The 72,089-nt window shown below is 41.4% G+C and overlaps 1 protein-coding gene across 1 annotated transcript; it reads left to right on the plus strand.

Moving 5' to 3' along the window:
* Window positions 1-35,683: 35,683 nt before the first annotated feature.
* LOC123313963 lies at window positions 35,684-36,454 on the plus strand. Its single transcript, XM_044899098.1, has one exon. The coding sequence runs from the start codon at window positions 35,684-35,686 to the stop codon at window positions 36,452-36,454; it is 771 nt and encodes a 256-aa protein (XP_044755033.1).
* The last annotated feature ends 35,635 nt before the right edge of the window (window positions 36,455-72,089 follow it).

Here is a 72,089-nt window from a genome sequence, read left to right on the forward strand (position 1 = left end):
GTGTATCACCGTGTGGATGTATCGGTGCTGGTCTCGTTATTTTCTTTGTGCTCTTTTTGTAGGCATCTAGTATATTCTTTTCTAGTTTATCAACTGCTCTTTCTAGGTCTTCCGGTGTGTTGATTGTTGGTATTTCTGTTACCTCCGATTGTATCAGATGGCTATATTAAGTCCAATCGGTGTATTCTCTTGTTTGCATTAGTTCTCTTCTTGGCCCTTCTCTTATTGTTAATTCGATGGGGTTGTGGTTAGAGGTTCCGTCCCACAAGGTTTCTATCGAGAATTCTCTAGTGATATTTTTCATAATTGCGATATCAATTATATCTGGTAATCCATTTCCGAATGCTAGGTACGTTGGTTCTTCAGGTCCAATAACGAAAGCTTCATGTTTTTCAGCGAGATCTTTCAGTTTTCTGCCATTTCTGTTTTCCATCCTGCTGTTCCATTCTGGAGATTTGCAATTAAAATATCCGATGCAGATTTTCGGGTTTGTTGCATCTAGTAAGTTGTTGATTTCTTCTTCCAATAAGTTAATTGGGTGTCTTTTATATGCCGATGTGACTTCGACTCTTTGTCGATTTATTTCAGCAACAATCGTCACTGTTCCTATTTGTGACTCGTCAGATCTTCCTTTGAAATAGTGTTTCAGATCTCATCTAACCAGTAAGGCAACACCTCCCCCAGTGTTTGCGATTCTGTCACATCTATATATCTCATAATTCATGATGTTCAATCGCGTATTTGGTTGTATTCTTGTTTCCTGTAAGGCTATAATATCAGGTTTTCTCTCTGATATTATTTCTTCTATCTCGGGTTTTCGAGTTCTGGCCCCGTTCATGTTCCGAGAGACTATTTTAAGGGAATTTTTCCTAGTTGTTTGTTCCATTATTTCAGTTTACTGAACATTCCTTGGAGTTTTTTCTCCATCTCTCTTTCAATTTTCAACATGATTTTGTTAAAAAAATTTTCAGTAAATGTGTCTAAATCGTCGGCGGATTCAGAGACTTTTCTGTTTTCTTTCGTTTTGTTGATCGTAGGTTTAGTTTGGGGCATTTTCAGTTGCTCCTTCTTCTGTTCTGGTTTGGGTACTTCTTTTTTCTTGTCGTCTACTTTGGAGGGGGTAGGCTTCTTTTTTTCCTGGACTTTTTGAGGAATCGTGCTCTGCTGAGACAATTTCTGGCCTGTTTTCCTCTTCCTTGTAACTAATTTGAATTCGCTACATCCTTTGTAGCTTGCTGGATGGCCTTCTTCACCGCACAGAACGCATGTGGCATTTCTCTCCTCACCTTTTCTGGTAAGTTCGCAATCTTTTGTACAATGATTGCCCAAACATTTGACGCATCTGTATGGAAAAGAGCACTTGTTTTGGGCATGTCCGTACCTCTGGCATCTGAAGCATTGACTTGGATTTGCTGCCCTTCTTTTTGATTCCACTACAATGCAGTGATTGTAGAGGCGTCTTATTTCGAAAATCTCCTTTCTCTGAGTTTTTACCATGTATAAGGGTATAAACTTTTTGGTTTTATTGGATGTCATTCTGGACACCTCGGCGTTATGGATTCCTTGGACCTTTAGATCATTCTTTATTAAATCTAGGTCAGCATCTATTGGGAGATGTCTTATAACTGCGTAGATCTTTTTCTCTTCCTCCATCTGATACGTGAAGTACTCCTTACCAATCTGGTCAAAATATTTTGTTATGTTCCTGTAGTCGTCCACAGTCGAGGCTACGATCCTGATTCCGTCTTTTACGACGGTTGCTCTGTTGTAGCTGAATTTCTTCAAGTAGAGAGCTTTTGAGATCTCTACCCAATCGGCTGTACCCATCGTCGTGATGGGAGGAATTTTATCTTTTTTAGGTAACTCCGTTGCTTTTTTCGCGGTCTCTTCGTCTGAAGATGAACTTTCTTTACGCGCGCGTTTTGTGGGCGGCGCGTTCTGGGTTTTTGCAACTTGAGTTGCAAAAACTTCGGAAGTTTCGTAGACGGAATCACAAATTCCGTAGCTTCGCTAGTGTGCACTTACACTTCGACTTTCTCTTTCGCTTTCACTTTTACGGCACTGTGAACACGCTTTCTCTTTTATAGCACTAGGAGCACTTTAGCACGTCTTCTTTTGTCAAGCGAATGACTCGGAATGTCCGAGTGATAATCCGCCACTGCACAGATGTATCTGGCGACCGATATATGGAGGACAGTTTCAGGTTTTCTCCATTCTCTGTTCTCATATCAACATCTTATATATTAATGTCATCGATTTTAAGTATTTTGTATTCATAATTTATATTTCCTTTAATATATATTAACACACCGTGTTTGTTGAATTCTCCTTTATTATAGATAATATTATATCTTTGCATATTGAATAGCTCTGGGTTCTCAATATGAAAAGTTTCTGTTAGGATTATAGCCTCATAATGTTGTTTGGTGGTTTCCAATAGCATGTGCAACTCATCGAAATTTTTGCGTATGCTTCGTATATTCATTTGAAACAACCTGAATTTATGTCTGATAATGTTTGAATTTACTTTATGAACATTTTCGATAACTTCAGTATTGTAGTCTTCGTTCTGATATTCTTTGATGAATTTATCCATGTTTATTTTTTTTTCTTTTTCTTTTACCCTCAAGTTCAGCACTTTTTTTATTTTTTATATCCCCACATATCACACACATTTTGCAGCAAAATTTTAATAACTTCAATGATAGGCTACTCACAGTTCAGTTTTTTAGGCAATGCTCTACCTCGAAGTTTCATTACCTCAACTGCAACATCCTTTGTTGTTTTGTTCTTCGAATGGAAGCTTTTTTCACTATTTGTAGGATTTGGAGTATTTGCTATGGTTGTAGTCTGTGATTTCGTTGGGATCTTGCCGGATGAACTGGCTGCCTCTTCTTCTATATAATCAGTACTTTTCTCTTCACAGGTACTGTAGTCTTTGTTTCTGGAAGGTGTATGGGGAGCACTATTCGATTTGCCTTCTTTTCCACTACTTTGCAGATCTTCCACTGTATATATGTTCGTTCCAAATACTAATTTGTTGCCCCTGATATATGCGTCTCGCATATTCTTTTTCTATTATAAATTGTTCAACCTATTTCTCAGGCTTTGTATTTCCAAAATCAGTCTTGTTTCGGACGCTGTGATACTGTTTTTTAATTCGTTTCTGCTTTTTATTATTTCATCCAGTAATTGCTTTCTTGTAATTTCTTCCCCTGCCTTTTCAGACATCTCACCAGGAATAATCCGCAAATGTGTGGAACTCTTTACTGGAATCTGTAGCATCAACACCTGCGGTGCGTGATAAGGACTGATAAGGTCATTTATTTCTGAGTGAAATAAACGATATTTATTTTCGGCAATTTCAACTTATTGATGTTCCTTACAACTTATTGAACGATACAAAAACAACCCTGTTTGGCCTGTTTCACCACTGATCTATATGATCCCCTCGACACAGTTTTCATTTGATTAATTCGATTGAATGTTCATTTCGAGACGATTTTTATGGTAGCTCTTTACTCATGTACTTATCCCGTGACAGATGCACAAAATACCTTATCTTTCTTAGAAATGTGCCTTGATTTAGTTTCATCTTCGGGAACTGGCAAACATTGTCTAAACAAATCAAAAAATTTGTCTTTTTTAATTGAACAAAGGGCTTTGAATTCCTCATCAGTAAAATACTTCTCGTCATGATACCTCCATTTAAGGGCTTCTCCATGGCAATCGCGAATTTTTTTGTAGAAAAGTAGAGATTTGAATTCCGTTCATTCTAATGTTTTTCTTAGTATATCGTATAAACCAACAAGGAGAGGACGAGGTATAAAAAGATCCTCATTCATGTGGTATCTGCAAATTCTAGCATTCTCACAAATATATATGTCATGTGCTATGAAAATTTTCAGTCCATGTATTATAAGTCTATGGGATAAACACATCTTGCACGGCGTGACGTGATTTACCTGAATATTATTTGGTTGTTTCTTGAAATAACTAGAGAGACGGTAGATCTAACTCATCGGTAGATATTTTTTCGATGGTAGATGCAAATTTTTCGGAAAATGCACCTCATTGAATTAAAAAACCACATAAATTAGTATAGCCGACTCAAAAATTGAAAAACAACCGTACATTCATCTATCTGTTTCATGCATTCCCCATGTTTTGTTCTCGTGAAGAGAAAAATCCGTTAAAATATTAAGATCATCGAGAGATGCTAAAACGGCACGGTATGTCATAGAAATTCAAAGAAATAATTGTGGTTTAAGAATTTAATCATTGTCAATTGAACCGTGTATATGGCCATTATTAATTGGTGTTTGATGAAAATGTCCTTAGAAGAACTTCTTATTGAAAAAGTGAGAGGGTATGCCTGCTTGAAACTGCACATAGTTTTCAAATTGAGATGCACATGTTGAATTTCAATTCGATAGTTCAGATAGGAAATGAGATTTCAGTGGTCGATTCGATAAAGTATGATGTCAATTCCCAAGGAACTATATTCCCAAACCCTATCGGCCATTACAATAGAAGTAGCCACTACCTCAATTTCTTCTTCCCATTCCATATCACTACTCGAGGAGGTCATCTTTCAGAAAACCAAACAAAGCCCTTCTGTTTTCATGGCTACTCAGACGTCACCCCTTGTTGACAACCAGGGCTGCTATTCTCGAGCATTCGCAATATATGCGATAGTACGCATCGAAAAACGTTGTGATGTTTTTAACAGCAAATAGCAGACTTTTCCAGAGTTACACCAAAGCATTGTGTGCTTTCATATGGGCTAAACAAAATGCTTTGGTGAAACTCTGGAATCGTAATAACAGTTCGTTTCTAGGCATGATATCAAGTAAAATAATGCAGTACATGATGTTACATGAGCTCACGTGACGTGATAGCAGTCTTTTTCTAGGCATGAAATCACGTCAAATAATGCAGTACATGATATCACATTTTAACAAACAGGAAGATACATTGTACACAGGTACTGGACATGAGATGCTTATGTTCTGCAAATATAGGAAGTGATCACAATCTGGTCTTGGGAAAGATAAGAATGACAATACAGAAACCCCAAAACACACACCCAATAATTTCCGAAACAGAGATAAAAGTCGAAAGCCTACAAGATGAATCAACAAGAAATCTTTACAAGTCAAGACTGGAGAATGAAATAGACAAAAATCCTGTGACAGAGGAGGAAGACATCGAAGATACTTGGAGAAAGATAAAAAATAACATCATCAAGGCAGCAAGGGAAGCAGTTGGGGAGCGAAAAGTAAACGGAACATCAAGAAGAATGAAAAATACACACTGGTTTTGTGAAGAGGTGAAATTAAAATGCCAGGAGAATACAAAAGCTTATCTCAAATATAGATCAAGAAAAACCAGAGAAGCCCATGAGGAATATGAGACAATCCGAAACAAAACAAACGCTTTAGTAAGAAAGAAGAAAACAGAACATTGGCAAAAATTCTCTAAAGAAATGGAACATGACTTCTATGGATTGCAGAAAGAGATTTGGAGAATGATACGTGGACAGAGAAAGGAAATGAAAGAGCTAATAGAAGTGAGGCACATCGAAAAGGATACATGGATAAACCACTTAAAACAATTACACAATAGAACAGAAAACTTAACACCGGAAACACCAGAAATTGTAACAGATGAAACACTACAAATAGAGGAGCAGGAAGTGGAACAAGCACTCAAAAAATTAAAAAATTGGAAGTCAGCTGGTAAAGACGGAATACAAAATGAACTATTGAAATATGGAGGAACAAAACTAACTAGTGAATTAACAAAGTTTATGAATAAGATAATACAAGGATCACGGATACCGGAAGAATGGCGAACAAGCATAATGATACTACTCTTCAAGAAAGGTGAAAAGACCGATCCTAACAACTACAGAGGAATTAACCTTCTGTGCACAACGTTAAAACTGACTACAGGAATTATTAGCAACAAAATAACCTCACTAACACAAATTTCGGAAGAACAACAAGGATTTAGGACCGGGAGATCTTGTAACGACGCAATATTTGTAATTAGACAAATCAATGAGAAATCAATTGAATATAACAAACCAGCGTCCCTATGTTTAATAGATCTTGAGAAAGCGTTCGATAGAGTTCAATTACAGGACGTAGTGCACATACTCTACAATAGAAACATTCTATTGAAGATAATAAAACTTGTCGAAGACATCTACACTAGAAATAAAATAGAAGCAAGGGTGAATTCAGAGTTAGCGGAACCAATAGATGTAACAACTGGTATCCGATAGGGACACCCATTGAGTCCCTTGTTATTTAACATCATATTAGACGAAATAATTAAGCAAGTTAAAACAAAGAGGGGTTATAGAATGGGTAACAGAGAGATACAAATATTGTGCTTCGCCGATGATACTGTGTTAATAGCTGAGGATGAAGATGACCTGCAGAGACTACTGCACCAGTTTCTCTCACGAATGGTTGGCATCTTGACGTTGGTGTGAGAGCAAAAGTAAACTGTGATGATTCTTGGAGCGATGTCGACGGAACACTGTTCTGGTAGGGTCTCCCATGTCGATAAGGTCCAAGTTGAGCGGTGAAAACTAAGACTGACCCCCAAGCCGTGGTGTAAGAAATCGTGCCCAGGGCTGAATGGCACCGGGTGGAGTGTGTCGCGAACGATTCCCTGGGGAAAGCGGGTCGCATCCCCTTGGAAATAGACCTTCCCTCGGTATCGAAGCTGTGCCGAGGGTGACTTTTATTTCTTCGCTACTCGTGGGAACTATATGGATAGCTCAACGACCAAAAACAAAACCCCACAGGTTGCACTGCAACCTGACACCGAAGGCAACTCCTCTGGAGGGGCTCACGGTAATAAACCAATGAAGGCACCGTAAGAGGCCCCTTCAGTAAATGAAGGGGCCTCAAAACCGGGGCCTTCATCGACCGCCGTCCCTAAAAGACGGAACTGCAGTGGTGCGGAAAAAAGAAGAGCGAGAAGGGCTCGCGCAGACTTGGCTGGTCAAGCGACTGGAGGGTCTGCCGCCGGGAACTCTCCTCTTCTACGGGCAGGTGGCTCTAAAAGGGACGCCCCCGAATCAAATACTCCACCCTCATGCGAGCGGCCGGCGAAGAAGGCGAATAGCCTTCCGAACAGGCCCTCTTACAATGAGGTAGCGAGTTTGCCCCTGAAGGCAGCTCTCGTTCACGAGGGCTGGCCAGAGAGGGCACTCTCGAAGGAGGAATTCGACACTGTGGAGCTGGCGGTGGCTTCCGCGATGGACAAGATCCAGACCGGCTCCTGTGTGGACACGTTCAGCAGAAACTGGCTACAGGGTAGCCTGTCGAAGCTGAAACTTCCTAAGGGACTCTGCCTCAAGAAGATTGAGATGGGGGACCTGGAAAGATTAACGAGAGTAAGTCTGTGGGTGAGGGGTGCTCAGAGTTCCACGCCTACGGGACTTATTCTCAGACGAATAGAGATGTCGACTCCGGCCCTCAAAACCAGAGGCTGGAAGGTCTATAACAGGGTTGACAAGCCTGAAATGGCACAGGTCATCCTTGGTGTGGACAAGGCGTCTCTCGAGGTCCTGAAGGCCTGCAAATTCCAAGTTGGGGTTGGAATGCGGATGGGCACATTCAGGCTCTGTGACGAGGCAGATTTTGCCCCGCCACGAAAACGAAATTTCTTCACCTATACTTGTATAATACGACCTATTAACCGAAACATTTTCGAAGAAAACCATTGTATCATCATAGGGGGTCTTTACCGATTGATATTTTGACATTGTTTTCCACCAACCAGTCCTATATTTGTAGCGGAGACCGTATATGTCTTTTGTTTTCAGAATTCATATATTTTATAATTATTTCCGTTCAACCGTACATTTTCTGAGTCGAGAGCGGTCTTTCAACTTGTTCAGTTTATCCTTCTCTTCAGTTGTGTCTGTTTCTTTCCGAGCCGGCTGATTGACCGAGCAATTTGAGTGCAGCCAATGGGGAAATGAGTTACCGATAGTGGGGCAGTTTTCCCGAGGAGTGGTACTTCTTCGAGCCCTGCGCGGAAGGTCAAGAGCGAGGTCAGTGGAGATCGAGCTGCCGAGAAAAGTGCGTAAGGTGTTATTACCGTGATTTGGAAATTACGTCAAGAAGTTTGAAAGTTTAAGGCAAGTCACTTGTAACATTATTGTTCCTTACGTAGTGCATACCTGAGGGCTATTTTCTGCTTTCTTTAGTCCGTTGGACTGGCTGAAAATACTTACCTACCGTTTTGAACTTGATCTAGTGATCGTAGACTGAGTATAGTGCCGGCTTCCGCGTCCGTTATCCGACCGCCGTTGGGTCCCAGGAGGACTTGGTGTTCCTATCGTATTTTTGGTGCTTATTTTGTTAATATATTGCCGACTTCCGACCGATCAAGTTACAGGTTGACAGTTCCTTCCGACCTGCTGTCTGACTGGCAGCCATTTTGAGGACCACAGAGAGAGAGAGAGAGAGAGAGAGAGAGAGAGAGAGAGAGAGAGAGAGAGAGAGGGAGTGAGAGAGACAGCACTGCAATTGGACTGAGAGGTTTTCGTCAGAAGAGGTAGGTACTCTTTTTGAACGATTAAAAACCGTCAGAAAGCAGAGACAAAGAAGACGCTACCACCCTAGTTTTCACTGCTACCCTTCTCCACTGATCATTCAAGTCTACCCGGGCTCTCTAATTTTTAGAGATTCTGTGAGAGACGTGGGGTTCCACTGATTGCCCCACTGGCGCCCGAGCAAAGGTAAGGAGCGTCCAGGGTGAGAGAAAAAGCCCATCACATCTGGCGCCCGAGCAGGGACTTCTGCTGTTCTGTGAGTAGTTCCTGTTGCCGTTACCGTCCGTACCGTTTCTTTATTTTTTTTTCTTTTCGAACCAAAATACTCTACACTGGCAAATTGGTAACCGTTCTTTGTTTCTTGTATATATCCGTATAGTACATATTGTAAATATTTCTTCCGAGTTTTGGTGCCGTAAAAATGGATGTCAACCGACTTAAAAGCGACGAGCTTACGTGGGAGTTAGAGGCAAGAGGCTGCACCGTAGGACATACTGTTCAGGATAAGAGAGCTCAACTGAGAAGGGCTATCCATTCCGAAATTCCGTTAATACCAAGAGATGACATTGACCAGGCACAGGAAATTGGTGTTTGTGGTGCCAAGTTGTTTGACTTGATGGGAGAGATATGTGAGTTTGACTTTGCTAATAGAGACAATGAGTTACAGCGCATAAGGAGCCGGCTATTGCACGTTCAAGGCCGACTGAGAAGTCTATCTCCGGAAGCTGCCAGTCTGCTTCACAAGAAAACCGAGCTGGAACACTCCCTGAAGGTTGCTATGAGACTGCTGGAGAATACTCATTGGTTGGGTGGTCTCCCAGGTAATCTGACCGCCAGCACACCGTCCCTGATTGACCAGGAATTACCGGAGTTCGCATCTAGACTTGGTCCAGGTTTGATTCCGTGTTCGACAACCGTCGGAGAGGCAGACTTGTTGAACTTGGGAGAAGATGGTGACATATCCCGACCGACCACTCAGGAGAACAGGCTGCAGCAAGACCGACAAGAAGTTTGTAGGGTAATAAGCCAACAAATCGAACGTACTTTTTTGCAGAGTCGACCCTCATACAACCGACCGCTCGCCGATAACCTCCCATTTACCGTTAAACCATCTCTACCAACAGACCAAACCGATGATGACCACAAACCGTTGATAACATCCCCTGGGTCCAGGCGATTAGCGATGGAGTTTGCCGAATCAACAAGGAGAGTTTCCTTTGCGTCATCTCCTACCGTAACCGCTGGAGTGAGAGGAGTAGGTAGCGAAGTCTCAACGGCCAAGGAAATCGAACTGACGACCGAAGACCCGTCGACGAAACCACCAAAAACTACCACTTATTCCGTTCCTACTGTTCCTGTATGGAAATGGAGCCTGACATTTGATGGGTCGACCAGTGTGACCTCGTTCCTGGAAGAGGCTGAGTATCTTGCCGAGGCCAGAAAGGTGAGCCACGAACAGTTATTCGAGTCCATCTACGAGTTGTTACGTAAGGATGCAAGAGACTGGTACATTCCTCGAAGAGGCACATTCAGCAACTGGACAGATTTCAAGGACCAACTGCGAGAGGCCTTTCTTCCTCCTGATTACGAGGACATTCTACTAGAGGAGATCAAGAAACGCACTCAGGGAACCGATGAACGATTCTTGTTGTATGTAACTCGAATGCAAAATCTGTTTCAGACACTGACCGTAAAGCGACCGACCGAGGAAAAGCAGGTGAATATCATCAGACGACGTTTACTGCCAGAATTACAAACCGCTCTAGCCTTCCAACCGACTTCCACGATAGATGAACTGCTCCGGAAGGGAAGAGTTTTCGAATTGGTCAAATGGCAAACCGCTAACTATACTTCGCCACCGAAACAAAAAGGTCTCATCAACGAACCGCATCTTACTTTCCGAAATTCCTCACCGAACGTCCAACCGATCGGAATGCACCTCAGCACACTGTCCGAACCGTCCGATGAACCGAAACTTGTCCAAAACTCTACAGCACGTCAGAGACAAGATGAACCGAAGAATACCGTCCGACCGCCAACTGAAACCCAGTGCTGGAGATGTGGTGGTAAGGGCCATCTACGAGTACAGTGTACATCGAAACCGATACTTTTCTGCTTTCGATGTGGTAAGAAGGGTATAATGTCCAGAGATTGTCAGTGTTCGTTACCGAGGACCCCGGTTATTCCGAAGAAAACCCTTTCTGATAACCGTCCTATAATTAATGTTCTTATAGGAGACAAGGAGTTCCAGGCACTATTGGACACCGGATCAACCAGGTCCTTCATCAGCAGTGAAGTGGCTGCTCACTGCAAGGCCGCTGGAATAAATCCGAATTATGTTAGGGACGTTACCACCACCGTCGCTAATGGAAGTTCTATCCCGATTAAGGAATTGTACACAGCACAAGTTCGGGTTGGATCCGAAAATATTGAGGCTAGTTTCAGATTTACCGATCAGTGTAGTACTGGGAATGGATATACTGAGAGGACACGACTTCTCCATCAATCTCCAAACCGCCGAATGCTTTCTGAATGGCAGGTCTCTAAAGTACAAGCCCATGACGCAGGAAAAGCAGAATCCGTTACCGTTACCGACCGAAGGAACCATATGCCTGACCGAGGACAATGTAAGTTGCTCATGGTACAGGAGGAAAGTGGCAGATGTAAAATCGAATCCTGTAGCGTTTCCCGACTACAGGATTGTGTCAGGAAAATTATACCGCCATTTTTGCGATTCCGATGATTTCACAGAGCCAGAATTGGGAAATCCCTGGAAGTTATGTATTCCGAAAGATGACCGAAGAGAAGTCCTTCTCGAAAACCACGACCGACCGACCGCTGGACACTTGGGAATAGCAGAAACGAAATTTCGCATAGCCCGCAGCTACTATTGGCCAGGAATGTTCCGAGAAATTGCCCAATATGTCCGAAAATGTAGCAAGTGTCACCGATACAAGGTTTCACAGCAGAAACTGGCAAAGAATCATTCCCATGTGGTGGAAGAACCCTGTGAAAATGACAGATTCTCCAAATGGATGGAATTTAGGCCCATGAAAACAGCTGTCCAAAGAGGTGTGTACCAGGCTTCCAAGGAAGATGGAATGAATTCCCCAAAGCAGGAGTCAACCGGAGACCCCAGAGCATTCTTGAACTTTGATAGGGAAATGCGTTCACCGAACGCCAAATTTTCAACCGAGAGTGCTAACAAGGATGGAAAGGATCACACCAAACCGGATACCGAACCGCAAGTTGCTTACCATGTAAATAACCGTAACCGATTTACCGAAACTTTTAAATTTGTCCGAACTAGATTAACACGAGCCTTCGCCCAGCAAAGTCACTATAACCTACGTCGTGAGGACTGGCGTCATAGGATTGGAGACCAAGTGTACCGAAGAGAGCATCCCTTGTCTTCTGCAGTGAAGGGAGTTGCCACCAAGTTGGCTCCGAAATACTCCGGACCGTATACCGTTGTAGACATAGTCTCTCCTGTAGTGTATGACATCAAGGATGGCAGTGGTGAGGTTGTCAGACACATCCACATAAAGGACCTGAAATCCCCTGGGATGGAAAGGTATATACCGTTAAGAACCTGACCGAGTAATTTTCCAATTTGAAAATCCGAGAAGGCTAAGTCTTCATACCGAAATGGTGGATGCGCCAACCGACAGCTATAAATTACCGTTCAGGTCATGAAATAACGCCGAGGTCAACAACCCCGCAGCTTTCACCGGCTGAGACCGACATTCAGAAATACCGCAACGATACCCAAGGGGGGTTGAAAGAAAAATAAAACTTCGTTTTATTTTTTGCCGACGAAGGAGGGGGATGTGACATGGCAGATTTTGCCCCGCACGAAAACGAAATTTCTTCACCTATACTTGTATAATACGACCTATTAACCGAAATATTTTCGAAGAAAACCATTGTATCATCATAGGGGGTCTTTACCGATTGATATTTTGACATTGTTTTCCACCAACCAGTCCTATATTTGTAGCGGAGACCGTATATATCTTTTGTTTTCAGAATTCATATATTTTATAATTATTTCCGTTCAACCGTACATTTTCTGAGTCGAGAGCGGTCTTTCAACTTGTTCAGTTTTTCCTTCTCTTCAGTTGTGTCTGTTTCTTTCCGAGCCGGCTGATTGACCGAGCAATTTGAGTGCAGCCAATGGGGAAATGAGTTACCGATAGTGGGGCAGTTTTCCCGAGGAGTGGTACTTCTTCGAGCCCTGCGCGGAAGGTCAAGAGCGAGGTCAGTGGAGATCGAGCTGCCGAGAAAAGTGCGTAAGGTGTTATTACCGTGATTTGGAAATTACGTCAAGAAGTTTGAAAGTTTAAGGCAAGTCACTTGTAACATTATTGTTCCTTACGTAGTGCATACCTGAGGGCTATTTTCTGCTTTCTTTAGTCCGTTGGACTGGCTGAAAATACTTACCTACCGTTTTGAACTTGATCTAGTGATCGTAGACTGAGTATAGTGCCGGCTTCCGCGTCCGTTATCCGACCGCCGTTGGGTCCCAGGAGGACTTGGTGTTCCTATCGTATTTTTGGTGCTTATTTTGTTAATATATTGCCGACTTCCGACCGATCAAGTTACAGGTTGACAGTTCCTTCCGACCTGCTGCCTGACTGGCAGCCATTTTGAGGACCGCAGAGAGAGAGAAAGAGAGAGAGAGAGAGAGAGAGAGAGAGAGAGAGAGAGAAGGAGTGAGAGAGACAGCACTGCAATTGGACTGAGACCAGCCACGGTACCGATTTCCGCCGACAGAGGGTAACAGAGAGACAGAGAAAGACAAAGAGAGAGAGACAGGGTGCACTGCCATTCGACTGAGACCAGCCACTGTACCGATTTCCGATGACAGAAGGAGTGACTTGCCAGGATCTCAACAGACCGTAACTACCGTCTATTTCCACCGTACTCCTCTGGAGTGACCGTACCAAATTTAACTGTATTTACCGTCTATTTCAACCGTATTCTCCTGGAGAGACTGTGTTTCATCAGCCGCCCCCACACTGACCAGGACGCCGGTTGACATCAATATTTGTTGAGACTTGTACATTTCTGTATATAATTCAATCCAGTAGGAATAAAGGACTAAACATTTATTTTGTTGCCAGTTATTTTTGCCAGTGAGAGACAGTTCCCTAAATCAGTTAGAACTAGGTTTTCGTCAGAAGAGGTAGGTACTCTTTTTGAACGATTAAAAACCGTCAGAAAGCAGAGACAAAGAAGACGCTACCACCCTAGTTTTCACTGCTACTATTCTCCACTGATCATTCAAGTCTACCCGGGCTCTCTAATTTTTAGAGACTCTGTGAGAGACGTGGGGTTCCACTGATTGCCCCACTGGCGCCCGAGCAAAGGTAAGGAGCGTCCAGGGTGAGAGAAAAAGCCCATCACAGCTCATCCAAGGAGCAGGACGGGTGACAGATGCTCCACCCTCTTCGACTGCACAGGCAGCTCCAACAACGGGGCCCAGTGCTGAGAAGAAGGAGATCTGCACTCCAAAGGAGAAATCCTCTAACCCGACTGACCAGTCGGAGATGGAGGTGGACTCAGCGAGGGCTCCCACCGAGCCCATGTCTCCTGTTGCCCTACCGGTATCTAAGGAGACCGGCGGGCGCTAGAGGGGTGGCGGAGGAGGGGGAACTAAGCGGGGTTCCACACCACCCATATCACCAGTAGATCCTCAAGGATCTGCTGGAATGAAGTGACAGTCAGCTGACTGAGGACAAATATTGCTCCTCATAGCTGCTGACATATACGTCACGCAAATAAACTTGCAGCACTGCATAGCGGCAACCGATATTCTCGGTTGCGGCTGGCAAAGCTGCACACATTTTTAACTCTGATTCAGGAGCCCTGGATCAGGGGAGGCGAGGTGAGGGGCCTTTTCTTCAAAGGTGGTAGGCTCTTCTGCTCGCCCCAGGATACGAATCCGAAGGCGTGTTTACTTGCTTTCATTGATTTAAGGGCTCAATTATTAACAAATTTCTGTTTCAGAGATCTGGTAGCGATTCAGATTCTAGACTGTAGAGGACCGCTGAAGAATCTAGTGGTGTGTTCGGCATACCTTCCCTACGACTCCCCGGACCCACCGCCATCAAGGGAATTGGAGGAGCTGGTCGAATTCTGTCAACGGAAGGGATTGCCTTGCTCGTTGGGTGTGACGCTAATGCCCATCACATTTTGTGGGGTAGCACTGGGGTCAACCCGAGGGTTGAGGCGCTAATTGACTTTCTGTATTCAACAAGTCTGAACCTACTCAATAGAGGTGATGAGCCGACCTTCGTTACTTCGAGTAGAAGGGAAGTGCTCGACATAACTTTGTGTAGCAGTTCCATCGCTGACTTCATCGAGAATTGGCGTGTTGCAACGGAACTGATCATCAGACCACCGACACATCTGCTTCACTATCAAAGGAAACAGAATTTCAAAGGATCCAGAAATTTTCAGGAATCCGAGAAGAACAGACTGGTCCAACTACTTGACAGACCTCTTGTGATAGACTTTTCGTACTCTGGCAGCTCCTTACGGTTGCTCGGGCGCCAGTGGGGCAATCAGTCAAACCCCACGTCTCTCACAGAATCCCCAAAGAATTGGAGAGCCCAGGTAGACTTGAGTATCAGTGGAGAAGGGTATCGATGAAGACTAGGGCGGTAGCGTCTTCTAAGTGTCTGCTTTTCAACGGTCTTTAGGCGTCAGAAAGAGTACTTACCTCTTCTAACTAAACTCTTAGATGAAACTGATTTAAGAAATAGACTCTCACTGGCAAAATAATTGGCAACAAAAATAAATGTTCAACTATTTATTTCTATTAAAATAAACTGTACACAAAAGAAAATAGACAGGTACACTAAACCGTGGACGTCAACGGCTGTGTCTGGTCGGCGCTGGACGGCTGGCAAAATTTCACTTCAGGAAAATGGACGGTTTCGGAAATATACGGAAGTATATCAAGTCTCAACTAAACTAAGTGCAAAGAAACATGCACGGTTTCGGAAAAATTATTTCAACTAAGGCAAGACACAATTGAATGAAAAGTACGAACGGTTTTAAAAATAATAAACGGAATTCAGTCAGGTCAAAATTAAAAAAAAACACCAGTTCACCGGGGTACGCCCTCTATCTCTGTCTCGGTGGTTTGTCTATGATCCGGTGTCCTTCGGTCTCTCTCTCTCTCTCGGTGACCTCAAGCTGGCTGGCTGTCAAACAGCGGCCACTGAGTCCGGCGGTGAGGGTATTTGACAGTTATAAAATCCCAACTCTATGCTCGGCGAATCTAACCTATAACTATAATTCAAACGGTTGGAAATCGGGATGAAACGGTCAAATATTCAGGAATCGGAGAAATCAGGGGGGCCCAACGTCCTCCTGGGACCCAAATGCTACCCTACGGTAACGGAAAACACTATATACAGCAGGAAATGGTCAATCTACGGTTAATTCGGATTTTCAGCCAAGCAAAAGTCTAGAGAGAATATAATTCCATAAAGGTGCAATGAAGCGGTAATAATTTCAACAATCACTTGCCTTAGATTTTCCTTCGCTTCGTAAGTACGGTTTTACTAACTTTACACACACTCCACTCGTTCACCTCTCAACAACGATTCATACTGATACTGACCTTCAGCGACGGAACTCGAAGAAGTAGGTACCCCGGAAAATTGTCCCCACCATGGGTAACTCAGTCCACATTGGATAAACTCAAATTGTTCGGTGAATCAACGAGCTCGGAAAGAGACAGAAACAATGGAAGAGAAGGAAAAACGGAACAAGTTGAAAGACCTTTTTCGAGTCAGAAAAAGTACGGTTCAACGGAAAGAATTCTAAAATATATGAATTCTGAAAACAAGATATATTCGGTCTCCGCTACAAATATGGGACTGGTCGGTGGAAAACAATGACATGAAATCAATCGGTAAATCCCCCCTATGATCATTTAACGGTTTTCTTCCGAAATACTTCGATTGTCAGGTCCTATTAAAAAAGTATCGGTAGAGAAATTTCCTTTTCGTAGCGGGGTAAAATCTGCCTCGTCACACTCTCTAACAACCTAGGACAGGAGAACCTTGTACCAAAGACCACGAGAGAATTGGACACTGCTGCTGACAAGCTGCAGGAGTGCATTATCTCGGCCTACCACAGCAGTTGTAGACCTCAATTTCGTAGACCAAAGGGTCAGACGAAGTGGTGGACACCTGAGCTGACAGATGCCAGACTTACTAGCAAGCATCTCTTTAACAGGGCGATGAGATCTGGCACTGAAAACGACTGGGACGATTACAAATCGGCCCTGAAGAGATACAAAGGACTCATAAGGAAGTCCAAGCGCGAATCGTGGAGGCGCTTCTCTAGCTACATAGAGGGTACACCTGAAGCCAATCGGCTGAGGAAGATACTCTCTGCAGGAGGCACAGTCACGATAGACTACTTAAAGCTTCCTACCGGGCATAAAACAGGCTCAGAGGAAGAAAGCTTAAGACATCTCCTAGAGGCGCATTTTCCGGGCTTCACAGAGAACAACAACACGCAGGATGAGCGCCAACGACATGCCTCACGAGAGGACTGGAAGTTGGCTTCACAAGTGTTGACACAGTCTCGAATCCGATGGGCTATTAACGGATTCGAGCCCTACAAAGCAGCGGGCGAGGATGGCATAATTCCGGCACTCCTTATTAAGGGGCTGGATGTGTTTTCCTCCCCACTGCTCCATATACTCCGGGCGAGTCTAGCTCTAGGACATATTCCATTGCCCTGGAGAAAGGTGCGGGGTATTTTCATACCCAAACCTGGCAAACCCACGCATTCGAGAGCGAACGACTTTCGTCCAATAAGCCTTTCCTCGTTTCTAACCAAGAGGTTGGAGAGATTGGTAGAAAGATATATCAGGGATGGTGCGTTACAGACGTACCCATTACACCCCTGCCAGCATGCTTACCAAATAGGCAAATCAGTAGATTCTGCTCTTCACTCGGTGGTCAATTGCATTGAGGACGGACTACATCACAAAGAATGGACACTGGCTATATTCCTGGATATAGAGGGTGCATTCAACAACACTGCGTGTGGCGCGATGCAAGCTGCGTTGTCCAAACATGGCGTGGAACCGACACTTTGTCGTTGGGCGAGGTCTCTGCTGAGGGATCGCAGCATAACTGCTCGGCTAGGCGGCTCGACAATCTGGGGCTCACCGGGAAGGGGATGTCCGCAGGGAGGTGTTTTATCACCTCTACTGTGGAATCTTGTACTGAATGGGCTCCTGGTCGGGCTGACAAGGGCTGGGCTCGTTGTTGTGGCCTATGCGGATGACCATGTCCTACTGATCAGAGGTAAGGTAATCAGTGTCATCTTCGATCTGATGCAGAATGCCCTGCGTATGATTGAACGATGATGCTTAGAGAACGAACTGTCGGTCAACCCTGGTAAAACAGAGATGGTTCTTTTTACTAGGAGGAGGGTGCCCCACCACATCAAGCTTCCTAGCTTGTTTGGGAATGGGCTCACCCTATCCGAGCAAGTTCGATATCTCGGTGTGACACTGGACCACAAGTTATTGTGGAACAAACACATTGAGACTCAATCGAGCAAGGCTAATGTAATTTTTTGGTCTACTCGGAGAGTGCTTGGAAAAGGATGGGGCTTCAAATCACACATTATGCACTGGCTGTATACTGTAGTGGTGAGGCCTATCCTTACCTACGCATCACTGGTGTGGTGGACTTCCATGGGGAAGAATTCCAGCCGCACCATTATGACTAGATGTCAGAGGAACGCATGTCTAGCCATCACAGGCGCTCTGAGATCCACCCCTACGGCAGCTATGGAGTGTCTGCTGGGACTACCACCTTTGGACCTTGCAGTTACACAGGTGGCCATGAAGACAGCTCTTAGAGTTTGGGAACAGGGACAATGGCGCGATAGAGGACTATTCAGGGGGCATGCGAGGGCTCTCAAGATGGTGAGGGATGCCAACGCATCCCTTCTCTATAGAGGGGACCGCGCGGGCACCAGCTTCTATTTTGCCGAACCCTACAGGGTGATTGTCCCTGACAGAGACCTTTGGTCTACACCAAACGGGCTTCTTGAGCCCGAAGGTCCCACTTGGTTCACCGATGGCTATGTGATGCCCACAGGGACTGGAGTGGGAATTGTGGGACCTCGTTTCAATCTATCCATCCCCCTAGGGAAGGACTGTTCCATAGTGCAAGCAGAACTGCTTGCTTTTCTAGCCTGCACACTGGAGAATATCCGCAGAGGGTACTCCGGAAAACACATCTATATTTGTTGTGACAGTCAGGGAACCCTGAAATCCTATTCTTAGGAAAGGGTTAACTCACACCTAGTAAGGGAATGCAGAGAAGCTCTGCGGGGGCTAGGTTCTGATGACATTGTGAAAGTTATCTGGTGCCCGGCTCATGCAGGAATTCCGGGGAACGAGAAGGCAGACAAACTTGCAAAGCAGGGAGCCCGCTCAGCTTCTGTAGGTCCAGGACCGGCGCTGCCTATCTGTCGTACATCTGTCAAGAACTTCTTTAATAGTTGGCTGGACAGGAAATTTTCCTCTGGATGGAGCATTAGAAGTGGTCTCAGACAGTCGAGGCTTCTCATTGAGAGACCATCCTCTGTGCCTGAGGTCAAAAAACTCTTAGCTCTTGAGAGGAAACAACTGAGTCTAGTGACTGGAGCAATGACTGGCCATTTGTTTAACAAATGCAGGAGCACGGAGGAAACGGTTGAACACATTTTGTTCTTCTGTATCAACCTTGAGGACTTAAGGATGACACATCTAGGAAACAGAACACCCACAGCTCCTATGGTGAGAGGGACAACTCTCTGTCGACTTGTGGCATTTTTGTCAGCATGTCACAGAGTGTAAGTCTCTCCAACTACAAGCGGACGAACAATGGGTCACGAGGCCTCAGTTCAGCCCGGTGGGGCACCGCACGTAGAAGAAGAAGAAGAAGAAGACTGCACCAGTTTAATATAACCGCGAAAAAATTCAATATGAAAATATCAGCGGAAAAAACAAAATCAGTAGTAATCTCTGAAGAACCAATAAGATGCAAATAAGAAATCGATGGCCAGATGATAGAACAGGTGATGGCGGTTAAATATTTTGGAATTAAGTTAACATACATACATAAAAATTGCAGAAAAAACATTGTGGGATAAAGAAACAAATGAAAGTATAAGACGCATATGCGAGGTTGACAATGTTAACACTTGGGTAAAGAACAGAAAACGGGAATGGAACCAACACATAAACAGGATGACGGAACAGCGGATAGTAAAAATAGCCCGAGATAAGTCGCCGGGAGGTCGAAGAAGTGTAGGACGCCCGCGAAAACGATGGAACGACGACTTATGACGACATTGCATTAAAGAAAAACAGGCAGAAATGCCTCTATACAAAGAAGAAGAAGAAGAAGATGATATCACATGAGCTCACGTGACTTGATAGCAGTCTGTTTCCGCCTTAAACGTTTCATTTTGCTTCTCGCATTGTACAACAATAATCAAGATCATGAAGGGGAAAATTAGATTTGAAATATATTCATCGAAATGATGGATTATAATATTTGAATCGTGGGATTATTCTCTTCACGAATTATCATAAGAAAATGCTATTTTATTTTGGCGGTTTTTAGTACCCACTTCTTGGCAGACTGAAGAAAAATGTTGAAATGTCTCTAGATAAATGAAGATCATGTTCTGATACATTCATCTGTTTCAGAGGGAAGACAAAATTTTCATATTTTGCCTAGTAAATTTAATTATTCGATAAACCTTAAATGGTGAAAACTTTCCACGTGCGCCTTTTGACTAGGTGATGATATTTCCCTTTCTAATTTCACCTATTGAAATAAGGTAAAACGATTTACAACTTCATGATTTCAAAAACTGATGATATGTATAATGGTTTCCATATTATAAAAATATATCATTCTCTAATTTCAAGCAAAATAAGCATTCTATTTAAATTTTCACAAAGAGAAATTTCATGTACAGTGTTGGCAAAATTCGTTGTCCACTGAGGGGACCTCACGAACTATAAAAGCTATTATAGAAGAAAGAGGATGACACATTTCCGAGCTCTTCTTGAATGGAAGAAACAATGGTGAAAACCGTAGCCTCCTGGAATCATTCGTTTTTGAGTTATCAGCAAAAAATGAGATGATGTTGACGGTTTTGAAGTTCTCATGACTTTCTGTCTTTTAAGTTACAGATCCAAAACTTGGACCTTCTATAGGCACTTCTTCACGTCGAATTCACTGACGGGCTCAAAAAATTTTTTCATTCCGAATCATTAGGCGAACTTTCGTTTTTTTAAATGCAAACTATTGAATTTGTTATTTTTGAATTGGAGAAAATCTTTTGCCAGTAGATTCTACGTACTAGCCTAATAAGGTTCAAGTTTCTGATTTGTAACTTCAAAGATGAAAAAGTTATGAGAACTTTTCGAAATCGTCAAAAGCTTTTTTTTGCTAATAACTCAAAAACGACGAATCGTTAGAGGCTACGGTTTTCACCACTCTTTGTTTCTCTGAGAAAGAGCTCGGAAATGTGTCATTCGTTTTCTTCCAGCTCTTATAGTTCTCGAGATCCCCTCAGTCGACAATTAATTTTGCTCACCCTGTACAAACTCGATGAGAGCATTTCGAGAATTATGAGACTTAAAGAAAAAATCTCTTCGAATCACGATCTCGTTTTTCGGAATAATTCGATATCAGAAAGCAGATTATAAATATCTTGATTCGTTTGCCAGTTACAGGACGTTTCTGAAGAATGTTCCGTGACTATTACTGCCAATTTACAATGATGTTGCGACGTAATTCTGATGACTTTGTCACAGTCTATACAACGACAGCTTTTCGTCAGAGAGCATTCAACAGAGCAACAATTATTAAGGCTCACAGAATACATAAGAGAAGGATTCCAAAATAAACAAGCAACAGGTCTTGTTCTCCTAGATGTCGCCAGAGCATTCGACAGAGTATGACATGAAGGATTGATTTACAAAATGAGATATGCTGGATATTCAATCAAACTGTGCGAGTTGATTAGGAATTATTTGAGGAACAGAAGATTCTACGTTGTAACGTGGTTTCCTCGGAGAAACTTATCTCGAGAGCCAGCTATTCTTTTCACTAGGAAGAAGAGCAAACCTACCAGAGTAGCTGCTAGTCGGAGAAAGAGTTCGCTGTTATCTAGGGTGGTAGCGATAACGAAGTAGTCAAAATCAAATTATGTACCAGTTTATTCACACTTTCAGAAACTGATTATACAGGGTCTTTCACGAGGAACCTCACCCATAATTATACGGGAAACTCCTGAACGTATTTTCATGAAATTCAGCACTTATAAGTATTTCACGATGCTGATGAAATCTAAAATATTTTCAAGGCATGAGCACCTCCGGTTTTTCCACCTTTTTTTTATTGCAGAAATAGATTCCTTAGAAAATTTCAAGTTATGATATAACATTTTTCAGTTTTGGTTGGAAAATTCTCTCTGAGCGGGAAAATTCGAAAAAAAAATCGAAAATAGAGCTCCGCTGAAACAAGAATAACTTCGAGGTTTTTGGATGGAAAATTTTCATTTTTGGGATTTTTCAAGATGTAAGATTGATGTATCCACTTTAGGAATCGAAATCGCGATTCATGATACAGGGGGTGAAAAAATGGCTTTCAAAGTTAGGGATGACAAAATCGTGAAAAATCAATTTTTTCAAATTAGAACCCCATTTTTTTATGGCAGATAGTGAATCTACGTTGAAAAATAAAGTGAAAGTATGCATCACACCCTTGCCCTAAAGTGGATATTTTCTGAGTTATTCACAAAAAACTGTTTTTCGTCTTGATTTTTCAGCTATTTCTTTTTTCTTCACGCCACAAAGATGAAATTTTCAGGAACTGTTACTTAAACCATGTTTTAGATTCTACTACTCTAATATGCAAGAGAAAAAAGTTACAGGTTGTTCCTTAATAGATGGCGAATTTTGATTCGAATTTGTATCGGAAACCTCTTTATTTCAAAACTAATCGGCCATCGGTTTTCTCTTCAGTGATAAATAAATAATTCCTTATAAACCATATGCAAAAACTTACCATGTTTTACATTCTTTTTTTTTAATGATAGATATCATTAATTACATCTGCCAAATTCCTCTTTATTCAGTAGCATTTTGTGTTTACTATTAATTTGGTGATAATTCGTATTAAGTTATAAAATCGATCACTTTGCCTAATTTTACCAATGAAGATTATTTAAATCTCATTCTACTTCATGGAGAATGTAATAAAGTTGTAGATAGAACGATTCGACTGTTCATTGAGAGGTTTCCTGACCGACCCAGACCAACGGGAGATACCATTAACAGAACCATGACAAACTTGAGAAATGTCGGATCTTTCGTTAAGAAAACTATACACAGAGAAAAAAGTGTAGTAGAAGATTAGAACAACGAAATTACAGTTCTTGCATATTTTCGTGTGAATCCTCAAAATTCTCTCAAAGATGCCGAGATAGATCTGGGATTATCTCAATCGAGTGTTTGGAGAATATTAAAAAAACATAAAATGCACCCATATAAATTCAATAGGGTACAGCATTTGAAGGAAACTGATTTCTTCAGAAGAACAGAGTTTTGCGAAGCTATGATGATTCGATTTCAAGAGAATGAAAACTTTTTGGAATGTATAATTTGGACAGATGAATCTAAATTCACAAAGAATGGTTCTTTCAACAGGCATAACAGTCATTATTGAGATGAAGAGAACAACCACCACTTCAGACAATGGAACTTTCAAGAGACTTGGAGTTTCAATGTTTTTTGCGCCATCAAAAATAATACAATTCTCGATGTTCACATTTATGATGGGACTTTAACTGGTAAGATAGGACACTACACATGTTTGCATTATTTAAAGAATGTTCTCCCTTAGGAGATAGATATTCTGACATAAATAATTGAGCCGCTAGTACAGAACCATAATGACTTATGGTATCAACAAGATGGCGCTCCTCCACACAATTCACTCAATGTGTCAAATATCCTCTACAGGCTATTTGAAGATCGATGGTTGGCGAACAATGGTCCACATCTTTGGCCACCACGTTCTTCCGATTTAACTCCTTTAGACTATTATGTTTGGGGTAGGATGAAAAATATTATCTACTCAACTTCCCTGACTGATGAAGAGGACTGCGTAGAACGAGTCAGAAATGCGTTCAGGTTTGTTTAGATTTTTAGATTCATAGTTTTGTAACTCAATTTAGTTTTTAAACACTCTTGCAGATCTCTTCCTCCCGATGAAATAAGAAGAGCAACGCACGAGGCATTCCTGAGACGTATAAATAAATGTCTAGAAATTAACGGTCAAAACTTTGAGCATCTTCTCTAGTTATAACTGCGAGAGTTTGCCATGGTTCTCCTAATAGTAACTTGAAGTCGGTTTCAAGAAGGGGTGAAAAATCTACAGCAGGGTTCAAATAACAGTTCCTGAAAATTTCATCTTTTTGGCGTGAAGGGAAAAGAAATAGCTGAAAATTCAAGACGAAAAACAGTTTTTTGTGAATAACTCAAAAAATATCCATTTTAGGGCAAGGGTGTGATGCATACACTCACATTATTTTTTAACGTAGATTCAATATCTGCCATAAAAAAATGGGGTTCTAATTTGAAAAAATTGATTTTTCACGATTTTGTCATACCTAACTTTGAAATCGATTTTTTCACCCCCTGTATCATGAATCGCGATTTCGATTTTTAAAGTGGATACATCAATCTTACATCTTGAAAAATCCCAAAAATGAAAATTTTCCATTTAAAAACCTCGAAGTTATTCTTGTTTCAGCGGAGCTCTATTTTCGATTTATTTTTCGAATTTTCCCGCTCAGAGAGAATTTTCCAACCAAAACTGAAAAATGTTACATCAAAATAACTTGAAATTTTCTGAGGAATCTATTTCTGCAATAAAAAGATGGTGTTCTAATTTGAAAAACGGAAGTTGACGTCATTTCCGGAAAAACCGGAGGTGCTCATTCCTTGAAAATATTTTAGATTTCATCAGCATCGTGAAATTCTTATAAGTGCTGAATTTCATGAAAATACGTTCAGTAGTTTCCCGTATAAATATGGGTGATGTTCCTCGTGAAAGACCCTGTATAAACAACGGAAATATGTGTAGGTATGAAATATGAGCGAATCGATCAGCAAACACACATTCTGGAAATTCGTTCCGATCACGAGCACTTTGTAAAGTTTATACTGGGTACAGTGAAAAATCAAAGGTTGTTCAATAAAACGCGCCAACCAGAACTGACGAAATGGATACTAAGGATGACCTCGCGAAGTGAAATGACTTGCTATACGGTATCGGGATGTAATTAATTGAATTTCTCCAGAAATGAAAAGAAACACAACCAGGGCGGATCTATTCGAGACTTTTATTCGCTACCACAAGGGCTACGCTCCATGACTGATAGTGAAGAAAAGGTCTATTTTTTGCGCAACTACGGGATTTCACTGACGACAAGCGGTATCTCTCTTTCTCTACCCCAAGGGCTTACGCACCATGATTGATAGAAAATAAGAGATTTCGATTTCAACACATATGACGCGGAACGCGAACAGGGGGTTCACGGGACTTTCTCTTCACTACTCCAAGGGCTTACGCACCATGACTGATAGCGAAGGAAAAAGTCAGACTGGTGAAACAGGGTAAAGTACGATAAAAGATAACAGAAAAAGATACAGTACAGCAGTGTCAAAGAATTAACCGGTGTAGGTCTAATAAAGAAACTGAACGGTACAGACGGGGACCTACCTCACTTATTTCAGGCACTCGCGGAAAACGAAAAATAAAAATTAATTTCTAAGAGCACTATCTTCGTAACACAAAATTATTTCTAAATTCGTTGAACGGCTTGTCGTGCACACATTCACAGAGACAAGAGAAAAGAGAGTAAAGAGCGTCAAGTGACAAAAGACTAAAAAAGTAAAAAGGGCCATCGCAAGGAAAAATCTGCTTTTATAGGCAAATCCCCCCACACGTTAAAATCTGAAAATTACAGAATGCGACAAGAGTGAAAAACGTCCTCAGCTCCGGTTTATCGCATATCAACATCAGAAAAACGTCGAAATATTCAACGGCATGCAAGAAAAACAACGTTTAACACAGATAAACGGTTTTTTACATTTACTCTGCCTATCGGAATGAATGTACTGAATATTTGAGAATTAAATATTTTCAAAGGCGGAAATGTGAAACGAAACGAATGCACTAAAATGAACTCTAGAATTCTCAGAAAACTGGGTTTCATTACACCCCTTCCACCTCAGAAGAAATTAACTAACGATGGAATGGTGAGTTTAATTTCACGACTTCATCTATCCCAAGAAATGATGACCTAATTTTCGCGCCGCCTATATAATGCACGTAATCGGACTTACAAGTGAAATAATAACCTTGTCAATGAAGTTCCTATTTCCCTCTATGGTTGTCAGTGGTAGTTTCAGTGCGCACGCAGAAACGTCAGTGTCAGCTATTTCGGCGCAGGTCTCCGCTATGTTGTTCCGCGGTTCCGTGGATGAGTTCCAGGACGGTACGCCGGTACATGGTGTGGGTGTATTGTAGTGGAAAATCTTCTTTCTCTGTGTGGAAATCCATCCTCAAGTAATAAATAGGAATATTGACGAGATATATATTCTTATAGAATATTGGGCTAGGAAATTCTTTCTCGGGCTCTCAACGTCCAAGATAATTGAAAATGAAGGTTTTGATGACAAGCGTATGAATGATAATTTTCCACTCGGAAGATAAGTGTCGAAGAAGTAGAGTTTCATGTCGGACATGAGGCCAATTTTAAGTTAAAAGGAAAATGGTTTAGTTTAGATAATAACTCGCCCATAAGAGCTTATATATCAATTCAATATTCGAAGATAATTGATTCGGCGTTGTAGGAATTAGCAGGCTCCTGAGTTTTAACCGGCTCATTCAATTAGTTCAGAAAAATGCAAGGTTAGCGCGTCGTGGAATAATCGGGTAAACACCCACGAGAGGTGGAGAGGAAATTTGGGTTTTTGGTCTAAGAAGGGGAATGATAAAAAGAACCACAAAAAGGAAGGGAGTTAATGGGAAGTGGGTCGAAGAAAATAGACGTCGGGAAGACGGGAAGTACAATCCGGGATTCGAATAGAGTAGATTTGGAAGTCCGAGAGTAGATTCGGCAGTCCGAGAAATTTAGAAGTATTTTTCGGAGTTAGGTCTCAAAAAGGGAGACGGGTACAAGCTATTCGGGGAATAGTGTAAGAGATTTAGTACCGTGGTTAAAGTCAGTCAGGGCGTAATAATTGTTTTTATTTGTGGTATAGATCGGATATAGGATTTTAGGGATTTTGGATAGAGTCGAAACGAAGAGCGTTAATCGTTGACGACGGAAAAAGTGCGGGAAGTGCGGTGGAGCGTAAAGAATTCGCCGTTCTGTGCGAGGAAAGTCTGGTGTTCGTAAAAGTTCACCAGCAGCCCCATCAGGCGAACGACGGTCGGTGGTCGCAGAAAAAAGTAGAAAGTTCCAATTTTTGTTAGTCCAGAGTCCTGAAAGCTCCTCTAAAATTCATCTGATTTTTGATCATATTCTTATTGTTGTTGGGCAATTGAGAAAAGAGAATTTTAGTCCAAGATTTTATTGACGGAATTTTGATGTTTATTGCTTTGCGTATGCTGCATGTGCTGCATGTGTAGAAGTAGTTGAGATTTTATTTTGGTCGTCATCGACCCGATACATGCTTGTAAAGAAGTATTCAAAGTTCCGCACTAGATTTATTCGTTAAATTTAACAGAGTTTCATTTAAATTTTTTCCCCAGAAAATATAGAAAAACATCAAAGACATGTCCTTCGCGCGACGGGCCGAATCCACCATTTTTGCTTTTAAAGGGGCCTTCCATTTTGTGTAGTTAACATCTTAAAAATAATCACCCCTGTTCAGTGGAAAGCCGCTCTTCCATTGATTCTAGATAAGGGGTGTTTTATTTCACTCATCGCTGGTCGGAAACGGGCTATGCTCCATTTTCCCGGTGAGTACCCAATTTGAATTTGTGTTTGGCGGATGTTAGAATAGAATAGAATAGAATTTATTTCCAAAAATCATTGATTACAGATCAAGGAAAAGGAAACAAGTCAAAGAGCAAAGTTACATAAGGTATAACTGAACCCGAACTACAGAGATTACATTTTGGTGTTACGGCATGCAAGCTCAAATTCCTTAGTAGAGTAAGGCTCAATATTCATGATCAACTTAAAAATATCTTTCTTAAAATTTTTAGAATCAAATTGTGCTTGTACATATCCTGGTAACATATTGAAGAATGTTATAGCGCTGTATGTGCAACTTTTTTCATACATATTCAGTCTATGAATAGGAAAGCAATATGGGTGTACTCTTCTTGTATTATTCACATTTTTGAATCTATTAAAATAGTTCCTATGTTTTTGCATGAAAAATAAACATTTGTATATGTGAAGGCCAATCACATTCAAGATTCCATTGGAGCTAAAGACACCCCTACAAGACTGTCTAAATCCAAGCCTGAAAACGACTCTTATAGCTAGTTTTTGAACAATAAAGATACTTTGAAGTGAAGAGCTGCTTCCCCAGAAAATTAGATCATATGATAAGAGCGACTGAAATTTTGATTAGTAAACCATCTTCAGTATTCCATTTTCTACGTTATCTCTCAGTACTCTCAAAGTATACATTACCGAGTTCAACTTTCCAATAATAAACTGCACCGAGCTGGACACCATAATAACGTGGTTGTCAAATGTGAAATGATCCGAGTATATTAGTGAGGATCTATCGGTGGCGAAAATCATGCATTCGGTCTTGTTGGTATTCAGCAGTAGAGAGTTGTCCCCACACCAGCTATTCACCCTGCCCATAACAGCACAAAGATCCGGTTCAAGGCTGGACAATTGTCGAGATATCGTAATGGTGTTTTTGTCATCTGCAAAGTCCAATGGTGCCACTCTTCTATCAGTTAGGATTTCACCGAAGTCGTTTATGTATATAATGAATAACAGTGGGTCCAGTATACTGCCTTGAATTATACCCAAGGATATAGGTCTTTCTGCTGACATAAATATCTCTCCGTTCACTTGGATAAGGACTTGCTGTCTCCTGCCCTGTGAATAGCTCTTAAATAGGTCGAGTTATGCTCCTCTTATTCCCAAAATTTCGAGTTTCTCTGATAAAATTTCGTGCACTACTGAGTCGAAAGCTTTCGATAAGTCTAGGAACGATCCTGCTGGTATCTCACCCTGATCCAAGGATTCAAGGACAGTTTGTGTATGCTCATAAATAGCTGTCTCTGTACTTCGACCTGGAACAAATCCATGCTGACTTGGATTGAGAAGACTGTATTTCGTCACGTACTTCAGAAGTCGATTCGTTAAGATTTTCTCGAATATTCTTGAGAAGGAAGTTAATAAGCTAATGGGCATGTAATTTTTGAGGTCTTGTGTGTCTCCCTTTTTGTGCAGTGGTTTGACTATTGTTAACTTGAATTCATCAGGAAATTCCCCGGTTGTAAAAGACTTATTCAGAATGATGCATAGCGGGCCAACAATGTAATTTATGGATGCTTTTATGACAGATATCGGTATTTGGTCATGACCAAACGATGTTTTGTTTTTCATGGTCTTTACTACAGAGATTACTTCTGACTTTTGAATTTCAAACATAAAGAATGATTTATGGAAGCCCTGCTTTTTATCCTTGTCATTCGGAACCTGATTACTGCTAGTTATGTTGCCTGCTACTTCAACAAAATAATTATTAAATTTATTGGCTACTTCCCTGGGATGTCCGTTTATGGAGACATTCATTTTGTTTTTCTTTTTTCTTCGGGTGATGTTGTTGACAATTTTCCACGTTGTTTTGGACTTGTTCGAAGATTTTGCTATATTGTTACTATAAAATTTTTGTTTATGACTTATAGTTGTTTGATCGTAAATGTATTTTAATCTTTTATAAAAGTTCAATAACTTAGTCTTCACACTACACACAGTATATACACGATCCAATAACGACTTCAAACTGGCTATTTCTTCATTATTTCTGAAATTGTATTAATCCCTATGGTGAGCTGAGAACTGGACTATTGGAAAACAAGATTCAAAGTGAGCTCTATAGGTGCTAGAAAAAATATTCCACATATTATTTGCACTCAAAGTGCAATGAGTTGATGAGTTATGAATATCTTTCCAAAGTTCTTGTGCCAACTTGTCCTTGAAGTTAGCAATAGTGGCATCGTTAATCTTCCTAAATTTGATCTTTTCACATTGGAGTTCGATAGATAATGAAAAAGACGAAATTTTCGTGTCTGCTCCAAATTCTTTATTAAAAATTGCTGCATATGTTTCGGCCCTTACAAAATTAGGGCCATCTTCAGGCATCTGCGGTCAAATACAAAGATGTATGAAAACAGTAATAAAATAAAAGACAGCAACAGAAAAGTACAGGGTGGACAAATTTCGATGTTTAAGCACTACAGTTTTTAAACCAGAGGAGATACACAAAATCTGATACCCCATTCTCGTTCTCTTTTTCTGAGAAACTAACAATAGTAGTAGTCATTTTTGGCCACTTTTTTTTGTTCTCGAGTTATAAGCAAAAATTGGAAAAATGGCGATATTGAAATGAATTTATATCTCCACTAATACTGACGATAGAGCTCTGAAATTGAAACATTATACAGGCACTTTTTTACGTAGAATCCAGTGGCGTGCTCGCCTTTTTTGCAGCATTTTTAATTAAGATATGACCCAAAGTTATGTTTTTTCAAATAGGAACACTAGTTTTATGTGCAATTTTTTGAAAGCTTAATTTTCACTGATTTCAAAAATATATAACATCATATGGTTTGTATCAACATAAATAATAGAAAATGGTCAAAAACCTTTTTTCTCAATATTTCTATGGTTTCAACTTTTTATGAGCATAGAAAAATATAGCATCGTATGATTACCAGTGCCACCTTCTATAAGTTTTTTCATTATTATGAAAATTTATGTACTATATCTTGATTCAAATTTTGTGAAAATTGGTAAAAAGCATAGAAAGAATGACATTGCCGGAAGGAGACTGCTTTTGATATAGGAAATTCTATTTCTCTGTGCTCGTCAAAAGTTGAAACCATAGAAATACTGGAAAAAAGTATTTTTGACCATTTTCTACTATTTATATTGTTACAAACCATATGATGTTATATATTTTTGAAATCAGTAAAAATTAAGCTTTCGAAAAATTGCACAGAAATCTAGTGTTCCCATTCAAAAAAACATAACTTCGGGTCATAGCTTCGTAATTGAAAATCCTGCTAAAAAGGCGAGCACACCACTGGATTCTACGTAAAAAAGTGCCTGTATAATGGTTCAATTTCAGAGCTCCATCATTAGTATTAGCGGAAATATAAATTTATTTCAATATCGCCATTTTTCAAAGTGGCCAAAAGTGACTACTACTATTGTTATTTTCTCAGAAAAAGAGAACGAGAATGGGGTATCAGATTTTGTGTATCTCCTTTGGTTTAAAAACTGTAGTGCTAAAACATCGAAATTTGCCCACCCTGTACATGGAAAGAGAAAACAACAGTACAAAGACAAAACAGTAAATCAACAAATATTGAGAGTCGAATTGTAAATTTAAGGAAAATAACTTATATGTTTAAAATTATAACCGAAATTATCTGTCAAGAAATCAGGGATCAACAAAGGCAAACAGAAATAGCAGAAAGAAGCGCAGAAACCACAGAAAAACACAGAAATGACTGAGTTTCTGTTGAGTGGCGAATATCGGGTTGTGTGAAATATCAGAATTGGGAGAAAAGGGGGAAGAATGGAATCGGAGTCATCGCGATGAGAGAAAGCCGAGCAAATGCGGACAAATAAGCAGTTCAGGGAACTCTTGCTGGGTGTTCAGAAGTTTAGTTGGGGGTGTTGTGTTTTGCCTTTGTGATATGTATCTTCTCCAATGAGTCGCATAAACTTCTATTTCGAGGTAGAGACAGGATGCAGGGCTCCAACGAAGGAACGTGGCCGGAGTTCGAGAGGATGTGCTCCGCGAAAGTGGACTTGTTGGGGTTGTTGGTCCTAATGGCTCTGCAGTGTTCATCGATCCTTGTTTTGATGCTTCTAAAGGATCGGCCTATGTAGACTCTACCGAAAGAACATTCCAGCCGATAGAATCCCATTCTCTCGACCGGGTCGACCCTATCTTTACCTCTGGGGAGGATTGCTTCAAGGGAGGTCTCAACTTTGAAGGATATCTGAATGTTGAACTATTTTGAGTATTTTTGGATTCTCTCAGAAACCCAAGGAACATAAGGGATGCTCTTGAAAATAATGTTTTCATCTGATATAGGGGTTAAATGGGTGTTATGTCTAATCATGATCTTATGGGAAATCCTGCGAAAAGTGTTCTGGACCAAGTTCATAGGGAAGCCATTGTTGTGTGCTATTTGTAGTATAATGTTGTATTCCGTTTCGTAATCTTCACCGGACAATGGAGTTTTCAACGGTCTATAGAAGAAGGAACGGAAGGCAGCAAGCTTGAACTGGAGTGGATGATTTGATGAGAAAGGGATCACATGATCAGTTGTTGTGGGCTTCCTGTAGATAGAGAATTCGATCTTATCATCTCTCGAGCGCAAAAGCAAGTCTAGAAACGGAAGGGTTCCATTTGTCTGTGCTTCAACGTTGAAGGTGATTCTAGGATGCAGTGTGTTAATGAAATCTAGGAACATATCGAGGTCAGATTGATCTCCCAGAAAGAGGCAAAAAATGTCGTCCACATAGCATCTCCAAAAAAGAATGTGTTTTTTGAACAAGTGTCCTTGGGTTTATTTTCAAGATATTTAAAAAAACACTCTGCAAGCAATGGCGCCAGGGGAGATCCCATACTTAGGCCGTTTGTATGAATGTAAAATCGGTTTTTAAATTTGGAAAAGTTCTGCTCTAGGCAAACTCCTAGTAAAGCTGAGAGAGAAGACACAACATCGTCGCTAAGATCGGAAAAGGCCAAAAGTTGGTTGATTAATTCAGCGGCTTCAACCGGTGGAGTAGAAGGGAATAAGTTAGCTGTATTGAAGGAGACCTTGGTTGCTCCCTCGGGAAATTTGAGGTCTTTGATTTGATGCACCAGTTCTGAAGAATTTTTGATAGAGAATTCTGATCTGTTATCTGAATGGCGTTGAAAAACATCACGGAGGAGGGAAGACAAGCCGTGGGCAGGGGTGCCAACAAAGGAAACGATTGGGCGAACGGGTATGCCTGGTTTGTGGATCTTTGGCAAACTATATAACAGAGGAGTGACCGGTACAGACGAGACAAGCCAATCTATTCTAAAATTGAAAAGTTGCAAAATATCTTTATTTTGTTTGATGGTAGAATTTACCTTCTTAAGAAAACCGGGTGTGAGATCTCTGGGGGTTGTGTCGAAATATGTTGAATTTAGGAAGTCTTCAGTTTTGCAAATGTACTCAGACTTTCTCATGATCACGGTGCAGTTGCCCTTGTTTTCCGTTTTTTGTTGAAGATGTTTCTGCCATGCTGGCGCGTGTTATTTGTGTAATTTTGGACCATCGTAGTTCGTTCGGCGAATTTTTGCCCCTATGGTTTTAGCCGTCGTTAGCGCTGCACTGTGAAAAACAAGATGAAGATATTCCAATGTGTTAGGGTTTCGCATATTTTTTGGTTTGTGTATTTCGGAACGAATAGACCAATGTCAAAATATTTTGTTTGTTTTCCCTTGTTTGCACCACAATGTGTAATGCTGGAAACACCGGAATTTCGAGGGAAGAGATATTTCCCCGAAGATCGAGAAGAGAGGAGATTTTTCGCATCGTCGTCGACGGTAGATTTTCGTGACATTTTTGGAGAGTGTCGTTCACATTCGGTGAAGTTTTATGGTCGAAAGAGAAAAAAGGTGAGTCAGATTATCGTTCTGGTGTTACTTTTTGATCGTTTGATTTGTTATTATTGTTCGAATTTCATACAGTCCACTTGCTCTTTTGTCGCGCTTAAACATTGATCCATTCGGCGCCTGATTCGTTTTTGAGAAAAATTGATTTTCATTTCATTATATTTTGTCAAATTCATTCGATTTCGATCAGTTTATTTTCATTTGATTAACGAACTTCAGTGAGACAAGGTGTTATAAAAAGTGCTCCGTGATTAAAACCGATTCAAACGGCAATTACGAGCGTGAAATCGATTAAAACTATTGCAGTGGATACTGCAAAGTAGGTGAATTAGATCAGGCTAAGTTACAGGAAAAACATAGGAAAATTGAAGAACTTGTAATCCAAAATATATTAGATTTTGTGGAATAATAAACTGAAATCGCCGTTAGCGAAATACAACCAGCTGTCGCATAAATATTATCGTTGTCGATAAGGAAACGGTGATTGAAATATTCGAATAGCACACAGGACCGGTTTCAGGCACCGTTGAGAATTCATGATGAGTCAGACGAAAAGCGAAGAAGAATATACGAGTGACGATGGAAAAAGAAAGAGAACAACCGATGATGATGATCCATTTAGAAGAGGCAAAAAACTGACTAGGACGCCGCAAAAAAGCAAACCTAGTGATGAAAAGATGGATAGGTTAATGATGATGATGGAAGTATTGATGAATGACATAAAGGAGATCAAAACGAATCAGAGGGAGTATCAAGAAGAAATGAAGCGCATGAAGGAAGAAAATGAGAAAATCAAGAGGGAAAAATCAAATGTTAAAGATTGAAGTTAAAAACATAAAAACCAGGCTCGACAATATGGCGAACGAAAAACGAAGAAACAACGTGGTGGTGAGTGGGTTGAAGCTGGTAAATACAGAGCAGAAATCGATGAAGGGTGAAATTAAGGAATTTTTCAAGGGGAATATGGATCTGGAGATTGAACCAAAAAATATCAACAAAATAGGACCCAATATGTGCGTAATTTAGCTGGAGGATAAATTCGAGAAAATGAAAGTGATGAAAAGTAAGAGCAAGTTGAAAGACTGTAAAATAGGTAGGATATATATTAATGATGATCTGACCAAAACACAAAGAAAAAAACAGGCAAAATTGAGAGGTATCGCAAGGGAGGAAAGAGCAAAAGGTAAAGATGTGAGAGAGGGTTTCCAAAAACTATTTATCGATGGTGAACGCTATTTTTGGAATGAGGAGATGGAAAGAATAGAGAAAATACCTCCAAAAAACTGATAGAAGCGGAAACTATCGAGATGGGAAAAAATATGACGAATAAGCAGGAGAAAGGACTACGAAACGATAAAGACACAGGATCTAAGAGAGAAAAATTGTTGAGTTCGAGGATTGCAACGTGGAATGTCAGGAGTATTCGAGATAAGGAGAATGAGCTGGTGAGGGAATTCGAGGAGACGAAATTGGATATATTGGCGATAACGGAAACGAAAAAGAAGGGTAGAGGAGAAATAAAGATGGAGGGTGAGCATCTGCTAATCTACAGTGGAGTTCCTGAGAACATGAGAGCCAGAGCAGGCGTGGGATGTATGATAAGGAGAGACATTTGCTGGCAACTGAATAGATGGGAAGGTTGGACAGAGCGAATATTATCGATATAAATGGGAAATAAGGAAGAGACAAAAACGTTCATAATAGTGTATGGACCCAATGAAGACGATAGTACACCAAATAAAGATAAATTCTGGGAAGACCTAACTGAAGTCACTGAAACAGCAAGAGGAACGATTATCATAATGGGCGATTTCAACAGCAGAGTGGGAAGAAAAGATGAAATTTATAAATCAGTGATGGGACCACACGGGGAAGAAACTAGAAACTACAATGGTGAGAGAATGCTCGATTTTTGTCTACTGAATGATTTTGTTGTTACTAATACATTTTTTCAACATGAGGACATACATAAGTATACGAGAGAGGTCAAAAGTCGAGGGGAAAAATCAATTATAGATTACATCCTGATACAAAAGGAGAGAAGATATATGATACTAGACACTTAAGTAAGAAGGGGCCCAGAAATCGGATGCGATCACTATATGCTGGTATCTAAGCTGAGGAAGGAAAAGATGGAAGAAGAAGTAAAGTGTAAAAGAGAAGAATCCTATGAATGCCTTAGGTCTTACAAGCTAGCTAGTAGAGAAATTGCCGATAAATATAGGTATGAAACTGAAAAGAGATTCGAAAGGGAAAATGTGTCAAGGACGCACAGAACATTGGAGAGCATATGGGGGAGTTTCAAGAGCATAGTTACCGAAACTACACGTAATGTATGTGGAAGTTATAAGAAGACGAATAAGAGAAAACAAACATCATGGTGGACAAGCGAGATAAAATATCAGGTGAAGATTAAAAAGGATAAATGGAAGCAATACCTGAGTCATAAAACAGTGGAAAAATATGGGCAATACAAACAACAAAGAAAAGTAGTAAAGGAGTTGATTCAAAGGGAGAAGAGGAAGAAATGGGAAGAATTTGGGGAAAAAATGGAGAAAGACCATAAGAGTAATCAAAAGCTGTTCTATAGAGTTCTTAAAAATGCGAGAAAGACACCAAGGAATGATAATGTGTTGATAAAGGATAAAGATGGAAACCTGCTGAAGGAAGATACTGCAATAATGGAAAGGTGGAGAGGATATTTTGACGACCTACTGAATGAGGAGGGATTTGAGAGGGATGTAGAACAGGAAATTGGGGAAACACAAGAATTAAGTGAGGAAGAGGAAGGCATATCAATGGAAGAACTGAAGAAAGCGATAAATACCCTAAAAAATGGCAAAGCAGCAGGATGTGACAGAATAACAGCATAAATGTTGAAATACCTAGGAGAAAAAGGAACCGAAATGCTATTGGAAATTGTTCAGAGGGCATGGACAGAAGAAGTAATACCACTGGATTGGCAAACATCTTTGATAGTACCAGTACACAAGAAGGGGGATGTGCAAGAATGTAACAACTATAGGGGTATCACTCTGTTGAGCTCAGCTATGAAAGTTTTTGAGAGAATACTGGATGGAAAAATAAGAGAGAAGATTGAAACAAATCTAGAGGAAACGCAAAGCGGCTTCAGAAAGGGAAGAAGTATACAAGACCACATATTCACGTTGAAAATACTGATTGAGAGGGCGAAACAAAAAGATGGTAGGATATACATGGGTTTTGTGGATTTGGTGAAGGCTTTTGACAGAGTTGAAAGAAGGAAACTATGGAAAATTCTGGAAGAGAGGGGAATGAACAAGAAAATTATAAGACTTGTTAAGAATGTGTATGATTTGAACAGGAATAGAATTATCAGCCACAACCGAACATCTGGAGAATTCAGTACAAAAATAGGTTTAAGACAAGGAGGTAGTTTGAGCCCTGTGCTGTTCACAATATTTATGGATGAGATTCTGAAGGAGTGCACAAGAAGATCGAAGAAATTTCAAGTCGGGTACAGAAACTTAAAGAGAGTGGTAATATCAGAATGTGCCTTCGTGGACGATATTGTTATCGTTGCTGAGAGTGAGAGAGATCTACAGACAAATATGGACATCTGGAATACGGTGTTGAAGGAATTCGGAATGGAAATGAACAAGGAAAAAACGAAAATTATGGTGGTGAGCAACTCTCAGGAAATCGTTGACGTACAGATAGAAGGAGTAAGATTGGAGCAGGTGACATCTTTCAAATACTTAGGAGTCTAATAATTGTCATCGAAAAGTCGTTGTTTAACTTTTCTACTTGTTTGTTATATCTGCTATTACAATCTGCTTCAAATAATCTCAGAACATTCTTAAGGTTGTGTTTTATGTGATTGGGCGTTAAATGTTTCCTCTTGCATTCCAGGAGAAAGATTCTTCTATTTATCATGGATGCTAATTTTTTGTTGTTGGATGACCACTTCTTCATTTTGTTCGTTGTTTCTCTGCCATGTAGTGTAGTGATGGTATCAAAAAATCCCATTATTTAGATGTTTGGAGTAAGATCACAGTCGTACTAATTTGTATTGAGAAAATAAGGGAATTCGACTGAAAGATTTTTATGTTTATCTCTTTATTCTGTGCCTAGCTTTCTTTCAGTCGAATTCCCTTATTTTCTCAATACAAATTAGTACGACTGTGATCTTACTCCAAATATATATATATATATATTTATTTATTTATTCTCAAAAATCGTTTGAAAATTAAACTCGATAACGTTGATATCAGATAAAGTGACTACAGCTGCATATGTGCATACATCTTCGAACGGACGAAAAAACGTTCATATTTCGTTTTCACGATAAGTGTTCCATCGTTTATCTTGAATATTGAAATAAATCATCGGCATTTGTTTCAGCGTTGTTGCCAAATTTTGTTCAATTAGTTTGCATTTTCCTGTTTCGGAAAATTATTCAGGATGCCATCTGACGCGTCTGCGTTAGCTATTCCTTATGCCAATCGTAAGACCGCTTCCAATCGTATTTCAGAAATCCTCGAGGTAGCGCAGAATGCTCAGGGCGATCCCGCTTTGATTTCGGAGCTGAAGATGCGAATGAATAGGTTAGAGTCAATTTATAACAATTTGAAGCTAGCCATTTCAAGATTGTTAATGCGAGGGCAAATGAGGGTGAAGAAGTTCTTCAAACACAGGAAGATATTCGTTCTTTAGTAGATAAACAATATTTCACTGTTAATCCATCTTTTATAATTTGGTTGAAAAGGTAAATCGAAACAGTGAAACGGGGACTGCTCCACCTACAGTATCGCACGTTAGATTACCCAAGATTTCACTACCCACTTTTGGAGGTGTTTTGAAAGAATGGCCTAATTTTCGTGATTTGTTCGTATCATTGGTTGATAAAAATTTGTCGTTGAGCAACATTGAAAAATTTCAGTACAGTAATTTGAGTAGTACATCCAATGATGCTCTGGAAATAGTTAAAGGAATACCTTTGTCAGGGGACAATTATCCGATCGCTTTCGGTAGTTTACTTAAGCGTTATAATAACAGGAGGCCTTTAGCAGTTTCGTATTGGAACGAAATTTTTCGTTTTCCAAAATTAGAAAAGGAGAATGTTATTTCATTGAGGAAATTGTTAAATGTATTTTCTGAAAATTTATCCGCTTTCGACAATCGATTTCAAAACAAGAACTTAATTCGAATTAGATCGCAGTAAGGAAGAATTACCTCAATATACCGACTTAATAGCATTTTTGTCATATCATTGTAAAGCCTTAGAGGCAGTCGAATCATCGAATGATAAGTTTCAAGTTCAGAGGAATAATTCTTCGGCTTGTACTCCTAAAGTTGTTAGAAATAATAGTTCGCGGGTTTCATTCTTAACTGATGCAAATTCTGTTGAAAAATTAACATGTGTTTTTTGTAAATCATCGAACCACGTGAACCTGAATTGCTCTATTTTTCAGAATCGCCCTCCATATGATAGATTTTTGTTAGCTAAAAATCATCAGTTGTGTTTAAAATGTTTGCAATCTTCTCATCGTTGTAATAGTTGTCCGAGTAAATCGTCATGCGGACGTTGTGGAAGTAGTAGACATCATTCATTTCTACATTTTGAGCGGGTTGAATTTAATCGATCATTGGAAAATAAACCGAGCACTTCAGCTTCAGGTTCTTTGATTCATAAAAATAATTCGGATAGTTCTGAGGCTATATTTGATAATAAGTCTCAAACTAGTTTAAATCAGGCAGTTTCTCTGCAAATTTCTCCTATTGAATCGTCAGAATCGTTTGTTTTGCTTTCGACAGCAGAAATTTTGGTAAAAGACGCATTTAGTGATAAACAAAAAATTCGTGCATTGCTTGATAATGGAGGTCAGGCTTGTTTCATAACATCAAAATGTTTGAATAAGTTAGGTTTGAGATATTTTCCCTTGACAACTTCGATTCGTGGAATTGGTAGCTCTCCTGTTGTACCCAAGGGATCTTCAACTTGTACGATTAGTTCATGTTATGACACCGAGCAAGAATTAAAAGTTGATGTCTTTGTTTTACCAAAAATATGTTCGGATATGCCAAATTTCAAGATAACTTCGTTTAATTGGCCTCATATAACTTCTCTGAAATTGGCTGATCCCAGATTTCATAGTTCGCGTTCGATTGATATGCTCATTTCTGCGGATATCTTTGCTCAGATGTTGATTCCAGGTAAAGTTGAAAATAATATTGGAGAACTTATAGCTATCAATACATTATTCGGTTGGGTTTTGACTGGACGAATCGGTTCAGAAAGTTCTTTTGTTGATAGTGCTGGTTTAACATCATTTTTGGTTTCATGTCCAACTGAAGTAGAATCATTGAAAAATACGTTAAAGAAATTTTGGGAGTTGGAACAAATACCTGAACATAATGTCATTTCTGAAGATGATCAGCTCTGCGAAGATATCTTCTCGAAAACTACCACTCGGGATGTTGATGGTCGATATATAGTCGATTTGCCTTTTATTTCGAATTTGGAACCATCTTTTCAAGATTCTCGGGAGATAGCTATCAAAAGATTTTTCAACTTGGAATGTCGGTTAAGCATGATGTTTTGAAAATTCAGTATGATGACTTCATGCGTGATTATTTGAATTCGGGACATATGGCCATTGCTCCAAATTTGACGGATTATTCTAAATCCTATTATTTTCCACATCACTGCGTTATAAAACCTGACTCATTGACAACTAAATTGAGAGTAGTCTTTGATGCATCTCAAAAATGCACATCGGGGTTTTCACTTAATGATTCGTTGTACGTCGGCCCCAAATTACAAACTGATTTGGTGGGTCTTTTGGCTCGTTTCAGAACACATCGTATTGCTTTTACTGCTGACATTAAGCAGATGTTTCGACAAATTATAGTTTCGCCTAAGTTTCGAGATTATCAGCGTATTTTTTGGCGTTTCTCTAGTGATGAACCACTTTTAGAATATACGTTGAATACGGTTACATTCGGATTAACATGTTCGCCGTTTCTTGCAAATAGAGTAATCAAACAGCTCGCCATTGATGAGGGTTGTAACTTTCCGTTAGTCATTTCAATTTTAAATAATGATATTTATATCGATGATGTTCTGTCGGGAAGTGAATCTTTAGATGATGCTCGTGTAATTATCGAACAATTGATTTGTGCTTTTGGAAAAGCCGGTTTCCCTCTGAGGAAATGGGCTTCAAATTGTTCTGAATTACTTAGTTTTCTGCCAGATGAATTTAAACAGATTCCTCTTGATTTGGACGACAGTTCTATTGTTAAAGTCTTGGGTTTGAAATGGAATCCTACTAAAGACGTATTTTGTTATACCGTGAATGTTTCATCTGAAGAATGCACTAAACGCACTATTTTATCGGAGTTAGCGAGAATATTTGATCCTTCAGGCGGATCGGCCACCGAATGCGAAGTTGCGCGATTTTTTTTTTTTGGTGTAGCAGGGGGAAAATCTGCAAACAGACGAACACAACCTCTCCTGAGGGGGAACAGTGTGGGGATTCTCACTCTCTGAGCTCGAGACCCACTAAAAACCCTTAACTGCTTCTTCATAGGTTCCGGGCATTTTGCCTATTAACCAGTTGACTCTTATGGTTTCTGGACTCTCACACGATCATAGTCGTGTTGATATTTGTATGCAGCCTATAGCTTTTATAGGTTAAGCTCTTCTTTGGTTACATTTAAATCCTTAACTGATCTCTGGGTCTTCGGTGGTGGGTTCTTAACCTTCTAGCTTCTTCCGTTGGATCGTAGTCGACTAATCTTCGTAGTTCCTCATTTGGATGTTGTTTGGCTTTGTCGAATATCCTTTCCGCCTTTCTCTTCATAAATTATGTAACTGGTTCCCATTCCAAGTCCTTGTAGATTTGTTTGTTCCTAACAAACCAGGGTACGTCCATCGCCATTCTAAGGAGTTTATTCTCAGTGGCCTGTATTTTCTTGATGTGGGTCTTGGCTGCGAAGCCCCATGCCGCCGATCCATATGTGAGTTGTGGTCGCGCAATTGTTTTAATCATCGTCAACTTGATGTTCTTATTCATATGACTTCTTCTGCCTATGAGTGGATAAAGTTTACTCATTGCGGCTTTTGTTTTATCAACTGCACATTTGATGTGGTTTTTCCATGTAAGTCCTCTGTCAAGCGTCACTCCTAGGTATGTTGCTTCATTTTTCCATTCAACCTCTTCTCCATCAACTTCAAGGTTCTCTTCCATCCTCAAACTTCTCTTTTGCAGTAATTTTGCTTGAGTCTTTCTTCCATTGATTTGGATTTTCCATTTGATGCACCATTTGAGTAATTCATCTATGGCTTCCTGCAGTCTCCGGTGTATGATCTCTGGGCGTCGATGTCTGAACGCTATTCCTGTGTCATCTGCGTACAAGGTGAGCATATTTCTAGCATTCTTCGGGATATCATAGACGTATATTACGTAAAGCAGAGGTCCAAGTACCGATCCTTGAGGCACTCCCGCTTCCAATTGTCTGGTTTGAGAGGTTGCTCCATCTATTTTCACATAAAAGTTTCTATTCCTTAGATAGTTCCTTATAATCTTGCATAGCTTGGTCGAATATCCTGCTTTTTTCATCTTGTAGATTAGGCCTTCGTGCCATACTCTATCAAAAGCTCTCTCGATATCCATCAGAACTAATCCTGTGGCCTGTTTGGTCTGCATTCCTTCGGTGACGAATTCTATGAGCCGTAGTAATTGGAGTTCAGTCGAATGTTCTCGTCGAAATCCAAATTGTTCGGGTTGAATTATCTTCAACATTTGTTTCCTCATTCAGCCTTTTAGCGATAACCCTCTCGACGATTTTTCCTAGTGCTGATAGTAGGCTGATTGGTCTATAATTTTGAGGAAATTTCCGTTCCTTTGTAGGCTTGTTAAAAACTATCATTTCTGCAGTTTTCCATCTCTTTGGGTAGTATTCGGTCCTCATCACTCCGTTTGTTATATTCGTCAAGGCTGCTATTCCTTTTCTAGGCAATTTCTTCAACATATAATTCGTTATCCTATCTTCTCCCGGCGCTTTCCTGTTTTTCAATTTCATTATGATCTCTTTGATTTCTGTTGGTGAAGCCGGTTTTGGAATGATTTCGGTTTCCGGTAGTTCCATCATCAGTTCTTCGTTTGCCTCCACTTCTTCTCCTAGATCTCCATTGTCTTCATCATTTCTGTAATTTATTCTGGCTTCTCTCTCAATTGAGTCGGCAAGTGCTTCGGCTTTTTCAAGTTTCGTATATACCATTCCGTTTGCTCCATGCAGTGGAGGTATAACTGTCTGTTCTCGTTTTAAGCGTTTTTGCATTTTCCAAGCCGAGTGATCTATTGTATTCAGTTCCCTTAATCTCTGGTGCCATCTGTTATTACGCAGTTCTGTTAAAGCATTTTTCAATATCTGACTATGCTTATTCAGTTTCTTTTTGTCTTCTTCTTTTTTTGTTGTTCTGTAGATTTTTCTGAGTCTTCTGTTCTTTTTTATAAGTTCCTTCATATCCCTTGGCGTATCTCCATGTGAATGTTTCGGAATTGGTTTCTTTATTCTCTTGGTGCTTTCTTCATAGGCTTCTTTTATATGATTTTCCAATTTTTCAACTGCTTCATCTAATTCATCCCGGGAGTTTATTTGGGGAATTTCCGTGATTTTCTCCTGAAGTAAATTCTTATATTTCTCCCAGTCTGTGCTATCCTTGGTTTGTGTCTCTTCTTCGTTTCTTGGGCCATGTCCCACTATGAATTCTATGGGTTTGTGGTCTGAAGTTCCGTCTTCTATTGTATCAATGCTGATTTCTTCAGTGATGTCTTTCATTACGACAATGTCCAGTACATCGGGTAGTCCATTTACTCTTGGTATGTAGGTCGGTATATCAGGTCCTATTACAACTGCATTAAGTTTTTCAGCATAAATCTTCAGTCTTCTCCCGTTGGTATTTTCCACTCTACTATTCCATTCCTGCGATTTGCAGTTAAGATCACCAATTATGATTTTAGGGTGTTCCTTCTTGTAGCATTTTTAGATCCTCTTCCAGCATGTTCTTATCCGGTGATTTATAAGTTGGAATAATTTTCACTTGTCCTCGATTAGTATTCACAATAATCGATATTGCTTCTACTTCTTGTCCATTGAATATTTGGTCGAAATGGTGATCCATATTCCTTCTAGCCAGTATAGCAACGCCAACTGTGCTGTTAGGTCTATCATTTCTGTAGATATCGTATTTGGAAAATGCTATCCGAACGTTGGGGTTAAGTCTTGTTTCTCGGAGAGCTATGACATCCGGTCTCCTCTCTTCAATCAGTTCTTCGAATTCTGGTCTGCGGGCTCTCAATCCTTCGACGTTCCAAGAGACAATTATGAGATTGTTCTTTATCGTCGTATCAGCCATTAAATATTCTTAATAATTTGCTGCATCTTCTTTTCAATCTCTTTCTCCAGTTTCTGCATCATCGTGCTGAGGAGGTTTTTCGTGAACTTATCCAGTTCTTCAGTGATTCCAGAAATTCCTTTCCTGGTTTCGGCTTTTTTGACGGTTTGTAACTTTTCCTTCTTTTTCTCTGGATTCTTCGTCCCTTTGACCACTTTGGTTGCAGTTTCCTGGGGGTTCTTCACTTCCGAAGAGTTTTGTGTTGGCCTCGAGCTGGTCTGGTTCGATCTTGGCGATCTCTTGGTCTTTTTAGTGACCAATTTCCATTCGCTACATCCCTTGTAGCTGGCTGGATGTCCTTGCTCTTCACAGAGAACACAAGAGGCATTTTGCTCCTCGTTCTCCCTGGTTAGCGTACACTCCTTGGAGCTGTGATTACCGGAGCATTTCACGCACCTCGATGGAAAAGTGCACTTACTTTGGGCATGTCCATATCGCAGACAGCGGTAACATTGTCCAGGCCCGGTCGTCCTTCTCTTAGGTTCAACAACACAGTAGAGCCTTCTCACCTCGAAGATACCCTTATTCTGGGTTTTAACCAGCAATAAGGGCATCGGCTTTTTTGTTTTATTTGAGGTCATCCTTATGACCTCAGCATCGACGATCCCTTGGTCCTTCAGGTCGTCAAGGATCGTCGGGATATCTGCATCCAGCGGTAGGTATCTCACTACCGCGTAGATTTTCTTTTCCTCCTCCCGTTGAAGAGTGTAAAACTCCCTATTTATTTTATGAAGGAAGTCCGTCATCCTTCTTTGATCATCGGCGGTTTGTGGGACGATTCTTATACTGTCCTTTACTGTCGTCGCTCTTTGGTATTTAATACCGTTTCGCATTAATGCGTTGGAAATTGACGTCCATTCTGACGTACCTCTCAGGGTGACTGGGGGAATTTTTTCTTTCCTCTCCTCCACTGGAGTGTTTTTCTGTTGAGCTGAGGCTGTACCCGTCGTCGTGATGGGTGGAATTTTACTTTTTTTAGGTATCTCTGTTGCTTCTTTTGCGGTCTCTTCGTCTGAAGATGCACTTTCTTTACGCGCTCGTTTTGTGGGTGGCGCGTTCTGGGTTTTTGCAACTTGAGTTGCAAAATTTTTCTTCTTTTCCGGTTCTGGAGCTACTTCCTGTTTGGAGGAATTTTTAGGGACCGCTACCGGCTTTGCAATTTCTGCAAATGTGGGGGATTTCTGTGCCGAAATGTGTTTTGCAATTTCCGCAAAACTAGGGGATTGAGGCGCTTTATTCTTATTAACTTCCTTTCTCAAGAGGCGTATCTCCCCGACCAACTGAGCTACGGTTTCAGTTAATTTATTTATTTGAGCCTTCAATTGCTCATTCTCTTCTTTGAGCCTTACAAGCTCCTCTGCTTCTCTATCGCTAAATTCTTCGGTGTCCGTAGCTTCCATGTAGGAGCTCTCATTGTCTGAGACCTCCGACTTTTTGTCCGTATTGAACTATATGAGGTATTTCTGTGTAATAATGAATATTGGAAATACTCACTAATATGTTACTTCTAAGCTATGTGGCTAAGTTATATATTTTCTATACTATGAGAAAAATAAATCGACTCACCAGTGATATCCGTGGAACCAGCGATCTTGGGGGTGATCTGGACTCGACACTGAATACACTGAATTTGAACGAATTTCCGCTCTATAACACATACACTTATATAACTTACAAAAAACTTCGGAAGTTTCGTAGACGGAATCAAAAATTCCGTAGCTTCGCTAGTGTACACTTTCACTTCGACTTTCTCTTTTACAATACGAGAGATGACGTATCGCACTGGTATCATTCAACACATCTACCTGCTTCAACGTCTCGAGGTGAACTAGTTGCGCGAAGCTGAGCATTTTCAGTACTAATATAATTGACAAGCTACGAATCGAGTGACGTAGCTCGTGATTTAGCATTGAAACTACTTCGCATTCGGTGGCCGATCCGCCTTAGGCTTTCTCGCACCTATTACATTTTTCGCTAAATATTTGAACCAAATTTTATGGAGTTTGGGATTAGATTGGGATGACGTTCCTTCAGAGAATATCGTTTCTCGATGGAATCAATATAGATCAGAACTCGAGTCTCTTTCAAATCTTGAAATTCCTAGATTTTTAGAAATTCCTCGATCCAAATCTTGTGAATTGCACGGATTTTGTGACGCGAGTGAACGAGGTTATGCTGGTGTTGCGTACTTGAGAATGAAGATTTCGGAGTTCGAATACAAGTCGATATTAGTTCTGGCAAAAACAAAGGTTGCTCCCTCAAAAAAGGTATCGATACCAAGATTGGAGTTGTGTGCCGCCGTGTTGTTAAGTAACATGTTAAGTTATATAAAATCGGTATTTGTTTCCAATTTCACTATAACTCGCACATTTGCCTGGTCAGTTTCCAATGTTGCATTATGTTGGATCAAGTCTCCACCAAGTAGATGGAAGACTTTCGTCGCCAATAGAGTAGCTTCTATTCAAGAAAAGGTTAGTCCAAGTAGCTGGCATCATATAAATGGTTGTGAAAATCCAGCAGACATCGGATCTATAGGTTGTCTACCCTCTGAGCTTTTAGATAATTCATTATGGTGGGCGAGGCCCCCTTTTCTTAGAAGTGTTTTATCTGTTTTTAATGGAATTGCAGAAAATTTCTCTGATGATGAGATAATATCGGAAACGAAACTTTATAGTTTCAATGTTCATGTTGAAGATGGAGTAGTTTCTTCTTTATTAGAAAAATATTCGTCTTTAAGTAAAATACAGTCTATTATGGCCTATCTTTATAGATTCATGAATAATATTCGGAAAGATAAACATAAAATGAGTGGTATTCTTACTGCCATAGAATTGAATACGGCTTTAATGATCGTTGTTAGAAACGTTCAGAGTATTGTTTTTGCGGAAGAAATGAGGCGGTTAAAACAAGGTTTACCTCTTTCGAAACCTCTACGCAAATTGATGCCGTTTCTATGCGATTTCGGTTTGCTCAGAGTAGGCGGTCTTATTATTAATGGTAGATTATCTTATGATAAGAAATATCCGATTTTGCTACCTAGAAAACATAGATTGACGGAATTAATAATCGAAAGTTTTTATCGCAAGTATTTGAATCCCGGTCTACGTATACTGCAGTATTTGCTCTCGCAACAGTATTGGATTCTGTCACCTAGAAGGGCAATTTGCAGTATTATTTCAAAATGCTTCAAATATTTCAGGACGAATCCTAAAACTTTTCAGCCATTGATGGGAAATTTGCCTCCCTTTCGTATATCCCAGGCTAAACCGTTTTCTTGCGTGGGTATCGACTTTGGTGGTCCGTTCACCATCAAAAGTAGCGGATTGCGATCTGCTGAAATACAGAAATCGTATCTTTGTCTGTTTGTTTGTTGTGCTACAAAGGCATTGCATTTAGAATTGGCTTCGGATCTAAGTACTGCCTGTTTTCTGGCCGCCTTTCGTCGTTTTATTGGAAGGCTCGGTCGAGTATCACACATTCACACGGATGGTGGTACTAACTTTGTAGGGGGAGCAAATTATTTGAAGAACATCTTGAGGGATGCTGCGGAGTACGAAAAATTGGAATGGTCGTTTAATCCTCCCGCCACACCACATTTCGGTGGTCTTGCTGAGAGCGGTATCAAGTCGGTCAAAACACATTTGTGTAATAGGAGAACAAATTCTCACTTTCGAAGAATTGAACACATTATTAGTTCAAATAGAAGCTGTGCTCAATTCGCGCCCTCTGACAGAACAAAGTTCAGATCCCAATGATTTTTAGGTTTTGACTCCAGGTCATTTTTTGACATTGGAACCGTTATCGGCTTTGCCGGACCCTGATTTGACTTCGTTGAATTTCAATCATCTCGATAGGTGGCAATTATTGACTCGATTGCACCAAGATTTCTGGAAGCGATGGCACATTGAATACTTGCATTCTTTAAATCAACGATTGAAATGGACGAGCGACGGTGTTGGAATAGATGTCAGTGATTTAGTTCTGATAAAGGATGAAAATCTTCCCCCATTAAAGTGGAAGATTGGTAGAATCACGAAATTATATCCCGGCAGGGATGGAGTTGTTCGAGTGGCTTCGGTGAAAACACCTGATAGTCAGTTCAAACGTGGACTTACTAAATTATGTCCACTACCAAAATCAAATTAGTTTTTTGAATTTTTTCATGTATACATGGAGGTTCGAGTATATATGCACTTGTTTATTTTATTTTGCTTGAATCAAGCTGTACATTGATTTTTTTTTCGGGCTCTATTTAAAAAAAAAATATCTTGATATTTTTGGTGAGCGGAATGTTAGGGTTTCGCATATTTTTTGGTTTGTGGATTTCGGAACGAATAGACCAATGTCGAAATATTTTGTTTGTTTTCCCTTGTTTGCACCACAATGTGTAATGCTGGCAACACCGGAATTTCGAGGGAAGAGTATTTCCCCGAAGATCGAGAAGAGAGGAGATTTTTCGCATCGTCGTCGACGGTAGATTTTCGTGGCATTTTTGGAGAGTGTCGTTCACATTCGGTGAAGTTTTATGGTCGAAAGTGAAAGAAAGGTGAGTCAGATTATCGTTCTGTTGTGTTACTTTTTGATCGTTTGATTTGATATTATTGTTCGAATTCAATACAGTCCACTTGCTCTTTTGTCGCGCTTAAACACAATGAACTTCCATTCTGTAGGTACACAGGTAAGACGTCCTTATTCAAGATGTCGATTATGAGTGACAGTTTCTTGGATGTATTGAATCGGGGAGGTGCTGTTCGATGAAGAGGATCTGTTCCTTCCAGTTCGGCAAAGTATCTCCTCATCTCAGAGTCAACTTGTCGGTGGAGCTCTTCCCTATCGTCCTGGTGTTCCGGCTCACTTGGGTTGCAAGATGGACTTTCAGTGTCAATTTCTTCTGGCTGTTGTTGCCCAGGCATGTGGATTTCATCAGAGGTGTTGGTGTTATTCTCTATTGAGATTTGGGTAAGCGTTGCAGAATTCTTCATGGAGCCTTTTCCTATAGTTGTTCGTGTTCTGCCCTAGTCCCGTGATGGAGTTATATATGCGCACAATAGTTTCATTAATGGACGTTGTCCACTTCATGCGCTTTCTAACTAACCCCGCTTGGGTGAGCACTGGCTGAATATCCTGCGCAGCACCTTCAGCGGTTCGAGTCGGCAATTGAATTGGACTCGTTGGTTGCTGCAGCGTGGCTGGCCGCACCGTCTACGTCGTTACGATGGCTACCCGGCAGGCCATCTACTTGATAGCTGCCAGGCAAGCCAGACATATGACTTAAGCCTTGCGGCTTTCACACTCATCTCCAGAGGAAAATTCATTTATCTCAGATATCTCAGATATCAAAAGGATTAAGCTCTGTTGGAGCCCTTTCCAGGTTTTCGGGCTCGTGGTTGTGGTCGGGTCCGGGTCGCTCCTCGCCTCCCTGCTGTAGGTTGGATTCCTGCTCCACCCGCATTTTCTGTCGGAGCAGACGGTGTTCCCCTGCATTCCCCATGTAGTTGCGTACAGCTCTCGCCGTTCCGAGCAGTACCGCCTTCTGCATGACTTTATAAATATTTTCGTCCAACTGAAGTTTTCTCAAGTTCTCTAGTAGTTTCTTCGGTATCAGGCCTGTAGATGAAATGACAATAGCGATGGTCTTTATATCTTTCAGCTTCCACTGTCTTCTGGTTTGTTCCTCGAGATCTCTGTATTTTGAAATTTTTTCAGTGTGTCTATCTAGAAGATTGTTATTATTTGGAATTGCCACGTCGATGAATAGTGCTGTGTCCTCATCCTTATTGAGCAATATGAGGTCTGGTCTATTGTGGGTTTTAGTGCCAATTCTTGGTGAAGAATCTTGGCAACAGCATCATGTCTATTTTTGTACTCCGTGCCCGCAAACTTCTGACATCCCCCGGTAATGTGCTGGATAGTTTCATGTGTCGCACAGCCATAACGACAGCTATCGTCCTCCACTGAGGCATCCTTGGCGATGTATTTCATGTAATTTCTTGTTGGAATCACCTGATCCTGGGAAACAACCTTCCGGAAGTCAACAAGTAGTTCAACGCAGATATGTCGACGTGATCATGGTTGACCTCATTCTGGTGCCTCCCATGCAGAGTTTTTCCAATCAGTTTTTGCATTTTACTTTCTGCAGAGTGTTCGACGGTTTCCAAGTGATCCTGGTGTAGCTTTAACGGTGTAGAAGTATCAGCAACACAAACTACTCGATGGAGTTCTGACGAAGCTGCCTTGCTCAAGAAATATTTTCTAAGTCCTTCAATTTCCTGGGACATACGGTTGGACAAATCAACAATTCCTCTACCCCCAAGATGTCGTGGCAGCTCTGTCCGTTCTATTGAGATTTTGGGGTGATGTGTATAGTGTTTATTCAGCATCGTCCTTATTTTTCTCTGTAAAGCTGCTAAATCGGTAGTCATCCAAGAGATAATACCAAATAAATAGCTCAGCGCCGAGCAAGCGTAGGTGTTGATCGCTTTTATCAGATTCTTGCTGTTAAGACCAGTTTTCATTATCCTCCTTAATCTTCAGATGAACTCCTCCGTTAATTCTTTCTTCATCCGGGTCTGATTGATTTTTTTTGCCTGTTTTATGCCTAGATACTTGTATGTGTCTCCTTCCTTTAATGCTTCAATTTCTGCACCTTTCTTGAATTTACACGTACCATCTTCTATTTTCCCTCTCGTTATGTTTAGAAGTCGACATTCTTCTAGTCCAAACTTCATTTTGATGTCTTCCAAGAATCCTTCCACCATTTTCAGCATCAGTTGCATTTGTTTTTTGGTAGATGCGAAGAGTTTTAAATCGTCCATGTAAAGGAGATGATTCAGTTTCATCATAGTTGTACTGCCGCTCTTGATGGAAAATCCGTAGTCCGTAGAATTCAATCTATGAGACAAGGGATTTAGGGCCATGCAAAACCACAGAGGGCTCAGCGAGTCTCCTTGGAAAATTCCGCGTCTTATTGGAATAGGTCCTGTTGTAATGGAGCAATCTGCTGCTTTCATTTGAAGACTAGTACGCCAGGTTGACATGGCGTTTTTCAGGAATTAACAATATTGGGATCCACCTTGTAAATCTTCAAGATCGCCAAGAGCCATTCGTGAGGTATAGAATCGAATGCTTTTTTGTAGTCTATGTACGCATCGTAAAGATTCCTTCGCTTGGAGAACGCTTGATTGCAGATAACTGAATCTTTTATACAGGCCAACACACATTTTGGCGCCTGCGATTTTTTAACTGTTCCTGAGTGATTTTTGGATGCAGAATGTAAAAAAGTTCCCAGATTTTGTCTATCAGATCTAGTTTTCGAGATTTTAAAAAAAAATTGTGTATATAATTTACGTTATAACTGTTATAATATATCATATTACTATCGACAGTTTAAAAAACAAAGACATATGGATTTAAGTATTTATTGCAGAAACTAAATTTACATATTTACATTAGTCAATAATCACATAAAAAATTTCTTTTATACGATTTTCTAGGATGGAGTTTGTAACGTGGTCACCTCGGAGAATATTTATCCCGAGCGCCAGCTATTTTTTTCAATAGGAAGAATAGCAAACCTACCAGAATAGCTGCTAGTTGAAGACAGAGTTCGCTGTTATCTAGGGTGGTAGCGATAACGAAGTAGTCAAAATCAAATTGTGTAAAAGTTTATTCACACCTTCGGAAACTGATTATATGTACAAGGGAGATATGTGTGATATAAAATATGAGCGAATCTATAAGCGAACATACATTCGGGAAATTCTATCCGGTCACGAGCACTTTATGAAGTTTACACCGGGTGTAGTGAAAAATCATAGGTTCAATAAAAATGCGCCAACCAGAACTGACGGAATGAATACTAAGTACTTGCTATACGGTATCGGGATGTAATTGTATTTCTCCAGAAATGAAACACAACCAGGGCGGATCTATTCGAGACTTTTATTCGCTACCCCAAGAGCTATAACGCACCATGACTGATAGAAAAGAAGAGATTTCGCATTCAACACTTATGACGCGGAACGCGGACAGGGGAGTTGACGGGACTTTCCCTTCAGTACCCCAAAGGCTTGCGCACCGTCACTGATAGCGGAGGGAAAAGTCAGACTCGCGAAACAGGTTAAAGAACGATAAAATACAATAAAAAGCGATACAGTACAGCAGTGTCAAAGTCAAAGAAGTAACCGGTGTAGGTCTAACAAAGAAACTGAACGGTACAGACAGGGACCTACCTCCTTTGTTCCAGGCACTCGCGGAAAATCAAAGGAAAGAAAAGAAAACTAAAAATTAATTCTAAATAGCACTGTTGCAACAGAAAAAAATTATTCTTAAACGGCGAAAAACGGAAAACTAACTGAAGTAAAAAGAGCTGGATCGAAAGTAGAAGTCTCCACGTTAAAACTGAAATCAAAGAGCGAAAAGTCACAAGTCGAAGTACTGAAGTAAACGAGCAAAAGTTCAAAAGTGACCGTCGCGGGAGAAAAATTTGCTTTCATAGGCAAACCCCCCTCACGTTAAAAATCTGAAAATTCCAGAATGTGACAAGAATGAAAAACGTCGTCAGCTCCGGTTTATCGCATATCAACAGATGAAAAACGTCGGAATCTTCAACGGCATGCAAGAAAAACAACGTTAAACACAGATAAACGGTTTTTTACATTTAGTCTGCCTATCGGAATGAACGCACTGAATATTCGAGAGTTAGAATATTTTCAAAGACGGAAATGTAAAATGGAAGGAATGCACTAAAATGAACTCCAATTTTCCTCAGAAAACTGGGGTTCATTACACCCCCCGTAGTTTGGAAGAAATTAACTTACGATGAAATAGTGAGTTTAATTTCACGACACTATCTACCCCCATAAATAATGACCTTACTTTCGCGTGCGCCACCTATATGTGCACGTGACCAGACTTACAAGTGAAGTAACCTTTGAAGTACCTATTTCTCTCTATGGTTGGCAGTGGTAGTTCCAATGCGCACGCAGAAACGTCAGCGTCAGTCATTTCGGCGCAGGTCTCCGCCATTTTGTCAAAGAATTTTGTTCAGCGTTCCGTGCGTGGATGTTCAATTATTATAGTGGAAAATCTTTTTTCTCCATATGGAAATCCATCTTCATCGCTGGTCGGAAACGTGCCATGTTTCATCCCTCCGGTGAGTACCTAATTTAACTGTGTTTGGCGGATGTTTGAATTCCATCGTGGTTTTGTAGGTTAACCAGGATTCGTGGGAGCTGCAACAGGTGGAGAGTCTCCGACAGTTCGACGTGGGGGTTCAATGGACTGGTTTGCCCCTTCCGACCTGGCTACCCGGACGTTGGGACTCTCGGAGCTGGCATGGGACTTGCAGGTGGGTAATTTCTAACAATAAACTCTCTGATCTTCATCGTTCCTTGTGGTCCACTTTTCTACTTGGAACGGTTTTTCTCTGTATTCTGTTTTCAGGTAGACGGTGTTTTCCTAGGTAGACAGTGCTAAATTGACGGTACCATAATTTCGATTCGGTTCAGAATAGAAATTGGTTAGATCCATTTGATTAATAGACGGATATATTCAGTTGAAATGTGAAACAGTATCCTTTATTAGTATTCCTTACATAAATAGCAGATTTTCAGACAGTTTCAACAGGTTCGATTTATATTTAATTGCATGCTGAACGGATGAAAATCTGTAGACACAATATTTCTGTCAACGGTGGTGCATGTACGGAATTTGAACGGAATTGTTACGGTGTAGTTGGTTATAATTATGTTCAATAACGGTCTTCAGATTTACGAGATTCCTCCTTGCAGATGGCCTCGGCATCTGGGGCAGGCACAGAGGGCTAACTCCCTACTGGTTGGCATGTGGAACTTGTTCAACCTCTTTCGGGGCGACTCCACCCGCCGGCTCTTGGAGACAGATTGTCTGGATGCACTGGTTCTTGTTGGTCGAGCAACTACAGTTATCCAGATAAACAGGTAAACGGAAACAAATAATATAAACGGTAACGGGAAATAAAATAACGGATTTCCTCCTTTCAGAGGTTATTTCTATAGAACGATTAACGGATCACACTAAGATAGTCAGAAGTACACTGCCCAAAAAAATAAACGCACATTATGGAAATCTCAAATTTATTCTACAACTGGAGGTGTTCTCAATGATAATTATTTTTATCAGGATTATGCATGCATATAATAATAATAATAATAATAATGAATCGCTGCCTGGGGATCGTCAGGGCATGTCTGGAGCCGGCGCTGGACATGCGGGTCATCGGTGGCAGGATGTTGAGGAAGCGGGCTCCTGCTGCAAAAGGAGCTACAGCTCCAAGGCAACAACAGCAACCAACGAGTCCAATTCAATTACCGACTCGAACCGCTGAAGGTGCTGCGCAGGATATTCAGCCAGTGCTCACCCAAGCGGGGTTAGTTAGAAAGCGCATTAAGTGGACAACGTCCATGAATGAAACTATTGTGCGCATATATAACTCCATCACGGGACTAGGGCAGAACACGAACAACTACAGGAAAAGGCTCCATGAGGAATTCTACAACGCCTACCCAAATCTAAATGTCACTGAACAACGGTTGGCAGACCAGTACCGCGTGATTCTGAGAAATGAACTAATTAATACCAATGGTCAGAATCGACGCAATTAAACAAGAACTTCAGCGTCCGCCAGTAACAGAGAGCGACACCAACATCTCTGATGAAATTCACATGCCTGGGCAACAACAGCCAGAAGAAATTGACGCTGAAAATCCATCTTGCAACCCAAGTGAGGCGGAACACCAGGACGATAGGGAAGACTTCCAGCGACGAGTTGACTGTGAGATGAGGAGATACTTTGCCGAACTGGAAGGAACAGATCCTCTTCATCGAATAGCATCTCCCCGACACAATACATCCAAGAAACTGTCACTCATAATCGACATCTTGAATAAGGACGTTTTACCTGAGTACCTACAGAATGGAAGTTCATTGAAATATCTTCATCTAGTTTTCTACTGTGCAGCGCTAACGACGACTAGAATCATAGGGGCAAAAATTCGCCGAACGAACAACGATGGTCCACAATTACACAAATTATATGCGCCACCATGGCAGAAACGTCTTCAACACAAAACAGAGAGACTAAGAAGAGACATTGGACGACTGACGGAGTACTTGAACGGGAATCGCGGAAGGAAGGTTGTGAAAGCTGCCAAAGAAATCATGGATAGAAATAGAACACACAAAGAACGAGAGACGGAGAATGCTGCAGCTCACCACTGCCTCGACACTCTGAAGCAAAAGCTAAGTCTGTATGCAGAACGCCTAAGAAGATATAAAAGCAATTATAGCCGGAAAAGAGACAATAATTCATTCGAAAAGTCAGAAGAAACTTTCTACCGGTCACTCACATCGTCTGATGGAGAAAATGGAAAGTTACCACCAAAAGAAGCCTTTGAACAATTCTGGACCGAACAATTATCAACGAAACCTCAGTTCAATGGAGATACCGGATGGATTGAAGATGAAAATTCTGAAGCTATAAAATATGCACCGATGCAACATGACATGATCACAATTAAAGAAGTTAAATCAGCTATCAGAGTACTACACAACTGGAAAACACCTGGGCCTGATGGATTACAGAACTTCTGGATCAAGAAACTTTGGATCATATGTACATGACAAATTGACCACCGCAATAAATGATGTCATTGAAAATCCTGAAAGAATGCCAGTATTCCTCACACATGGCACAACATACCTGTTACCTAAAGACCAAAGGAATACAGAAGACCCATCTAAGTACCGACCAATCACATGTATTCCAACGATGTACAAACTAATCACATCGTGCATTTCAAACCGAATACACAACCATTGCGGAAGGAATAACATCATCGCCATGCAGCAGAAAGGATGCACCAAAGACAGCCGAGGGTGCAAAGAACAACTAATAATAGATTCAGTTATCTGCAATCAAGCGTTCTCCAAACGGAGGAATCTTTACGCTGCGTACATAGACTACAAAAAAGCATACAGCTACTAAGTCCTGTTAACGGTTTGACTATTCACGGCAAGACGATTGAGATCGGATTTACATCAAACAAGTTCACCTAATCTACTCTAGGTGGCGTGTACTCGGCTAATGCTATCTCGGTTACTCCCACTCTATGGTCCGCGTTGACGGCGCGCTTCGATGATGCTGTCGAAGTTCTGTGTTCTATCAGCTAACCTCCAATTGTCAAATCTCGCCGGGTGGTTCTAAATTTCGATTTCCATTTCCATCGGTGAAAGAAATGCCGGAAAATAGTGGAAACAGTGCGGGACAGAATCTTCAAAGTGAGTACCATTTCGATTTGTCATTCGTTGTGTTATTTCTGAACCACTTTAGGGTGGACTTCGCAAAGCCGGCTCCGGGCACATGCCATGGGGGTTAACAGTTGCCAATATCATCCAACCAGGGTAGTTTGAAATACCAGACAGCGTCATTGGCTCCCCTTGTAACGGTGGTGAAATTCTCCGAGGGTGTTGGAGTCAGCAGCAGTTGCAGGTTGCACCAAAAATGAGAGAAAAGCATTTAGTATACTGATATCCTGAAGCAGAGGGGTAACAGGGTGTACGGTGGAATTTTGGAAGAAACGGTAAGTACGGTCGGTAATTTTAATAAGGAGATACAAATATACTGTTCTATTTCAATGACCGTTCAGGCCAGTTTGTAATATCGATGTTAGCGGTGTCAGCCTTCTATTGCTATTTTCTATTCGGTTATTGTATTTAACAGTGACACACGGGTGAAATAGAGACAGACAGGACAGGTGTATCTTGTTATTATCGGTCCCACAATGAATACAGAAAATTGAATTAACAGTAGCAGTTCCTGTTTTTCCAGTGAATTAACGGAATTTTCTGTTGTAGGTGTTGTGGGATACCACTTATCTGCTGGATATCGGACAGCTAGACGGCCCTGTTTGGTGGCAATAAAAACTGCACAGAACAAACAAAACTGTACGGAACAGAATCTTCCAACCCTGGCAGACCAGGTTAGATCTATCGGTTATGGTGGAATCGCGGAAATATAGGTATTGTGATAGACTTTTCGTACTCTGGCAGCTCCTTACGGTTGCTCGGGCGCCAGCGGGGCAATCAGTCAAACCCCACGTCTCTCACAGAATCCCCAAAGAATTGGAGAGCCCGGGTAGACTTGAGTATCAGTGGAGAAGTTTATCGATGAAGACTAAGGTGGTAGCGTCTTCTAAGTGTCTGCTTTTCAACGGTCTTTAGGCGTCAGAAAGAGTACTTACCTCTTCTAACTAAACTCTTAGATGAAACTGATTTAAGAAATAGACTCTCACTGGCAAAATAATTGGCAACAAAAATAAATGTTCAACTATTTATTTCTATTAAAATAAACTGTACACAAAAGAGAATATACAGGTAGACTAAATCGTGGACGTCAACGGCTGTGTCTGGTCGGCGCAGGACGGCTGGCAAAATTTCACTTCAGGAAAATGGACGGTTTCGGAAATATACGAAAGTAAGTCAAGTCTCAACTAAACTGTAACGTGGTTACTCGGAGAAACCTAATCTCGAGCGCCAGCTATTCTTTTCAATAGGAAGAATAGCAAACCTACCAGAGTAGCTGCTAGCCGGAGACAGAGCTCGCTGTTATCTAGGGTGGTAGCGATAACGAAGAAGTCAAAATCGAATGATATAAAAGTTTATTTACACCTTCGGAAACTAATTATATGTACAAGGGAGATATGCGTAGGTATGAACTATGAGTGAATGGGGACCTACCTCCTTTGTTTCAAGCACTCACGGAACTCAAAGGAAAGAAAAGAAAACTAAAAAATTAATTCTAAGTAGCCCTGATGCAAACACAAAATAATTATTCTTCAACGGCGAGAAAAATACGGAAAATTAACTGAATTGAAAGAACTGAATTTAAAACAGAAGTCACCACGTTAAAAACCGAAAAATCGAAATACTGAAATACTGAAGTAAAGTCAAAGAGTAAGTCGAAGAACTGAAGTAAAAGTGACCGTTGCGGGGAAAAATTTGCTTTTATAGGCATATCCCCTCTCACGGTAAAAATCTGAAAATTCCAGAATGCGACAAGAATGAAAAACGTCGTCAGCTCCGGTTTATCGCATATCAACAGATGAAAAACGTCGAAATCTTCAGCGGCATGTAAGAAAAACAACGTGAAACATAGATAAGCGGTTTTTTACATTTACTCTGCCTATCGGAATGAACGTACGGAATATTCGAGAATTAAAATATTTTCAAAGACGGAAATTTGAAACGAAAGAAATGCACTAAAATGAACTCCAATTTTCCTCAGAAAACTGGAATTCATTACACCCTCCCCAGCTCGGAAGAAATTAACTTACGATGAAATAGTGAGTTTAATTTCACGACTCTATCTACCCCTAGAAATAGTGACCTTACTTTCGCGCGCGCCTCCTATAAGTGCCCATGACCAGTTCACAAGTCAATCAAGTACTTATTCCTCTCTATGGTTGGAAGTGGTAGTTCCAATGCGCACGCAGAAACGTCAGCGTCAGTCATTTCGGACCAGGTCTTCGCCATCTTGTCAAAGAATTTTGTGCAGCGTTCCGTGGGTACATGGTGTGGATGTACAATAGTGGAAAATCTCCTTTCTCCATGTGGAAATCCATCTTCATCGCTGGTCGAAAACGTGCCATACTTCATCCCTTCGGTGAGTACCTAATTTAACTGTGTCTGGCGGATGTTTGAATTCCATCGTGGTTTTGTAGGTTAGCCAGGATTCGTGGGAGCTGCAACAGGTGGAGAGCCTCCGACAGTTCGACGTGGGGCTCAATGGACCGGTTCACCCCTTCCGACCTGGCTGCACGGACGTTGGGACTCTCGGAGCTGGCATGAGACTTGCAGGTGGGTAATTTCTAACAATAAACTCTCCGATCTTCATCGTTCTTCGTGGTCCACCTTTCTTCTTGGAACGGTTTTTCTCTGCTTTCTGTTTTCAGGTAGACGGTGTTTTCTTCAGGTAGACAGTGTTAAATTGACGGTACAATAATTTCGGTTCGGTTCAGAATAGAAATTGGTTAGATCTATTGGATTAATAGACGGATACTCAGTTGTAATGTGAAACAGTATCCTTTATTGGTATTCCTTACATAAATAACAGATTTTTCAGACAGTTTTACAGGTTTGATTTATAATCAATTGCATGCTGAACGGATGAAAATCTGTAGATACAATGTTTCGGTCAACGGTGGTGCATGTACGGAATTTGAACTTAATTGTGAAGGTGTAGTCGGTTATAATTATATTTAATAACGGGCTTCAGATTTACGAGGTTTCTCCTTGCAGGTGGCCTCGGCTTCTTGAACAGGCACGGAGGGTTAATTTCCTACTGGTTGGCATGCGGAACTTGTTCAACTTCTTTCGAGGTGGTTCTATCCGCTGATTCTTGGAGACAGATTGTCTTAATGCACTGGTTCTGGTTGTTCGAGCAACTACAAATATTCAGATAAACAGGTAAACGGAAACTTATAATATAATCCGTAACAGAAAAAATATATACATATATATATATTCGGTAACGGAAAAATAATATCTATTCGGTAACAAAAAAAAATAACGGATTCCCTCCTTTCAGAGGTTATTTCTATAGAACGGTTAACGGATCATGACAAGAATATATGTTATGCATGAAATGGTTTTAAATCTTTAATATGAATGTTAGTGATTTTTCTACCCTCTGTATCTTTCAGGTCGTAGACGACAGGTGAAACAACTTTAACGACGGTAAACGGTCCGGAAAACTTCGGTGCCAACTTGGCGGCGAAACTGTCAACGGCCGAGGATAAAGGACGGTCCCGGCGTAGAACTTTATCTCCCACATGGTATCGGACTTCTCTTCGTCGAAGATTGTAGTGGTGAGCCTGTTGTTGGAAGGCACGGTACAGTTTAGTACGGACGAACTCATAAGCCTCCTGGAGATGTTTGATCTGTTGAGTACGGTAAGTCATGTCTCTGTTTGCTTCTTCTATACGGTTGGATTCTCCGTTCATTTCGTTATTGTGGGGGTTTGTCGAATGAATCGCCCTTGGGACTTCTAGTTCCCTTCCATAATTTAAAAATGCCGGTGTGAATCCAGTAGACTCCTGCTTAGCGGTGTTGATAGCAAACGTTAACTCTCCTATCTTTTCATCCCAGGTTCGTTGATCGGACTCACAAAACTGTGCTATCATGGTCTTCAGGGTACGGTTAGCTCTTTCTAAAGGGTTGCACTGAGGAGTATACGGTGGTGTGAAACGGCGAGCGATGTTCAGCTCTCGGAGACTGTTCTTGAATAGTCTGCTGTCGAATTGTACTCCATTGTCGGATATTACTAGTTTTGGGCAACCATATTTCAGGATAACTTGTTCGTAGAGGGCCGAATAAACAGTTTTGGCGGTGGCTTTCCGCAACGGACGACACTTTACCCACCTTGTGAACCGGTCTTGCATCACCACGATGTAGGAGTTTCCCTTTTTTGACCGTGGCAATGGTCCAACTATGTCCGTGGATACTTCCCTGAACGGCGCATCCGCCACTCGGTGTGGTTGCATCTTACCAGGGGTTTTCTGTTGCGAAACTTTGTACTTTTGGCACGATGTGCAGTTCCTCACGTATTTCGCAATGTCTCTAAACATCCCTGGCCAGTAATAGTTTCTGGCTATCCGTGCAATCGTCTTGGCAACTCCCATGTGACCTGCTAACTCTGAGTCGTGGTTTTCCTTCAGTACTTCGGTTCGCTGTTCGGTCGGTACACAGAGTTTCCAGGGTTGGCCGGTTCGCTGTTCGGTCGGTACACAGAGTTTCCAGGGTTGGCCGGTTCCATCTTCTGTGAAGTCGGATGAGTCCCAGAAATGTCGCAACAGTTTTCCATTTTCAACGGCGTAGTCAGGAAAATTTGCTGGGTCTTTTTCCACCTTCTGTAACTTCTTGTTGTACTATTTGCATTGGGTTGTTTTTATTTCGGCCAGGTATACGGAATCTACGGACGGTAACGGTTTAGGTGACGGGTTGTCCGCAGGTGTATTCGGGTATTTTCTGCGGCCCTGCACCTCAACAGCTTCTTGAATTTTCGATGTTGGTTTGGCAATCAGTCGACCTTCCAGGTAACAGTCCGCGGTACTGAGGTTAATGGAAAAATTGAACCTTCCTAATACGTCCATTCCTAGTATGAGGTCAACTGGTAAATCAGGCACCAACAAAAATTTTATGTCGGTCAAGGAATAATCAGCCAGGTGTACGGCGGTAGTGTAGAGTTTGGGTGTTGTCGTGGGTTGACCATTTGCAACCACCACGAAACTATTCTCAACATGTTGTCCGGTGATTCCCTTGCTTTCACATTGTTTTGCCACTTTCCGACTTACGAAACTCTTCGTGGCTCCCGTGTCAATTAATGCTTTGTAGTGCTCTCCGGCTATCTTAACTTCGACAAGCGGTCGGTTATCATTCCAGGCGGTCGATGTCATGGGAGTCAGTGTGTCGGGAGATATAGTCGACTCCTCCTCCATACCTCCGTCTAGTTTTCCGGACGGCAGGGACAATCTCGTGATAGAATGTTCTCCCTCTGGCATCGAGAACAGGAAATTTTCGGTGGCCTGCGACATTCTCGACGCATGTGGCCATATCCACCACATCGGAAACACTGTGTCTGGAACGACACTCTCCTCCCTGATGATGATTGGATCCGGTCAGCGTGGCTATTTTCGGCTCGACGGTGGGGTGGCGGTGTTGAAGTTCCGGATCTACCTTCGGACCTGTCTCCAGAAGTTGGACGGTGTGATTCCTGTTGCTGGATTATTGACTCTCTGGATCGGGGTGGCTTTGGACGGCTTTCCCCCGGCGGAGAAAGTCGTGTTTGGCCGGCTGGTGTCGGCGGGACTGATTCCCTGTGATCAGTTGTTTGGTGAACCTGTTCTCCGGTATTCACAGAAAAACTCGCCTGATATCGGTTCAGCTGACGGGGAGTGTACGTTAAATGAGGTTCCTCCAGGAAACCTGGTTTTGAGGGTGGCCGGGTGTACTGGCTCATCTGCCACTGGACCAGTTCAAAAACTTTTCCCTTACGGAGAAGTTCATCATACGTCTTGGTCTCCTGGAAGGCCAAGGCCTGTTGTAAGGGCGGAATCAACCTTTGTCGGCTCCACCTCGCATGGTTTTGTATAGGTGAGTTTCTGGAATAAGTTCAGCATCCGGGTAACATACAGAAGCAGCTTTTCTTCAGGTCCTTGTGTTCGTCTTTTTATTTCCTCTAACAGATTCTCCTCGATGTTGACTGGCAGAAATGCTTCTTTCAGTTGGTTGCTGAAATCCTCCCAGTCCTCGAAAGTACCCCTCCTGGGAATAAACCAATCCCTTGCATCCTTTCGTAGTAATTCATAAACTGATTCGAAAACTTGTTCCAGGGATTCTTTACGGGATTCAGCCAGCCTCTCCACTCCTTCAAGAAATCCGGTCACACTTCCAGTGCCATCAAAGGAAAGGTTCCATTTGTGTACCGGGACAGTCGGTATTATTGATCGGGACTCCGGCTCTGATCTGGCAGGCGTTGTGACAATTGGTCGGTCAGGACTTATCCAAGATGCAGGTAAGTGTGGAAAAGACACCCTTCTTGTAGAATTAATCGATCTACCCTGTGTCGGACCCTCAGGTGTTGTCTCACAGTCCTGTGACAGTGTGAGAGGTATCGCTGGTAACTGTAGCAGTAATGCTGTACATGTCTGTCTTGTCTCATTCATGACCTGTTCTAATGTTGGATTCTTTACAGGTGTACCAGTACGTGAGACATCCATTGCTACAGGAGGATCGACACCATCTCCCAAGTCGATAAGTGATGTTTCGACCCTTGACATCCTCTCTGGTTGGATCGGTGACACTCCAAGTGAACTGGGCACCTCCACATCCAAAAGAGACTTCTGATCCCGGTTGGATGTCTGCAGCTGTTCACGATTGCTCTTTTCAAGTAGCTCCTCTAGTGTTTCCAACGCCTTAGCTGTAGTTGCCTTCATTTGTCCAACTAGTTGTAACTGTGTTGTGTCTGTAGTGACAATAAAGTCCAGCCTTCCTTGAATGTGTATTAATCTGGTGTAAATCCGCGAAAATTCGTTAGCTGCATTCTCATGATTGAAGTTCTGAAGGGATTCCACCAAATCGGTGAGTTTATTTTGGCAAATCTCAATCTCCGAGGCAGGATTCAATGACGTTGGGGGTAGTAGAGGTTCATTAGACTGAAGTACTTGTCGTAGCAGACTCCGTTTAGTCATCCCAGTACCCGGTATTGATTGTCCCCTCAGTTGTAATTCGTATGTAAGTTCATCACTGAGTAACCGGTTTACATCCATGTTCGACATATTATATTCAGCTAAGTCCGATTCAGAACGCACCAATATCTCACACTCGGTTTGTCTTTCACATTCCGTGTAAATTCTAAGTCCAACCCGGTAGGTTAATCGTTAGCCAACCTATTCGCTTAAGTTCGAAGTGGGTATCGGTACACCACACAAAAAAAAAAATCAAAGTCAAGTCCCGGTGTATCAAAAAAAAAGTCTAAGTTCAAGTCCCGGCGCACTAAAATAATCTAAGTCCCGATGTATCACACCAAAAATTTTACAAGTCCAACGTTACTCGAAAAAAATTTCAATCAGTGCCCACTAAAGTCCGAAAATATTCGCGAAATACCGCACACACTCGCAAGTCGTTTCGTATAGTCCGGAAAATGTCCCGAAATTCGAATCGCACCAGAACGCACAGGTTAAATTCCAAACAGATTTTCAAGTCCAATATCCAGAAAATAAATCGCAATAATCGAATTTCAGTTTTCAGAAAAAGTAAGTTTCAAGAGTACAGGTCAAAAGAAAATAATTACAGGTAGACAAGTTATCAACAGGGTAATAGGTGATTCACTATTAAACCGATAGGTAAATCAAACATATCAAATTTTACCAATTGTGACAATAAATTTTCAATGTTCGGAAATTCACTCACCTTCAATACGAAATAAAAACAGTTCAATTCAATAAATCAGAAATAATAAGAAATCGAAAATAATTTTCACTGATATTAAGGCGCAACAACAGTTCAGTTTTCAATAACTCAATGAAGTAATCGGCAAAAGGAAAATTTTCAAAATATAGTCCAATTCAATTCACAGTATAACAGTTCAATACAGAGTGGCAGGTAATAAAACACAAATCAAGTTTATTTTTCACAGTTTTCGGTTCAAGAAATAGTTACTCAATGTTCGGAGGTTTTACTCACTGTTTCGGGAATTCACTCACTGCCCAATTAATGTTTCTCACCTTTGTTGCTCCTACTAGATTTTGCACGGTCCCTGCTCGGGCGCCATTTTTGTAACGTGGTTACTCGGAGAAACCTAATCTCGAGCGCCAGCTATTCTTTTCAATAGGAAGAATAGTAAACCTGCCAGAGTAGCTGCTAGCCGGAGACAGAGCTCGCTGTTATCTAGGGTGGTAGCGATAACGAAGAAGTCAAAATCGAATGATATAAAAGTTTATTTACACCTTCGGAAACTAATTATATTTACAAGGGAGATATGCGTAGGTATGAACTATGAGTGAATGGGGACCTACCTCCTTTGTTTCAAGCACTCGCGGAACACAAAGGAAAGAAAAGAAAACTAAAAAATTAATTCTAAGTAGCACTGATGCAAACACAAAATAATTATTCTTCAACGGCTAGAAAAATACGGAAAATTAACTGAATTGAAAGAACTGAATTTAAAACAGAAGTCACCACGTTAAAAAGCGAAAAATCGAAATACTGAAATACCGAAGTAAAGTCAAAGAGTAAGTCGAAGAACTGAAGTAAAAGTGACCGTCGCGGGGGAAAATTTGCTTTTATAGGCATATCCCCTCTCACGGTAAAAATCTGAAAATTCCAGAATGCGACAAGAATGAAAAACGTCGTCAGCTCCGGTTTATCGCATATCAACAGATGAAAAACGTCGAAATCTTCAGCGGCATGTAAGAAAAACAACGTGAAACATAGATAAGCGGTTTTTTACATTTACTCTGCCTATCGGAATGAACGTTGTAACGGGGTTTTTCTCGGTGGACTCGACCGCCAGCTATTCTTTAAGGGAGAATAGCAAACCTACCCTGGCAGCTACTAGCCGGAGACAGGGTTCCCTCGTGTCTAGGGTGTTAGCGACGCACATTGATAGGCAGAATCAACGTATACAACTTTTATTTGTCGATTCGAAAAAGGGGAACACAAATAGCACTATTACAAAATTCGGTGACTCGAAATCAGTGAAATTTACAGGGCAAAACTGACGGAATAACACTGGATCCGATCTCAAACGGTATACGGGGGTTAACAGACTTGTTCGCCAGCCAGAACCTGAGACGTACACTTGACGGACAGATATTGGACTTCAGCCAGGTTAGGGGATAAAAGACAGCACAGAAATACGACGGCTCACCTTCAGGCTCGTTCGGCACTCCCCGGGCATCCGCACCAGCAGAATGCCTCCCTAACCGTAAAGGTGAACACCGGAACGGGGTAAAAAGACGGGAACTGAGGAAAGGGTGCGCCACCCCAAAGTGTCCTCGGTACCCCCCGGGCGTCCGCACCAGCAGGGTACTTTCACGACAGTAGGGGTGGAACTAGATACGACGGGAAATTTCAGGAAAGGGTGAGCCACCCCAAAGTGCCTTCGCCTACCCCCCGGGTATCCACACCAGCAGGGTACGTTAATGACAGTAGGGGCGGAACTCAGACTCGGGTATGAGAGGGATGCAGACGGAAAACTGAAGTTCCAATATTAAAAAAAAATAACGGCGTGTCGTCTTACCTCTGGTTCTATCTTCGGCCACTTACACTCAAAACTCGAAATCACCCGACGGTAATTATTGTGAGAAAACAAAACTAAAAAAATTTATATTCTGAACGGCCAAAAAAAACTGATCCCCAAAACTCAAAAGAAAACTTATGCTAGAACTCAACGGCGTAAGGTAAGAGCGAAAATCGTAAGTTAACACCCAGTAAAATCAATCGTAAGTCGTAAGTGAAAAGTCGGCGAATTAATCGTAAGTGAAGTGGCCTGCGGGGGAACATCTGATTTTATACCCACAGGGGGGGTGCGGAAATCAGATGTGCCCGACAGTCGAAATTCGGTAAATTTGCGTCGATGAAAACGTCTTAATTTCGACTTATCTGTGCTAGCGAACAAAAAACTCGGTTATCTTATAATTCAGGATGTTTCATACGGTGCGACATCGTTTTTAGGAAATAAAAACGGAATAAAAACGGTACGGTATGTTTACAATTCCGAACGATGTCGGAATCCTGAATTGGAAATTCGAAAGATTTCTCGGAAAATTAATTCAAAACGAAATTATTGAAAAATGAAAACTAAAATAATTATTCTAAAACGAGGGGGGTAGGTTTGAAAACTACCCTCTCGTTACATCCCCCCGGCTGCGGTTGAAAAATTGAATCCACAATGAAATAGGGGATTAAATTTTTCACGGTGAAATCTACTAAGTCCGGTTAACGGTTTGACTATTCACGGCAAGACGATTGAGATCGGATTTACATTAAACAGGTTCACCTAATCTACTCCAGGTGGCGTATACTCGGCTAATGCTATCTCGGTTACTCCCACTCTATGGTCCGCGTTGACGTATGTCCGTTTCGATGGTGCTGTCGAAGCTCTGTGTTCTATCAGCTAACCTCCAAAGTTGAACCGTCAAATTTCGCCGGGTGGTTCCAAACTTCGATTTCCATTTCCATCGGTGAAGGAAATGCCGGAAAATAGTGGAAACAGTGCAGGACGGAATCTTCAAAGTGAGTACCATTTCGATTTGTCATTCGTTGTGTTATTTCTGAACCGGCTCCGGGCACATGTCATGGGGGTTAACAGTTATCAATATCGTCCAACCAGGGTTGTTTGGAATACTGGACAGCGTCGTTGGTTCCCCCTGTGACGGTGGTGTAATTCTCCGATGGTGTTGGAGTCAGCAGCAGTTGTAGGTTGCATAAAAATGAGAGAAAAGCATTTAGTATACTGATATCCTGGAGCAGAGGGATAACAGGGTGTACGGTGGAATTTCGGAAGAAACGGTAAGTACGGTCGGTAATTTTAATAAGGAGATACAAATATACTGTTCTATTTCACTTACCGTTCAGGCCAGTTTGTAATATCGGTGTAAGCGGTGTCAGCCTTCTATTGCTATTTTCTATTCGGTTTGTATTCAACAGTGCCACAGGGGTGAAATAGAGACAGACAGGACGGGTGTATCTCACTTGTTATTATCGGACCCACAATTAATACAGAAAAATTGAATTAACTGTAACGGTTCCTGTTTTTTTCCATTGAATTAACGGAATTTTCTGTTGTAGGTGTGTGGGATACCACTTACCCACTGGATGACAGTCAGACGGTCCTGTTTGGTGGCAATAAAGCTGCACAGAACAAACAAAAACTGTACGGAACAGAATCTTCCAACCCTGGCAGACCAGGTTAGATCTATCGGTTATGGTGGAATCGCCGGAATATACAGTCCCTGGCCATATTATTAGACGCATTGATTCGATGCAAAATCTCAATATTGAATTATTAAATTGAATGTATTATGTTACATATACTTCATCTGTAAATGGTTTTCACATATAATATATCATATTCAATAAAAAATATTGATTTATTGATGATTAAACATGAAATTCTAATATTTTGCTGAGCCACCCTGTGTAGCTATGAGAGCTTCATACTATCAATGCAGAATTGTTCGGTTTGCTGCATTCGAAGATAATGATTTCATATGTGGATTATCGAAATAACGTCCGAACCTGCAGAATGCAAGACGTCCACTGGAAGACATAGTACTGATTCATACTTAAGTACCAATACTACAACATCAAAAATAAATGCCAAATAGAACAATTTAATGAGAGTCGTAGATGAAACTAACATTCTGTGGAAATGAAATTCAAATATTCTGCTTTTTCCTCGAGCAATACCAGTAAATATAAAAAAAATCCTCAGTGCGTCTAATAAACTGGCCAGGGACTGTAGGTATGTACATTTTGTCAGTTACTAAGGAGATACAAGTATAAGGCTCCATTTCACTCACCTGGGCACTTATTGGGTGAAAGCAGCGGTAGTACCCCAATACCCCTATTTACAGTGATGAAACGGTAATAGAGGAGTGAAATAGAGTCAGACAGAACGGATGTATCCCATTTATTATCGGTGCATGCTATGATATAACGGTACGGTTGATTTTTATTTCGGTTGCTATACGGTGTACCTACTAATGATCAGACGGATGGAACGGTTTCAAATCTTTCACATGAATATAGGTGATTTTCTTACCACTGTCATCTTTCAGGTCATAAACAACGGGTGAAATTACTTTCACAACGGTATAAGGACCAGAGAACTTCGGAGCCAACTTGGCTGCAAAGCTATCAACGGCGGATGACAACGGATTAGCACGGCGCAGAACTCTATCACCGACATGGAAACGAACTTCTCTTCGACGGAGGTTGTAATGGTGAGCTTGCTGCTCAAATGCACGGTACAACCTGGTATTGACAAACTCATAGGCCTCCTGAAGATGACGGATTTGTTCTGTACGGTGAGTAAGATTTACTCTACTTTCTTCTGGACTTCTGTTTGTCTCCTCGGTGTCTTCGTCTTGGGTGTTTGACAAGTAGATTGCCTTTGGGACTGTTAGTTCCCTTCCATAGTTCAGGAATGCCGGTGTGAATCCTGTAGATTCTTGTTTTGCGGTGTTCAGGGCGAAAGTTAGTTCACCTAACTTCTCATCCCAAGTACGGTGATCGGCTTCACAGAACTGACCTATCATAGTTTTCAACGTACGATTGGCTCGTTCTACGGCGTTGCACTGTGGTGTATACGGAGGGGTGAAACGGTGAGCAATGTTTAGCTCTCGGAGACTGTTTTTGAACAGCCTACTGTCATACTGTACCCCGTTATCAGATATCACCAGCTTCGGACAGCCATATCGGAGTATAACTTGTTCATACAGGGCTGAATAAACGGTTTTGGCGGTGGCTTTCCGCAACGGACGGCATTCAACCCATTTCGTGAAACGGTCCTGCATCACCACTACGTAAGAATTTCCCTTCTTGGAACGGGGAAGTGGCCCAACCACATCTGTACAGACCTCTTGGAACGGTGCATCAGTCATTCTATGTGGTTGCATTTTTCCAGGCGTCTTCTGTTGTGGTACTTTGTACCTTTGACAGGAGGGGCAGTTTCTCACGTATTTTGCGACATCTCTGAACATCCCTGGCCAGTAATAATTCCGGGCTAGCCGAGAGATGGTTTTGGAGATTCCCAGGTGACCAGCTAATTCCGAATCGTGATTTTCTTTCAGGACCTCCAGTCGTTGTTCGGTGGGTACACAGAGCTTCCATGGTTGTCCGGATCCAACTTCAGTAAAGTCGGAAGAGTCCCAGAAGTGACGATACAGTTTCCCATCCTCAACGGCGTAGTCAGGGAAATCTTCTGGGTCTCTTTGTACCTCTTGGAGCTTTTTGTTGTACCAACTGCAGCGAACTTCGACGTCGGCCAGGCATACGGAATCTACAGACGGTAACGGGTTTCGGGACAAACTGTCAGCGACTTTGTTCAGGGCACCTTTCCGGTATTCGACTTCAAAGTCGAATTGCTGAAGGAAAACGGCCCATCGAGCAATTCTTCCGTACGGTGACTTGATGGAATTCAGCCATTTCAGACTCATGTGGTCGGAAATTACGGTGAAATGAAATCCTTCCAGGTATGGTCGCAGTTTCTCTATCGAGAAAACAATGGCGAGACATTCCTTTTCGGACACGGAGTAATTTCTTTCGGCGGTGTTCAAGGTACGGCTGACATAGGCGATCACCCTTTCCTCTCCCTCAAGAACTTGGGTCAGGGCTCCTCCCAGGCCTACGTCACTGGCGTCTGTTTGCAGGACGAACGGTTGATTGAAATCCGGACAGGCCAGTATCGGTGATTCGGTCAGTTTTTGTTTTAGGAGGTCTCCTCAGCTGGAGCCCTGAGGGAGATAATATGGAATAACAAATACATGAACATCCGTGCTAAAACCAAGATTTATAAGACTTGCATAAGACCTGTACTTACATATGCTATAGAAACCCGGGCAGAAAACCAAAAAACCAAGAACATCTTGAGAACAACTGAAATGAAAACACTCAGAAGTATTGCAGGCTACTCACTGAGAGACATGAAAAGAAGCAGCGACATACGGAAGGAATGCGAGATCGAAGACGTGGTCAGATGGGGTCGCAGACGACGACGAGAATGGAATGAGCATGTGAGCCGAATGGATGTTAATAGAATAGCGAGGATTGCAAGGGATGGCCGACCCCAGTCACGACGTCCTCCGGGCAGGGCACCAAAAAGGTGGAAAGATTCTTGGACGTCAATCTCACAGGAGAGTTGAAATGGGACTTACAGGCCTAAGGCCTAAATTGCGTGGAAGAAGAAGAAGAAGAACGCTTTTTGTTGTTCCTCACCCCACTTCCAACGTGGTTTCTTTTTTAACAGGTGAGTTAACGGTGAAACGACATCGGAAAAGTTCTCTATAAAACGGCGGTACCAGCTAGCAACTCCCAGAAAACGGCGCAATTCACGGATGGTTTTCGGCGCTGGGAATGCTACGATAGAGGAAACTTTATCCGGGTCGGTACGGATTCCTTCGGAGGTAACGACATGGCCTAGGTATTTTAGGGATTTTCGCACAAAATCACACTTTTCGGGATTGAGACGAAGATTGGCTTCTCTCAAGCGCCGGAATACTTCTCTTAAGTTCTCCAGGTGCTCCTCGAAAGTCTCCCCCAGGACAACTATGTCGTCCAGGTAAGCGAACGCCTCCGGTTCCATTTCTGGGCCAATAACGGTGTCAAAGAATCTCTGGAATGTGGCTGGACAAGCGTGAAGACCAAACGGCATGACGGTGAACCGGAACAATCCCCTTCCTGGAACTGCGAAGGCAGTAATCGGACGGCTTTCCTTTGCTAACGGTATCTGCCAGTATCCTTGTTTCAGATCCAGTGTGGAGATGTATTTGGCCTTACGCAGTTTATCCAGAATCCCAGAAATGTACGGCAACGGGTATGCATCTTTTACAGACACTTGGTTGACGGAACGGAAGTCGATGCAAAAACGGTATTTCCCGTCTTTCTTCCTGACCAATAATACCGGTGAACTCCACGGTGACTTGGAGGGTTCAATCACTCCCTCAGCCAGCATACGGTCTACTTCCTGATTGAAGATCTCCTGCATTTTCGGGTTTAGGGGTCGGTATCGTTGTTTGATCGGTTCGGTGCCCGGTTTCAGTTTGATCTTATGTTCAATCAGGTCGGTTGTACCATATAGGTCTTTAAACTTCTTTAATTCTTCTTTCAGAAATGCCTCCAGCTCCTGTTTCTGAGACTCCGTCAACTCCAACAGGTGTTCCTCGGCGGTGTGAACCTCTGCGGTGGCTTCGACGGGAGTCATCGGTTTCGAGATCAGACGGCCTTCCAGAAAGCACTCGGCGGTACTGAGGTTTACGGAAAACTTGAAAGTCGACAGGACATCCATCCCCAGAATAATGTCAACCGGTAAGTTTGGTACCAGTAAGAATTTCAAATCAGGCAGTGTGTAATCGGAAATTTGCACGGTGGTGGTGTACAGTTTCGGTGTGACGGTGGTTTGTCCGTTCGCTATTACGGCGAAACTGTTGTGCATTGTTTGTCCTGTGATTCCTTTACTTTCACACTGATCGGATACGGCCTGACTGCAGAAACTCCTGGTCGCTCCGGTATCTATCAGTGCTCGGAAGTGTTTGCCGGCTATTCTGACCTCTACTAACAGACGGTTATCATTACAGGTAGTCGGTGCCAGTGGAGTCAAGATTCCGGGAGATGTGGTCGACTCCGCCTCCAATCTCCCCTTCAGTTTCCAGAACACGGACAGTCTCGTGAGAGAATGTTTTCCCTCTGGCATCGAGAACAGAAGATCTTCGGTGGCCTGCGACATTCTCGACGCATGTGGCCATATC

The sequence above is a fragment of the Coccinella septempunctata genome, chromosome 1 (assembly GCF_907165205.1).
Source record: "Coccinella septempunctata chromosome 1, icCocSept1.1, whole genome shotgun sequence".
Lineage (NCBI taxonomy): Eukaryota > Metazoa > Arthropoda > Insecta > Coleoptera > Coccinellidae > Coccinella > Coccinella septempunctata.

What these genes read in the sequence shown, in the direction of transcription:
- LOC123313963 (XM_044899098.1), top strand. Translation starts at nt 35,684, where the DNA reads ATGCTGGTATCTAAGCTGAGGAAGGAAAAGATGGAAGAAGAAGTAAAG.